General features: G+C 44.3%; 7 protein-coding genes across 7 annotated transcripts in view; all 7 read right to left on the minus strand.

Annotated features, from left to right (window-relative positions):
- Nucleotides 1-4,431: 4,431 nt before the first annotated feature.
- On the minus strand, nt 4,432-5,665 carry LOC125553334 (histone H2B.11-like). The gene has a single exon (XM_048717135.1). The coding sequence runs from the start codon at nt 5,585-5,587 to the stop codon at nt 4,727-4,729; it is 861 nt and encodes a 286-aa protein (XP_048573092.1). The 5' UTR covers nt 5,588-5,665; the 3' UTR covers nt 4,432-4,726.
- A 4,170-nt stretch (nt 5,666-9,835) lies between these two features.
- LOC125550141 (ACT domain-containing protein ACR10-like) lies at nt 9,836-13,090 on the minus strand. The gene is made up of 5 exons (XM_048713057.1): nt 12,427-13,090; nt 11,627-11,732; nt 10,871-11,201; nt 10,499-10,783; nt 9,836-10,361 (listed from the first exon to the last, which is right to left on the minus strand). The coding sequence occupies exons 1-5, from the start codon at nt 12,818-12,820 to the stop codon at nt 10,218-10,220; spliced, it is 1,260 nt and encodes a 419-aa protein (XP_048569014.1). The 5' UTR covers nt 12,821-13,090; the 3' UTR covers nt 9,836-10,217.
- Nucleotides 13,091-18,887: 5,797 nt separating this feature from the next.
- On the minus strand, nt 18,888-23,712 carry LOC125550142 (protein SOSEKI 3-like). Its single transcript, XM_048713058.1, has 7 exons — nt 22,520-23,712; nt 21,285-21,755; nt 20,944-21,192; nt 20,774-20,843; nt 20,546-20,676; nt 19,514-20,465; nt 18,888-19,395 (listed from the first exon to the last, which is right to left on the minus strand). Exons 3-7 carry the CDS (start codon nt 21,173-21,175, stop codon nt 19,254-19,256), a joined length of 1,527 nt encoding a protein of 508 aa, XP_048569015.1. The 5' UTR covers nt 21,176-21,192; nt 21,285-21,755; nt 22,520-23,712; the 3' UTR covers nt 18,888-19,253.
- Nucleotides 23,713-50,597: 26,885 nt separating this feature from the next.
- On the minus strand, nt 50,598-53,313 carry LOC125550143. The gene is made up of 2 exons (XM_048713059.1): nt 52,871-53,313; nt 50,598-51,640 (listed from the first exon to the last, which is right to left on the minus strand). Exons 1-2 carry the CDS (start codon nt 53,057-53,059, stop codon nt 50,810-50,812), a joined length of 1,020 nt encoding a protein of 339 aa, XP_048569016.1. The 5' UTR covers nt 53,060-53,313; the 3' UTR covers nt 50,598-50,809.
- A 5,154-nt stretch (nt 53,314-58,467) lies between these two features.
- On the minus strand, nt 58,468-60,770 carry LOC125550144 (ATG8-interacting protein 2-like). Its single transcript, XM_048713060.1, has 3 exons — nt 60,584-60,770; nt 59,709-60,468; nt 58,468-58,932 (listed from the first exon to the last, which is right to left on the minus strand). Exons 2-3 carry the CDS (start codon nt 60,438-60,440, stop codon nt 58,846-58,848), a joined length of 819 nt encoding a protein of 272 aa, XP_048569017.1. The 5' UTR covers nt 60,441-60,468; nt 60,584-60,770; the 3' UTR covers nt 58,468-58,845.
- Nucleotides 60,771-62,800: 2,030 nt separating this feature from the next.
- Nucleotides 62,801-64,229, minus strand: LOC125550145 (protein SRC2 homolog). Its single transcript, XM_048713061.1, has one exon. The coding sequence runs from the start codon at nt 64,212-64,214 to the stop codon at nt 62,955-62,957; it is 1,260 nt and encodes a 419-aa protein (XP_048569018.1). The 5' UTR covers nt 64,215-64,229; the 3' UTR covers nt 62,801-62,954.
- A 5,285-nt stretch (nt 64,230-69,514) lies between these two features.
- The window catches only part of LOC125553335 (AT-hook motif nuclear-localized protein 20-like), a 1,748-nt gene continuing 39 nt past the window's right edge, over nt 69,515-71,223 (minus strand). Inside the window, exons 1-2 of the mRNA XM_048717137.1 lie at nt 71,025-71,223; nt 69,515-70,825 (exon numbers count right to left, since the gene is read on the minus strand). The exon at nt 71,025-71,223 is cut by the window's right edge and continues 39 nt beyond it. Coding sequence (XP_048573094.1) covers nt 69,844-70,701 — 858 coding nt within the window. The 5' untranslated portion in view covers nt 70,702-70,825; nt 71,025-71,223 and the 3' untranslated portion in view covers nt 69,515-69,843. The remainder of the gene's footprint in view (nt 70,826-71,024) is intronic.

A 71,223-nucleotide genomic window follows, 5' to 3' on the forward strand; every position in this document is an offset into this window, starting at 1 on the left:
AAGATCCTCAAGCCATGAAATATAATGACTTATCTCCTCGCAATTTAGTTGAGCCCCGGGGCAGTAGTAGGTCCTGTCTACCAAGCGCCAGACATGTTTGCTTGAACCGAAATAAGCTGACAATACAAATTAGTTGTCAACTATTTTTAAATAAACTGTATCAAAGACATAAACATATGCATGCATGGTTGAGAAAAACTCACATAATGATAGAACTGGAGGCGTTTGCATATCGACCCAGATGTCTATATTAACTTCAATATCATCTTCCAGACGAATATCAAAGGTGACAACCATACCAGGCTCAAATGCATAAGCCTTGCATAGTGCTTGCCAAGTTTTGCATTCAAAATGGGTGTATGTGTCTCCATTATATAATTTGACGCTGAAAGTATACACATGCTCTGTCTTCAAGTAAACCCTCTTTACCTCCATATCATCTATAGCACTAAAACCTATCTTATCCAAGACAAAAATTCTTGCATGGCAGGGGATGCGCTAGTAGAATAGTGAAAATTTAAAATTATAAGTTGAAGCAAATGAAGCATAAGTTTTGCATTCAAATAATAATTGACAAAGTGACTTACTGTATCAACTTCGAATGTCTCATCCAGCTTGATGTTGAAGCGCCTACCATCAACAAGGAAATTTCTGTCGCATAGGCCGCGCTGGTCTTCACAGTGTTCGCACATAATGAAATCTTTTTCGTTGTCAGATGACATTTCCTATGTTCATATAGGTGAAACATTAAACACCTATTACTATCTAACATTAATTAATATCTAGCCAAATATATATTCATCTAACATTTGACATTAATATATCTAACTATATTCATCTCTAACAATTGACATTACTATATATTTAACTTTTCTATCTAATTCATCTAACATTCGATATTAATCTAACATTTATATAAAATCAAAATATATAAAAAATTAAATAAATAGAAAAACTCATTAACAAATAATATTTTAATTAGATCATCAAATCTCAGATACCTAAATTTTCTTACTAAAAATAAACTAGTTATATTAATTATTGAACTAGTTCAAATCTCATATACCTAAATAAACTAGTTATATTAATTATTGAACTAGTTGAAATCTCATATACCTAAATAAACTAGTTCGACAATTTTCTTACTAAAAATAAACTAGTTATATTAATTATTGAACTAGTTCAAATCTCATATACCTAAATAAACTAGTTTGATAATTTTCTTACTAAAAATAAACTAGTTATATTAATTATTCAACTAGTTCAAATCTCTATAGTTCGACAATTTTCTATCTAGCTAATTCATCTAACATTCGACATTAATCAAACATTCGATCATCTAATTAACTTTTCTAAAAAACAGAAAATAAGTAAAAAAATGTGTGTGCGTGTGTATGTGTGTGTGTAGTGTGTACGTATATATGTGTGTATGTGTGTATGTGTGCGGCCCCGTACGCCGCCGCCCCGTACGTACGAGCGGGGGCGCCGGCATACGGGGCAGGGGCGGCGGCGCCGCCGTACGGGCCGGGTGTGACGACGACGGACGGCGGCGCGGCGGGTATACGCGAGAGCGAGAGACGTACGGGACCGCGGCGGGACGACGACGGACGGCGGCGCGCGGCGTTCGGGGCGGCGGCGCGAGACGGCGACGACGACGGGCGGCGGCGGGGACAGCGACGACGACGACGGACGACGGGCGACGGGCGGTGAGTGTCGTGGTTCTAACTCTGACAGTGAGGTAGGGGGGTATGTATGGAGAGGCTAGATCTCAGCTATGGAGAAGCTGTAAATACACCAGGATGTACGAGTTCAGGCCCTTCGCGGAGGAAGTAACAACCCTATGTCTCGGTGCCCGGAGGCGGTCGACTGGATTATGTGTGTATGGATTACAGGTGTGCCCACCCCTGCTACTGAGGAGGGGGGTGGCTTATATAGAGTTCGCCAGACCCCTCCGGTCCTTAGTAATGCAGGGTTAAAATACATTAAGACTGGGCGTTACTGGTAACGTCCTTATTAAAGTGCTATGATGACCATAAAGACTACTTAATGGCCGCTTGCGGAGTGACTTTAGATCTCCTGTCAGTCGAGTGGTTGGCTTCGTAGTCGAGTGGTAGCTTCCTGGTCGAGTGTCTTGAATCCGTCGAGTGGGATACCTTCAAGTCGATTGAAAGGCGACTTCTTCCAGGGATGTCCTTGGGTAGGGCTCTTAGGACAGGTCCATGCCCTTACCCTAGGTACATAGCTTCATCAGCGAGGACGGGTTCGAGCGGCGCGCGAGAGGTTGGAGACGAAAGAAGTGGGGAGATCTAACTGAATTTTCGTAAGTGTTGTATATATAGGAGAGGCCTTTAGTACCGGTTGGAGCCACCAACCGGTACTAAAGGCCAACTTTGGCCAGGCCAAGAGGCGGGAAGAGCAAGCCTTTAGTACCGGTTGGTGGTTCCAACCGGTACTAAAGGGTGGTCTTTAGTACCGGTTGGAGCCACCAACCGGTACTAAAGGCCTCGCGCTGCCACCCCAAAGTTTAGTCCCACCTCGCCGGGCGAAGTGCAGCCGCACTGGTTTATAAACCCACCCGCGGCTACCTCTTCGAACTCCTCTATATAGCAGGCTTCTGGGCCTAATTAATTAGGGCGCGCTGCCCTGTGAGCCTGCTGGCCCTTTTGGGCCTGCATTTGCACACCCTAGGTCTGGCAGGCCCACTGGGCAGCGCGCCAACAAATTTTTTATATAGTTTTTTCTTTTCTGCATTATTTATTTTCTTCTATTTATTTTTGAGTTGTTTTTTATATAGTTTTTTCTTTTCTGCATTATTTATTTCTTCTATTTATTTTTGAGTAATTTTTTTGTATAGTTTTTTATTTTCTGCATTATTTCTTTTCTTCTATTTAATTTCTTCTGGAAATTGAATGCTGCATACTGAACAATTAGGTAAATGACCGAAAAACAATAAATGATATCAGAACATGTTGGAAATTGATGACGTCGCTTTGAATGCTGCATACTGAACACAAAAGAAGTCCGGAGTTCAAATAAGTTTAAAAAACATTGAAGTGGCCGTGTAACAGATGAGTTCTCGTCCGAAACCCTGATACTCCGAAAGAGTATGTCCAGTTTGTACACGAAGTGCGTCCAGTTTTTGCCGTGACCCTCTCTACTCTTTCGCGCATGCTATGCGGGTGATATGATGATACCATGCCAAGTTTCAACATTTTCAGTATTCATTTTGTAACGATTTTCAATTTCATGGTCATTTAGCTCTCTAAACAATTAGGTAAATGACCAAAAAATAACAAATGATGTCAGAACATGTTGGAAATTGATGACGTCGCTTTGAATGCTGTATACTGAACACAAAAGAAGTCCGAAGTTCAAATAAGTTTAAAAAACATTGAAGTGGCCGTGTAACAGATGAGTTCTCGTTTGAAACCCTGATACTCCGAAAGAGTTCGTCCAGTTTGTACACGAAGTGCGTCCAGTTTTTGCCATGACCCTATCTACTCTTTCGCGCATGCTATGCGGGTGATATGATGATACCATGCCAAGTTTCAACATTTTCAGGATTCATTTTGTAGTGATTTTCAATTTCACGATCATTTAGCTCTCTAAACAATTAGGTAAATTATCGAAAAACAAGAAATGATGTCAGAACATGTTGGAAATTGATGACGTCGCTTTGAATGCTGTATACTGAACATAAAAGAAGTCCGGAGTTCAAATAAGTTATTAAAAATAAAAAAGAGGTGCAATGCTAGTTAATTTGCTTTAAGCCATTCGGAATAGTGTAGACTGCACTACACATAGCTCAGTGCAATCTATGCTATCCCGCAAGGCTTGAAGCTAATCAATATGTAGGTGAGCATTGTAACTCTTTGTCATTGTATGTGCACTCACGGCTTATAAACCGCTCATACTGCCTCTCTCTTGGCGAGGTGGGACTAAAAATCAGCTTACAAAGAAACTCTAGTACCGGTTCATGGCATGAACCAGTACTAAAGGTCTTCGTGGGCTTATAAACCGCTCATACTGCCTCTCTCTTGGTGAGGTGGGACTAAAAATCAGCTTACAAAGAAACACCGGTTCATGGCATGAACCAGTACTAAAGGTCTTCATGGGACCCTAGACTGACCGTAGCCTGACACGCCACGAACCGGTACTAAAGGTTACCCACCATTAGTGCCGGTTCAAATTCAAACGGGCACTAATGTGCTTCACATTTAGCCTTTTTCTAAAAGTGCATGACAAGTCGACATATATAGTCTCTGCATGCATGGCTTTATATGTTTGTTCACGTGTCTAGCAAGTTCCTGTCATGTGTGGTTAGCCCCCCCACTCACATAACTAATTACGGACTCTCTCATTTGCTACAACACACAACATGCATACAACCATTAGATCGAAAAATGTACACCAACTGAAGCATGCACACAATGACCAACAGAAATATACTACTGGCTAGTACTAATTTAAGCAGGGAGGCACCATTATATTAGCGCTAGCGCCACTACTACATCAACAGCAACTAATTGACCAACTAACTACACTAGGTACATCATCTGCCACCAACTTAAAACTACTTTTCCAAAAGTAAGTCCAGACTGAACCATACATGCAATCATGCCATCGGAAACACAACTAAACTGAACCAACTACTAGTAGGAGTACTAGCATGCACCCTGCTGCCCTGCTTCTTACGGAGGGATCTTCACTTGTTGACATGTACACTTCAGGACGTGTACATGGTGACGGCCTTGGTGCCCTCGGAGATGGCGTGCTTGGCGAGCTCGCCGGGGAGCACCAGCCGCACCGCGTTCTGCACGTCGCGGGACGTGAGCGTGGCGCGCCCGGCGTACTGCGCCAGCCGCGACGCCTCCGTGGCCAGCCGCTCGAACATGTCCGCCATCATCATGTCCAGCGCCTGCATCGTCTTCCCCGACGCCCCCAGGTCCGGGTGCACCTGCTTCAGCACCCGGTACACGTACGCCTTGTACCCCATGTCGATGTTGTTCCCTCCCAGCCGACGACGACGCCGCCCGCCTCTTCCTTTTCCCATGTTCTTCCTCGCCGCCGCCTCCGCCTTGCGCGTCCTGGCCTTGCCCTCGCTCCTCGCCCTCTTCTGCGTCGGCGTCTCGGGGCCCTCCGGCTTGGTCGGCTCGCCGTCGTCCTCCTCTGCAGGCCGCTTCTTCCCGTCGGCGGTCTCGTCCTGGTACGCGTAGGGCTCCTCCTGCGTCTCCTGGCTCTGCAGCGACGCCGGCGTCTTGCTGCCAGCACCTTTCTTGCGCTGCTGCTGCTCCTCCTCCTGGGGTGACGGCGAGACCGGCACCACCAGCGGCCCGGCAGGCGACTTGGCGTTGGCGGCGCCTCTCTTGGAGGCGGGCTGCTTCTTGGCGCCGGCGGTGGGCTGGGCGTCGGGGGTGGTGACGACCTCGACGTGCACGTCGCGGGAGCGGGAGACGTCGACGACCTCCGGCTGCGGGTCGTCCTGGGAGGCGGGGAGGATGGTGGTGGCGACCTCCACGGTCTCCTCCACCACCTTGGTCTTGACGACGGAGCTGACCACCTTGCTGCCGCGGCGCTTGGGAGCCATCTCGCTACTCTTGCTACTGCTTTGCTAGTGTGGACTGTGGAGTGTACTGGGACTGAGCGTGAGGTGAAGTGGGTTGCACAAGTGTGTTGGACGAAGTGAGCTCGGCAGCTGGCGTACTTATGGAGGAAGGTGGGAGGGGCACGTGTAGGGTGGCCGGACACGCGGCAGCGGCAGAGGTGAGACCGGCCGGCGACGTGGTAACACGCGGAGGGAAGGAGGCGGTAAGAAACTGTCCACCGTCTTGGGCTCTGTGTGTGACCGAGCTGCATTGCGTTTGCGTTTGCGTTTGCATGGCATGCACGGTGGCCTCTTTCTGGAACAAGCTTGCACCTTCCTTCCTTGGTTGGAACGCGCGACAGCAATTCAAATTCTGGCTGTTTGAATTGTTTTTCATTCGACTGGACAGGAGGAGTAGTTCCTTCCAGACTAGTCTTTGCTGTCATGTAACGCCATGGCCATGCAAGCTCTGGACGCCTTACACGTCTGCATTATGATCCAAGGGTGTACTGTGCACTGGGCTCCACATGGACCTCCGCACCCTGGCCCGGCCCAAGCTGCCGCTCGTAGCAACTAGCAAACTTCAAAAAGGGGCTAGAGACAAAGTCGTCTGAAAAAAAATTTTGTTAAGTTGATTTTTTTCATAATCAAATATGACTTCACCGATTTTTGCTAAGTCAATTTTTTCTAACATTCTAAATGGATTGCCTCCATTGGGGTAAGCCAACATTTTCTACAGGAACACTCGGCCGGCCTTTGCAGTCACAAAACAAAAACCACCAGATACTTCACCTTGGTCTCAAACATAAAAGAAACTGACTCGTAAAAAACTACACACAAGTGTTCGAGTTCATAGATATATCTTCTACGTGTAAGTTCTAATCATTCGATCTAAAGGAACCTAATTACGTGTAAATTTTAATCGATCGATCCAATGGAACCTAATTACATGCAAGTTTTAATCGATCGATCTAATGGAACATAATTACGTGTAGGTTTCATAACAAGGAATGAATCACAGTTGCATTGATATTCCCTTAAAGACTAAAAATAAATAAAACTAAAACAAAATAATAAATTTTCTAAGAACAAATAAATTTGTGGCATGACTATTACCCTTTGGAAAGAAAGAAAATGAAAAAAAGACAAAATTTGCACATAATGTACATATAAATCACGCTTTTTAATAAAATACAAAAATAATTATATAACAATTATTGGCATTGATATTTAACCTTAAAGAAAGAAATACAATGAAATAAGTTAGTGGCATTAATATTTTCGCAAGAAAAAAAGTTTACTGAGAAGGAATCAGTTAGTAGCATTGATATTTAACGTTTAAGGAAGAAATACAATGAGATAGAAACTAAACAAAATCAAACTAGTAATTTTTTTTTGTAAGGAAAAATGAATTAGTGGCATTGGTATTAACCTTTAAGGACAAAGAACATAAAAAATAAAGCAAATAATGAGAAAATTTACACAAAAATGTGTTTTTTTCATATGCAAGAAAATGCATATAAGAGTGGAATTTTTCAAAAGTAAGTATGATAATAAGGAATGAACTAGAGTGGCATTGATATTACCCTTAAAGAAGAAGGAAAATGAAACAGAACTAAAACAGAAAAAACAAAATAATGAAAATTTTCTAAGAACATATGAATTGTGTGGCATTACTATTATCCTTTGGAAGGAAAGAAAATAGAAAATGAGAAAAATTGCACATAATTTACATAGAAATTATGGATTATAATAGTGGAATTTTCGCACACAAAAAAACAGTTCCCTAAGAACAAATCAGTTAGTGGCATTGATATTTAACCTTAAATGTCAAAAATATCAGTTGGTGGCATGGAAAATAATGAAATAATTACACAAAAATGTGTTTTTTTCACATGTAAGAACAAGCATGTAATAATAGAATTTCTTAAAAGTAAGTTTCATAATAAGGAATGAATAAGAGTGGCATTGATATTACCATCAAAGAAGAAAGAAAATTAAATAAAAACTAAAACAAGAAAACAGAATAATGAAATTTTCTAAGAACGAATGAATTAGTGGCACTATTATTACCCTTTGGAAAGAAAAAAAATTGCACATAATTTACATAAAAATTATGTTTTTTATAATATGCAAGAACAAACATATAATAGTGGAATTTTCGCAAAAAAGTACACTAAGAAAGAATCAGTTAGTGGAATTGATATTTGATCTTAAACAAAGAAAGAAAAATGACAGATTTGCACATAATTTACATAGAAATTACGCATTTTCATATTATGCAAGAATAAACATATAATAGTGAAATTTTCGCAAAAAAGTACACTAAGAAGGAATCAGTTAGTGGAATTGATATTTAATCTTAAACAAAGAATGAAAAATGACAAATTTGCACATAATTTACATAGAAATTATGCATTTTCATATTCATTTGCACATAATTTACATACAAATTGCGCATTTTCATAATATGCAAGAATAAACATATAATAGTGGAATTTTCGCAAAAAAGTACAGTAAGAAAGAATCAGTTAGTGGAATTGATATTTGATCTTAAAGAAAGAAAGAAAAATGACAAATTTGCATATAATTTACATAGAAATTATGCATTTTCGTAATATGCAAGATTAAACATACAATAGTGGAATTTTCGCAAAAAAGTACAGTAAGAAAGAATCAGTTAGTGGAATTGATATTTGATCTTAAAGAAAGAAATAAAAATGACAAATTCGCACATAATTTACATAGAAATTACGCATTTTCATAATATGCAAGATTAAACATATAATAGTGGAATTTTCGCAAAAAAAAAGTTCCCTAAGAAGGAATCAGTTAGTTGAATTGATATTTGACCTTGAAGAAAGAAATAAAATGAAATAAAAACTTAACAAAATCAAAGTAATATTGTTTTTAAGGAAAAATGAATTAGTGGCACTGGTATTACCCTTTAAGAAGAAATAAAATAAAATTAATTAAATCAAATAGTGAAAAATGCACGCAATTTTTTTAATCATATGCAAGAACAAGTATATAACGGTGGAATTTCTCAAAAAGAAGTTTGATAATAAGGAATGAGTTAGAGTGGCATTAATATCACCCTTAAATAAGAAAGAAAATAAAAGGAAAACAAAAACAAAAACAAAAAATAATGAAATTTTGTAAGAATGGATGAATTAGTGGCATTAATATTACCCTTTGGGAAGAAATAAACTAAAAAAATGACAACATTTGCACATAATTTTCATAAAGTACGCTTTGTATAACAAAAATAAACTTATAGTAGAGAAATTTCACAAAAAGGAGTTTCTTAAGAAGGAATAAATTAATAACAATGGCTTTTCCATTTAAGAAGAAAAAAGTGAAACAAATAATGACAACATTTGCATAAAATTTACATGGAAATTGTGCTTATCATAATATGTAAGAATAAACATTTAATGGTGGAATGTCTGCAGGAAAGAAGTTTCCTCAGAAGCAATAAGTTGGATTCATACTTAACCTTAAAAAAGAAAGAAAATGAAATAAAAGCGGAACAAGATCAAAATAATAAAGTTTTCTAAGGGATATTGGATTGGTGGCATTGGTATTGCCCTTTGAGAAGAAAAAGAATGTTTTTTTTAGCAAATAATGACAAAATTTACGCAGAAGTTACATTTTTTATCATATGCAAGAATAAGCATATAATAGTGGAATTTTCGCAAAAAGAAGTTTCATTAGAAGGAATGAATTATGGGCAGAATACTACCCTTAAAGAAAATATAGTAATGAAAATTTCTAATAAAGATTACGTTACTGGCATTATTATTACCCTCTAGAAAGAATGAAAATAAAAACAAATGATAAAAAAAATTGTACACGTAATTTGCACAAAAATTGTGTTCTTTTTATAATATGCAAGAATAGAATAATAGTGAAATTTCACAAAAGGAAATTCCGTAAGAAAGAATAAATTAATAGCATTGGTATTGCCCTTAAAGAAAATAAAATAAAATAAACACTTAATCAAAATCAAAATAATCAAGTTTTTGAAGAAATAATAAATTAGTGGCACTGAAATTGCCCTTTAAAAGGGAAAAAAAGGAAAACAAAACCTGAAAAACTTGCACAAAACTTTGCACTGAAATTACATCACAAAAGTGTAAAGTTTGTATGGATGTATGTTGTTTCTTTTCATGTACGTTGTTGCATCACAAAAGTGTAAAGTTTGTATGGATGGCCCCTTTTATCTAAAAATAATAAAATCAGCAAGCATTGCCAACTATTAGTACTATTGTTAGAATCACTTCATTAATTTGCCCTACTCGTGCTGATCACTAGCTAGCTAATACTCGTCCACCAGCTGAGCTGGGCAAAGATACACCACAGTAAATACTTGAGACCCAACAACACAGGTCTATGCACCATCATTTCATTGCCTAACAACAATGCAAGGCAAGTATTTCAGACTGATGCAGTATGAACTAACTAGGCAGTGGAAACCACTTAATAATTTACAACAGCAGCCATCAACATCCCTCCCTATGTACACCTAGTCGATGGCACCTACTGTACACAAAACAAACAAACTAAGCCCCTCCCTGTCTTTTGCAACAAGACTGAATGTTAAGGAAGATGCATGCTGGAGACAAGTTAGTCAGTCCCAGCCCATGAGCATGTTGGTGACGCTGTCGACGATCTTGCTCCGCACCGAGCACGAGAGCTCGTGTTCGTCCTCCCCCAGGTGCACCCTGTACACTTCCCATTCCCGATCGTCCACCACATGCCTTCCGATCTCAGCCTACAAACCATTCATCAAACAAAAACTTGGTTATGTCAATGAACAACCATCAGAGCGAGGTGTGTGGTTGTCAGACAGGAATGAACATTTTTTTTTTGAAAAGGGGAATGAACATGGTGGACACACGATTTCATTACCAAGAAGACTCGTCTATGGAGGTTCTTAAGCGCGAGCGTGATGTCATAGAACACCAGCGGTCTGCCCTTCCCGGACACCTCCACCGGGTTCGCCACCAGCAGCTCCGAGTCGGGGCCCCGGTTCACCAACGCCACGCGGAGCGGCCGCAGCAGCTCCATCCTCAGGCGGGAGCACATGCTTCTCTGTTTCTGCTGGTCAAGTATCTTTTTCCCATCCGACTGCACCGCGAACAGATCCACCTCGCACCGGCCCTTCTGGCCCGCGTAGAACCGGCCATACGAAATCTGACAGCAAACACAACTCCCTACTCAATACATATCCCACCCAAAGAAATAAAATAAAAATACCGTTGCTTCGATATACTGAATTACCTGGATGTTGCAGTCCTTGACTGTTCTCATGATGTCGTACAGGAGGCCCTTGTGGTCGCCGCACTGTATCTGAATCAGGGTGTGCACGGGGCTGAGGGAGTTGTCCATAGTGACCGACAGGCTACCGCTGGACCTCGATTGCTCCTCTATGGCATCTACCTCGCTGAACATCTGCTCCAGGACAACAGGCGACAACAATGCTGAAGCTTGGAGGCAAGAAGACATGTCCTCCGTCGCGGATTCTATTTCGCAACTCGTCACGGAGTCGCCTAAGACACTCTGGAGCTTTTCATAGGCCTCTTCCCTCCTGCTCTTTGTGTGTAGAAGTTCCCTGAAATCATTGCACGAGGTATCCGTTCATTTACCGTCACAAAGGTAGACATACTTATATTTGAAATGATGGACATCAATTACTAAACATAAGCCATGCAGATTTTCTATTTCAAATGATGTACCTTAGTAAACATAAACTACAGAGCTGAAGATTACCTAATAAACTATGAAAGAAAACATGACAGAACAACTTCATACTGCTAAGAGAAGCAATTAACGAGTTATAGAGGATCATATGCTCTCATGATAAATTCGCAAGAAGGTTAATTATGCATATCCTAAGACAATACCATATCCCTTGAGAAATGAACACTGTTCAACCAGCAGGTTGCAAAAAGTCAACAATACTTTGTTATGGGATTGACAAACAAAATAACCTATGGGAGGCACCGAAAAGAATGTACGAGGAGATAAGAAATGGACCTAGCATCAGTGATGAAGAAAAGGTCCATCACTCTCCCATCTGGCGTGGTGGAGACCTTGACCCTCCTAATTGTGAGTTCCATCTCGGAGAGCACGCACGTCACGTCTGCAAATCAGACAAATCCCACGAAGCAGGTCAGGATTAGACATTTCCTTTGTACACATTATGAATCCTGTCATGCTCTTTCACTGGGAAAAACATTTCTCAAACATGCCCACTAACACCTCCAAGTGAGGACTGCACATCCTAAATTCTTACAATTATCATATACTAGGAAATACCAGGGTCACAAGAATTGGGGTGCCAAACAATATACATCGATTACATCACAGTAGATAAACGCACGAATTCCTCCGGTTGCGTATGTGAGCGGTCTACCAGGAGACGAATGAATGATAGTCTCACAAGAAACCATAGAAGAAAGTCAGTCAATAGTCAATGTAATCCGGAGGGCTCGGCGAGTCAGGGTGTTTTCTTCAGTCAGTCAGTCGATCAGTAACATCATAGACTAGCAAGTGCCAAACAAAATACTCCCTCTGTAAACGAATATAAGAGCGTTTAGATCACTATTTTAGTGATATAAACACTCTTATATTTCTTTACGGAGGGAGTAGCAAGTAATTCTTGTAAAACGGCATCTGACATAGACAGCATGGATCAAGCAGTACCTAGAAAGAAGCTGCGGAGAAATTGAGTTAACCAATTACGCACTTTGTTGACAAGCACACACAGCACAGCATCTAATAATCTGAAGCAGACACGATACGAGAGGTGGTGAACTGAAGAAATCTAGTATTACCGTGGAGGAGGCCCATCCGGTCGTAGCAGCAGAACTTGAGCAGGAACACCTGGGGCTCGGCGTCGGGGTCCTGGAGGCCGGCGGCGGCGAGGTAGGCGCTGTCGACGCCGAAGGGCGCCGGGACGGGGCAGAGGTCGACGAGGCGGTCCTTGAGGACGTCCCAGGCGACGGCCCGGCCTCGGCGCGCGGCGACCCAGAGCACGATGTAGCACCAGCGGCCGTCGGTGCTCATGTCGCCCTTGTGGACGTTGAGGCCGAAGAGGAGGACGAGGCGGCAGAGGTCGCAGCCCAGGCCCGTCTTGTCGGGGCAGCTCACGGTGACCACGGTGGGGTCCCCCGCGCCGTCCCCGTGCACGATTTGGACCACCTCGTCGCTCGGGCTCGGGATCCCCATCCCTCTCTCTGTTGTTGGCGAGAGATGGGCTCAAAAACCAAATCTTTGGGCTGGTTCGGTTGGTTGGTTGCTCCGTCCGTCCGGAAAGGGGAAGTTTGCTCACTCCGTCGTTCCACTCGCTGGTTAGTATTTGGAGGTGGGTCTTGTCTGGTGTTGGTGGCCGGCCGGAGGGGAAGGGGAAGGGGACGAGGACGAGGAATCTTGGGGACTGGATTCCTCCCAGGCTCTTTGTTGGCATGATAATCTGAGTGAGGATGGAGGATGGCATGTGTAAGGAGGTCAATAAATCTTTTGTTGAAAAATTTGTGTCTGGAAATAAAAAGAACAAAAAAGAAAAGAAAAAAGATTGAAGACATCAAGGGAAGAATAGTCTTTCTTTCATGTTGCATGTGGCATGGACAATACTTTCCACAAGTGAGAGTGACATGTGGTGCAATATGTACCGTCACCGTGTATATATTGCAAAGCGGCGATGGGGACTGAAGACTGTAGCTCGGCTTTGTCCCCGGTAAGTAAGCAAACACGTGCCACAACGCAACAAGTCAAGCACAAAGTGAAGAGAGAGGTTCTTTTATGATCTCTTTTTATGGTGGTGGTGCTGGCATTTCTTAATTCAGTTTTACCATCTCTTTTCACTGCAAAAGAAATGAGGCAACCATTCTACCATCTTTTCACTGCAAAGGATGACGTTTTAGGTTGAAAAATCAAACCACCATTGCAGTGCCCCATGCCAACCCAGGTCCATCATATTTTTTTGAATTTTTTTTTGAATTTTTCAGGTCCATCATATGAAGGTTCATATCGCTGTCTTAGCTTTGATTTGCGCTGCCTTTAATTACTTTTATGTTGTGGCTGGTGGCATTTCTTAATTTTACCACTAGTACTACTACTACTACTTGTACCACCACGTACTGAAAATATTGTACTCCTAGCTAACATCCACCCATCCACCATGTACAGACAGACAATTGAAGTCCGTCCGTCCATTTGGTATCATCCAATCCATGTCCTTGTCTCGAGCGTCGTCGCCGGCTGGATACTTCTCCCTCCATGGCTGTGTGTGTGGCGATCAAATCCGAATTACACATGCCGCTCTACGTCATCTTCTAATGTTGTGTTTCGTCATCATCATATGATTCTCCTTTTTGTGAAAATGACTCTTATTTATTTTAAAAGCTCACCAAAATCACAAAGCACCCTAAATATAATTACAAAATAACATCATCAAACGACCACTTATACAAAGGCTGCTAACAGTCAGGTTTATTAATTTTATCAAGGAACCGACAGCCAGTTTCGTCCGGGCGACAATTAGACATGGATTGAATTGTTTTTCATTGCAGAGAAGAAGATCGACAAGGAAGAGACATATACAGTGAGTGAGTGATGAAATACTCCTACCGGTGGAGTAGAGCAGAGTGGGAGTCTAATACAGTGAGTGAGTGAGTAAGTGATGGCTGTCAGATCTGAATCTCAGCTACCATTCCTACTCCTCTTTGGATACATACACCACCAAAGTCCAAAGAGTAACCACTTATTATTAGCTACCAGGAGTAATTAACTAACTAAATACTACATGTAAAGAGATACACCAGAGATTTAATCTTATACTCTATCCGTAAAGAAATATAAAAGCGTTTAGATCACTAAAATATGAAGTACCATTTTCTATACCTTTCTTCCATCTTCATCGCTGCTTTCTCCTGATACGGCCAGTTAGGAAATTGTGTGGGTGATGCATGTCTAGGCATACAATTTAGTTTTAGAAAGTTCACCAACCACACAACTCCCTAACTAGCCATAGCATGTGAACAAAGCTGAAATCTAGTATTAATTTAGAGTCAGTCGTCGTGCACACACGGCTAGGCATACAATTTAGTTCGAGAATATACACCACCCAAATGATTTCTTATATGGCTACATCCTGTGAACAAAATTGACATGTATTAAGTCATTGTTCAGACACGGCTAGGCATACATAAAATCTAAGCTTGAGAATGTGCTTCACCCACACGATTCTCAAGCTGCCCGCATCATGTGAAGTTAAAATACACTTCCTCTGTCTTAAAATTCTTATCTTACATTTGTCTAGATATGAATGTATCTAACACTAAATCGTAACTAAATACATCCGTATTTAAACAAATCTAAGATACGAATTAGGACGGAGGGAGTATTAATTTAGAGTCAGTCATCATGCACTCACCGCTAGGCACACATAAAATCTAAGCTTGAGAATGTGCTTCACCCACACAATTCTCAAGCTGCCCGGATCATGTGAAGTTAAGATATATTAATTTAGAGTCAGTCATCATGCACGCATGCCTAGACATGCAATTTACCTTGAGAAAATGCACCGCCCAGGCGATTCCCTAGCACCCCACCATGCGAACAAAATTGACATGTACTAATTCAAAGTGAGTCATCGTGCACTCAAGCAGGCATACAATTCAGCTGAAAAATGTGCATTACCAACATGATTCCCTAGCTGGCCGCACAAATGTGAACATAGCTAGCATGTATTAATTAGAGAAATTCATCATACACGCATACCCAGATATACATTTTCACTTAAAAATGTGCACCACCTACATGATTCTCTAGCTGGCTGCACCATGGGAACAAATTTGACATGTACTCCCTCCGTTTCAAATTACTTGTCTCAAAAGTGGATAAAAATGAATGTATCTACAACTAAAATATGTCTAGATACATCTATTTATGCGACAAGTAATTCCCGATGGAGGAAGTATTAATTTAGAGCCAGCCATCTTCCATGCACGCCTAGGCATACAATTTAACTTGAGGATGTGCACCACCCACACAATTCCCTAGCGGTTCACACCATGTGAACAAAGTTGAAATGTATTAATTTAGAGCCAGTCATCATGCACGCACGCTTAGGCCCGGTTTTTTTCTTCTTAGATGCCAGTTGTCTTATCCTGATGTATTATCTTGTGGGTGTTTCCCTCACTAATCTTGGAATATAAGCAGGGGATCAAGTTTGCATAAAAATAAAGAAAAAAACACACTTGGCACACCGGCCCACCGTTGCAGTACAGTGCAGTGCTTCCAACCCAACCCAACTCCATCATACAAAGAGTATCATAGGAAGGAGGGAAGATCCACATCGTTGTCTACTTCAATTTGTGTTGCTGCTTCTTTTTCTTCCTTTTCTATGGTGAGGATGACGGTATTTCTTAAATTTACCACTAGTACTACAACCAAAATTCTTAAGACGGACAATTCAAGTCCATCCATTTGGTATCCACCCAATCCATCCACATGTCCTTGTCACGTGTGTCGTCGTCAGCTAGATACTACGTACTCCCTCCATCGATCCATCCATGGGCATGGATAGATCCCATCTCGGGCCGTGTGTGGCAATCAAATCCTAATTACACATGTTGTCATCTTTTAATTTCACATTTCGTCATCATCATCATCATCATCATCATCATCATCATCATCATATCTAATTTACTGTTTGTTTTTGCCATCATCCATGAGTTACATACGTATATACAGGGAGGTTGCTAACAGATAACAACCATGTTTATTTTAGGGTAATGTTATTCAGTGAACCGCTGGCTGGGAAATGATGGCAAAACAAACATTTTTCACAGCAATTGTATTGTCTAAAGCATAGCAATTTTTCCCAGTGAACATGGCAACTTTCACAACAAATTTTTGAAGAAAGTACCGATTGATCCTCCCGGCCCTCGCGTCGTCCCCTTGGGCGACTCGGGGGCGACTAGGGTTCCGCCGCCGCCGCCAGCCCCCTCCACCCCCTTCCTCCTCCTCGCCGCTACCAGAGACGGCCGCCGGGAAGGCCGCGCGGACGCCGGTGAAGGTGGCGGCGGGGATCTCGGCGCTCCTCCCCCTCTTGGAGGCCCGTGGTTCCTGGGGCGGCGGCCCTTGCCGGAGAGGCGACGTCGTCGGGCGGTGGGCGGCGTTCGCAGGGGGTGCTGGCCAGCATGCCCGGCCGCGCGGGCGGCAGGTGGCTGGTGGAATCCGGCCACGGCGTGAAGCTTTCTTCGTCAGATCTGGAGGTGTGAAATCCCTATTCCCTGCTGCCTCTCTCTCGCCTCCGGTGTGGGCTAGCGTTTCTGGCTCCGGCGTTGGTGCGTGTTGGTGGCCAGCTAGGGAACCGGGGGAAAGCTTGGCCGGTCCGGCCGGCCCGGCGGCGGCAACGCCCAAGGGCGCTGCTTTCCTCCATGGGGGCGCAGCCGAGGTCCCCTGCTCTCCACCCCGATCCCCCTGCTTGGGTGAAAACCTTTATCCTCGGCGGATTTGGCGGCGGCGGCGCCTTGCGCATTGTGACCTTGCTGGAGGCGTCGTCAAGGGTGCGGGGCTCGGTCGGGAGGTTATGCAGGTGAGGGATTGAGCTACCTCCTCTGCGTCGTCCGATTCCTTGAAGCTTGTCTCCAACTAGTTGGGCATGGACTGTGGCGGAGCAGCCGGCGCGGCATATCCCAAATCGATGTGGTCATCCTACGTTCACCTTGTGATGCGAGGGCAACATTCTTCCAGCTCTAGGGTGAGCTTCTCGAAATCCCGATGGTGCGGTGCCTACGTGCCATGGCGAGGGGGAAGGGTCCCTTTTCGGTGATTGAGAGGGAAGATGTTGGTTCCCTTCTTCTCTAGGTGTTCCTGGAGCACAGTCCATCCTTGAAGGTCGGCTATGTCCTGCTGTGCTGCTTCGTTTTCTGCTACATATGATCCTAGTGTGGAGTGCTCGGCCTGTGCTAGCTGCAATTCATTTGCGGCTTGCAGAGGTTGTAGTGAGTAGACTTTCCAGTGTTCCCCGTTGTATCGTTCTGACCGTTGTAAGTTGGGTTGTCTGTTGTAACTCCTGGCCGGTTGATGGCTTTGTTAATTCAAAGCTGGGCTCTTCGCGAGCCTTCATTCTAAAAAAAAACTTTCACAACAAATTCTTGTTTTGCCTGAAATTACCATGTGTTTTTGAAGAATCTGTCATTCTCCCACAAAGTAATATGCCATAAAAAAATATTCGCAAATGCCATATCTTCTAGCGAACGTTTGATGGCTATTGTGATCCTTATCTTATCATGGAACCAAGACAAACAATCTGCCCAAAACCGAGCACTCCGTTCATGAAGCTATTGATGAAGAAGATAGGAGATGAGCTCCAGAACTGAGGGCTCACTGGCAATGGTCTCCCGGCTGCTTGGGTGAGCCGCCGGCAGCCTTTGTGTTGTGCCAATAATCAAACACGTGCCACACACACAAGTCAAGCGGTGGTAAAGGAGATCAGGAGCTCTCATGCTTCTCCATTCCATTTTAGGCTGAAAAATCAAACATGGATATGGTGCAGTCCAGTCCAATGCAGTGCCACCAACTCCATCAGTAGATATGAAGGAAGGAAGATCCACACGATCGATCGCGTCTGGCTCTGATTTGTGCTGCCTTTTGTTTTGTTTTGTTTTGTTTTGTTTATGGGGTGGTGGCATTTCTTAAGTTTACCACTAGTCGAGAGAGTGGCATTTCTTATGTTACAACCAAAATTGCCCGTGTGTGTTGGTTATGCTTTGTCACGGGCTACATCAGCATCTGGGAGCTGCAAAAGCCGAAGCAAAAGCCCAAACAAAACAGGGCCTAGTGATTTACCGCTCGTTTTTGGCCCCATCCGAATCCGATGCATCCATGAGTTGCAATATCACTAGATTCGTCATGCAGTTTTCTTTTCATAATTTTATTTCTGTAGCGTCTTTAGTTTATCCCATCAACGTATACGTACCTACCTAGCTACTGGGTGGTACATGTGCACGTATGCTATGTACCTACCGCTGCCACACCGATCTGGTGGTAGCGGTGGAGTAGACAAGAGGACTGCTCTGCTCTGCTCTAATACAGTGAGTTGAGTGAGTGGCAGCTGCCATCAGATCTGAATCTCGGTCAGCTTGCATTTGTACTCCACAAGCAACCAAGTGTATTACAGTATTAGCCAAGGAGATAGGTAGGAGTAGTAACTAACTAGACGACCAAATTTCATTCCTTCCTTGCTCTCAAAGAAAACTTCATTACTACTAGTACGACGACAACAACAACAACAACAACATTTTCATTATTATTTTCACATCAAGTTACTACCAACATATATACCTAGTAGTACTACCTGCCACATTCTGTAACAACCAACTGCCAACATATATAGCTAGGTACTCCCTCCGTTCCATAATTCTTGTCGTGGTGGTTTTAATTCAAACAACGACAAGAATCAGGAACGGAGGGAGTCGACAACATCTTGTGCTGTTTATTACCTCCGATCCACACTAAATTCACAGCCAAACAAGAAAAGAAAAGAAGAGGAAGAAGAAGAAGAGCTGTGCCCAGTTCCAATCCGAAACAGACGTACTGCTGAGTTTCTTGAAGCAATTCATTATACCTTAATTTCTTCCATCTTCGTCGCCTATTCGTCCCGGAACGACACCACCTTTGAACAAGAGGCCGTCCTTCCCGACGACGGCTCGCTCGTCCTCTTGCTCGCGCTTCTCGACAGGTTGCTGTTAAACCCTTTCGGCCACGCTTCTTCTTCTTCTTCGCAAATAACTCTGCAATCGTGCTACGTGCTTCAGGATTGATATATACGGAGAAAAAGTATGCAGGCACGAACATGTACAGACAGATAATGATGTAAACCAAGGCGATCGATCGGCTTTACGTGCGTACCCTTCCTGGTGACTGCGCGACGAAGAAGAAGAGCGTTTAAGTGCACCGTCGAGCAGGCGGCCACTGCAATTTTCTGCAGGCTTGAGCGCGCCGAGAGGACACAGCTCCGGAGACAACGGGTACTCGAGCTGCGGGAAACACGGCTTGTAGGACGACGTCTGCATCAAGCCGAAGCCGCCGGGGTGACTCGGCCCGCAGGCCATGAGGCGCATCAGCAGGTTGGCCGGCTTCAGCCTGCCACTGACGGAGCCGCCCGTGGCAGCAGCAGCAGCGGCAGCCCTGTCGTCCTCCACCGGCAGAGGAAGGCACCTCCTCCTGCCGGCCGCCTCCGCCCGGATGAGGGACTGCAGGGTCCCGCTCCTCCTGCTGCGAGGCTGGTTCTCCCCTGCCGGCGCACGGGTGCAACGGGATTCTTCCTCATCTACGACAATCTCCGGCCCTTCCGGCGATGATGATGCTCTTGCTGTGTCCTGTCTGTGTTGCAGCTTCACGTCGTCCCACCTCGCTTTATCATCTGTTTGTGTGGCCGCGTCGCTCCCTGCCGCTGCTGGTTTGGGGGGGCTGGGTGAGCTTGTGTCTGAGGAAGCCATGCTTGCCTTGGGGGACGAGTTGCTCGACGAGCCTGAATGTGGTGGTATTCTGCATTGCTCGTCGTCCCCAATGGTGGAGGCAGATGGTGTTGACGGCGAGTCTGGCCGGGGAAGCGGCGGTGGCACCGCGACCTCTTTCATGGTTGGAACGACAGCAGCACGAGTTGTTGTTGGTGGCGGCGGCGGCACTTCCTCTTTGATGACTGGAACAGCAGGGTAAGTTGTAGGAGTAGGAGATGGAGACTTGGAAGTCCAGCCTTGGTTTGATGATCCAGGAGAAGGAGGCGAGTCTTGTTGTCGAGCCGGCTTGCAGGGCTGAACCTTTGCATTGTCTGCACATGCTGCATTATTCTGCTGATGATCTGAAACAGTAGGGTATGATGAAGTGGCAGTTTGGAAAGGCACAAATTACAGTTGCTCATGACTCATATGGAATTAATACCTGGCACTGGCAGAGGCTTTGAGTGGTCGAATGGGAGCTCGGAGCCCTTGAGAACGTACTCTGTTCCTTGCGTGGGCAGCAGCAGATCATCCGCAGACAGGTCGTGCCACACGAACCCGGTCTTGTAGCTCCTGCATTGCATCGTTGCCTTATGAATAAACACAATGTTTGTCGGACAACAGACGGGTCTCAAGATCGATGGGTATGTATATGTAGGTAGGTAGGAACCTCTTGCAGGACCAGGAATACTTGGCAGCCATGCCCTTCCCTCTCAGGGCGTCCAGCCGGCCAATCACATCTGAACAAACAAATTGCAATCATTCAAGGTAAGGCATCATCCTACAACAAACCACTAGCAGCAATGAAAATCAGGCTGCAGTAGCAGCTTACTAACTAACCTCGGAGGTAGAGGCCTTGTGGGGAGGCGAGTTGGACCTCCATGAAGTGCGGGTGCTCGAGTTGATGATTCCGGCACAGGTAGTACACCACCGCCACTCTTGTCCCCAGCTCGTGCCTCCTGGCCGGTTGTGGCTCCGGCTCCACCCTGACTGCCTTGGTGCGCATCCCGGACGGGCTGGCGCGCCGCCTCGCCCTCCCCTCCATGGCGCTCCGTGGATCCTCCAACGACATGTATGGGTGTGTAGAGTCTGATCAGTCATGATCAGAAATAGCAGAGTCAGAAGAGATCAAGACAAGGCAGGCAAGAAACAGAATGGGGGCCGAAGAACGCGGATCAGACCTGCTGCTGCTGCTGTTCCTGGATTCAGTGAGATTGTTGTGCTTGGTCTTCCCTAGCTAGCTCTGGGTTGACAAGGGGCCGAGCCCTTTTGTAAGTAGGAGGAGGAGGAGGAGGAGGAGAGGAGTGTTGAGTAAGAAAGAATGAAAGAGATACGGGGACGAGTAGTTGTTTGGTGTAGTTGCTGCGCACATGGGGCACATGTAGGATGGCCACAGTACACTTGGACTTGCTCTGCTGGGTATTGGTGTACGTGGGGGGTGAGTGAGTGAGTGAGATTTGGTTCGTTGGCAGGTTTCACTTTTACTCCATGCAATGCAGCCACCTTTCCTCTTTCCTGAGCACTGCTTTGCCTTTGCATCTTCAGCCTTTTCCACATACCCCCATGCTTGCTTCCACTGCAGACCTGCCTGGTGAGTGGAGCGCCTCTTGGGTCTCGCCCTCTTTGATTTGATTCCCCTCACCTGGAGCTAGCTGATACAATATACACGTAAGATAATTCCTTTCATACTCACCACTAGTGCAGTTACACATAAATTTTCCAATCAAGTGACAAATTTGGATGTATAAAGAAATTCGGATGCATAGAGCTGAGATACATCCTTGATTTAGCACAACACAAATTAACCTCAACATTATCTGGAATAAATGAGCAGCTCCTCTCGTTGGTCCATCCGTTTCTGTATGTCTTCTCTTCTATAATGCAAAGGCAGAGCTCCTGCTATTCCCGTCAAAAAAAGAAAAGAAAAGAAAAGTAGAACCAATTTCCAATAATGGCTACTTCCTAGCATCTTATATTATCCCCCTGGTCCTAACCACTCTAGCAGAGCAGACATGAGCGACTAATAAGGTGACCAATCTTTACATGCATCATCATGTTATGCAAAGAGCAATCCAGTGAGAAGTAACTAGTTGCTGAGTTTGGTAGTATACCACTTTTCAGGATTCCTCCTAGAAAAGGGGCATAATTATAATTATTGTTAGTTATTATCCCACTTTGTCCTTTGGCTGAATGGAATGTCAACTAATCAGCACGTCTAATCAACCAAATGCCTATCTGCCACACAACTCAGAAATCACAATCGTACTCGTGTGCGCCATTTAAAGAGTAGCTACAGAGAACGCCTACGTGGATGATAAAGCTATAAATTGTGTACCGTTGATATGTTGAAATGTGCTGGAGAGACGCAAAGTCATGAAACAAGTAAATAGCCAAGAGGATTTGAAATGGTACGTACATGAAATGGGCAGCTGTCAGTAGTGCAAAGCGCAGCTCAGTGAGAAGTATAACCCTTTTGAGGACTCTGTCTTTTTGGCTGAACGGAATGTCAACAAAGCAGCACGTCACGTCTAATCAACCTGATGCATGTCTGCCATAACACCTCATCAACTAGACCCTCCCCATGCTGGAAGATCTCCGTCGAAAGTTGCAGCTGAGCTATAAACATAAATGTTTCATTGAGGCATGTAAGTAAGTAGATGCAATTCAGAATTCAGTTAAGCAAATACTCCTAGGGAGATCCATAATCCATAGCATGCATTCATATTCATATGGTAGTAGAAAACAGGACTCAGAGGTCATGATTGTACTTATGTGCGTCACCTAAAGAATAGAGCTGGGCATAGAACACCTATGTAGATGATACAGCTAAAAATTGTGTACGTACCAGTCATATGTTGAGATGTGGTGGAGAGACGCAAAGTCATGAAGGAAGTAAATAGCCAGGAAGGATATGACAATTTGAAATCAGTACAACATTTCCTTACAGGAATGGCAGCTGTCAGTAGTGCTAAGAAAATTAATTGATTGAATTGAAAATGTACTTTTAGCAGCTCCAAACAATAGTACATTGACGGCTGCCAGGATTTCGTTGAAAGTGATGCCGACTGAACCGTCTGTTGATAAAATCGAAGACATGGTCCTACTTGTGTGCGTGTCGAAATGAAATAAATCGGAATCAATGCCGAGAGGAGGACCTAACCTAAGCAGATGATAAATAGAGATATGAATCTTGGACCGCTCGCTGCAATGGAGGATCACAAAGTCGTGGAATGAAGTAAACAGGCAAAATGATGTGAGTTAATACCATCATTCCCTACGCCGGCTACGGGAAATGAGCAAGTGCTAATAAACTAGTACTCCCTCCGTAAACTAATACAAGAGCGTTTAGAATACTAAAGTAGTGATCTAAATGCTCTTATATTAGTTTACAGAGGGAGTAGTAATGGAATGAGCGGAACGAGTAGTGCACTTGGGAACACTGAGGTGCTGAGCTATACATACATTGCTGGTCACCAAAATTTGATACTGACTGAATCATCTAGAGTATTACTATGTGAAACTAGCAACAAGATTCAGAGTTTCAGACACGATGTATTGTATACAACACCTTATGCTCGAGAATGAATCACCGGAGCAGCTCGACCTTCTTCTTCCTCCTCCCCTTGAGGAAGAGGAAGAGGAAGAGGAAGAGGAAGAGGAAGACCTCCCTGTCGACCAGATCCATCGCAGTCACGGCGACTCCGGCATTGAGCCTCCCTGTTTGTTTGTGTCCAAGAACCAGTCGAAACGCATTCAGATAATGCAGGTTGCTGTGCTTTGGCTTGAGCACCTCCACCAAGATCCATTCAGATAATAAAGGGGGAAATCCTCGGCCTCTGCATCAGAAAGATGCATACATGGATACACCTGCCTGCCTCATGGTCTTCACGGTGCTGGTGTGGTGTATGTTGCAATGGCGCAGCGCAGGAGGTTACCGGGGATGGGGAAATGGTTGATGGCGCTGCGCATCAGGACGTGGAAGAGGCGCAGTCGAGCGGCGAGGAGAGGGAGCGTAGGGTTAGGAGGAGGAAGGCGATGAGGATGATGGCGGCGACGGCGTGGGTGGAGGAGGAGACCAACGTCCTGCGCGCCCCAGAAGCGGCGGTCGGGTCCATGGCGACGGCCATGGATGGACGACGGCGAGATCTGGTTGGGCCAACCCACCGAGAAGCATTTGTGGGCACTGATGATGGGTCAAGTGTTCGTCCGGCCCATCACCGTTTCTTCTTTCGAGCACAGTCTACTTTCAAATGGCCTCTTCCCATTTCTCCAAAAAAAAATGGCCTCTTCCCATAAAAAAAACTTTAAATTGGCCTCTTTTATGGCCAAAAAATGAAATATATATATATATAAATAAATGGAATTGCAACCTATGACACACTATAGCTTACCATCTAAACGGCCTCACACATGTAATACATAGTGAGCAATACTTCCTTCGTTCCATAATGTAGTGCATATTTTGTTTAACAAGACAAACTTTGCAAACTTTGATCAAGTCTATGAAGAAAACTATTTATATTTACAATACCAAACATAAAGAATTTCCAAAAGATTTCACCTTTATTGACCCTTCATTTTCGCACCATCTGCAACACTTTATCGCTTCGCCAACATCACCGGGAAAAATCAACTTAAGTAGCAGCACCCCTGCCTCGATCAAGAACTTGAGCGGAGGTGCCCCACCCACACTCGCGCACAAGAATTGGGGTCATGCACACCCTCGATATTGACCATCCCTTTAAGATTGTATTTTGTCGGTGTGAGTGACAACTTGCCCAATGAAACCGAGGGAGGCAATAGAGATTTTACAGATTAAATTGTGTAAAATATTTGATGCAATAAATAAGTTATAATGTTTTTTAATCATTTCTTTTTGCTATCAAGAGCTTATGTTACTTTAAATAGAGGGAGGGATACATGGATTTGCAAACAATCAGAAAATAATGAATAGATGATTACATCTTGTCCAGAGATATATCCTTCTATCCTTTGTAGCTTGCTTGACGCATTGATCCGCAGCATCAAGCATAAGTTGCAATACACCATCCGCAAAGATGTGCAATCTCATAATGTATTTTTTTTCAATCAAATTTATGCATGTACAATTTATCCTGAACATTTTTCCTAATTTGCAACCCTTGCTAAAAATGATAAAATTATTTTATCTATAAAATTATTATAAAATAACTTTTCTGTTTTTGCTATTTTATTCAATAACACAGAGTAGAAAATTATTTTTTTAATTTCATTATGACAAAATCTTGTATAAAAACATTGTACTGAACTAAATTATTTAAATGTAAGCAAACATCAAAGTTATTAATTTCACATTCATTTGGGATTTTTTGCACCACTTACGTGTACCATAATGTGTTTTAATATATGTTTATGTCTATTTAAGTCTATAATATATGGTTCTAATGAATATACTCATAAAATATTTTTAAATATGAATGTATACTTTCTTAATAAGTAATATAAAATCCTAGAATGTGTGAGGTGAAAAGGGGTGATTTTCCTTCAAATGTACTTCTCTCTCGCTAGTTGGCATTCCTGTGTGTTTTCTCCAAATCTTCAACTTATGCCCTACACAGTTTTAAATGGTTAGCGAGCATGCATGATTTGTCCATTTTTATAAGGTGTTAGTGACGATCCACATGTATATGAGATTAATCGTAGCCTTTTAGATAAGTAAGAGTGTTGAATCCAAAGAGAAGCGCAAGGAATTGACAGGTAAGTTTTAGCAAGATTTCATTGTAAATGTTGTAGAGATAATTGAGGTTGTTTGATAGCATTGTAACAACATAAATAGTAACAATAGTAATAGACTACAGCAAGTGGTATAATCCTTATTGTTGGGTTTCGTAGTAATTTCAAAAAAATTCCTACGCACACGCAAGATCATGGTGATGCATAGCAACGAGAGGGGGAGAGTGTGATCTACGTACCCTTGTAGATCGACAACGGAAGCGTTAACTTAGTTGATGTAGTCGTACGTCTCCACGGCCCGACCGATCAAGCACCGAAACTACGGCACCTCCGAGTTCTAGCACACGTTCAGCTCGATGACGATCCCCGGACTCCGATCCAGCAAAGTGTCGGGGAAGAGTTCCGTCAGCACGACGGCGTGGTGACGATCTTGATGTACTGCCGTCGCAGGGCTTCGCCTAAGCACCGCTACAATATTATCGAGGACTATGGTGGAAGGGGCACCGCACACGGCTAAGAATATGATCACGTGGATCAACTTGTGTGTCAAGGGGTGCCCCCTGCCCCCGTATATAAAGGATCAAGGGGAGGAGGCCGGCCGGCCTCTATGGCGTGCCAAGGAGGAGTCCTCCTAGTAGGAGTAGGACTCCTACTAGGAGGGGGAAAGAAGTGAGGAGGGAGAAGGAAAGGGGGGCGCCGCCCCACCTCTCCTAGTCCAATTCGGACCAGGGGGGAGGAGGCGCGCGGCCCACCTTCGGCTGCCCCTCTCTCTTTCCACTAAGGCCCATATGGCCCATTACTTCTCCCGGGGGGTCCGGTAACCCTCCGGCTCTCCGGTTTTCTCCGAAATCACCCGGAACACTTCTGGTGTCTGAATATAGCCGTCCAATATATCAATCTTTATGTCTCGACCATTTCGAGACTCCTCGTCATGTCCGTGATCACATCCGGGACTCCGAACTAACTTCGGTACATCAAAACTCATAAACTCATAATATAACTGTCATCGAAACCTTAAGCGTGCGAACCCTACGGGTTCGAGAACAATGTAGACATGACCAAGACACGTCTCCGGTCAATAACCAATAGCGGAACCTAGATGCTCATATTGGCTCATACATATTCTACGAAGATCTTTATCGGTCAGACCGCATAACAACATACGTTGTTCCCTTTGTCATCGGTATGTTACTTGCCCGAGATTCGATCGTCGGTATCTCAATACCTAGTTCAATCTCGTTACCGGCAAGTCTCTTTACTCGTTCCGTAATACATCATCTCGCAACTAACTCATTAGTTGCAATGCTTGCAAGGCTTATGTGATGTGCATTACCGAGAGGGCCCAGAGATACCTCTCCGACAATCGGAGTGACAAATCCTAATCTCGAAATACGCCAACCCAACCTGTACCTTTGGAGACACCTATAGAGTACCTTTATAATCACCCATTTACGTTGTGACGTTTGGTAGCACACAAAGTGTTCCTCCGGCAAACAGGAGTTGCATAATCTCATAGTCATAGGAACATGTATAAGTCATGAAGAAAGCAATAGCAACATACTAAACGATCGGGTGCTAAGCTAATGGAATGGGTCATGTGTCAATCGATCATTCACTAATGATGTGATCCCGTTAATCAAATAACAACTCTTTGTCCATGGTTAGGAAACATAACCATCTTTGATTAACGAGCTAGTCAAGTAGAGGCATACTAGTGACACTCTGTTTGTCTATGTATTCACACATGTATTATGTTTCCGGTTAATACAATTCTAGCATGAATAATAAACATTTATCATGATATAAGGAAATAAATAATAACTTTATTATTGCCTCTAGGGCATATTTCCTTCAGAGTCTCCCACTTGCACTAGAGCCAATAATCTAGATTACACAGTAATGATTCTAACACCCATGGAGCCTTGGTGCTGATCATGTTTTGCTCGTGGAAGAGGCTTAGTCAACGGGTCTGCAACATTCAGATTCATATGTATCTTGCAAATCTCTATGTCTCCCACCTGGACTAGATCCCGGATGGAATTGAAGCGTCTCTTGATGTGCTTGGTTCTCTTGTGAAATCTGGATTCCTTTGCCAAGGCAATTGCACCAGTATTGTCACAAAAGATTTTCATTGGACCCGATGCACTAGGTATGACACCTAGATCGGATATGAACTCCTTCATCCAGACTCCTTCATTTGCTGCTTCCGAAGCAGCTATGTACTCCGCTTCACATGTAGATCCCGCCACAACGCTTTGTTTAGAACTGCACCAACTGCCAGCTCCACCGTTTAATGTAAACACGTATCCGGTTTGTGATTTAGAATCGTCCGGATCAGTGTCAAAGCTTGCATCAACGTAACCTTTTACGATGAGCTCTTTGTCACCTCCATATATGAGAAACATATCCTTAGTCCTTTTCAGGTATTTCAGGATGTTCTTGACCGCTGTCCAGTGATCCACTCCTGGATCACTTTGGTACCTCCCTGCTAAACTTATAGCAAGGCACACATCAGGTCTGGTACACAGCATTGCATACATGATAGAGCCTATGGCTGAAGTATAGGGAACATCTTTCATTTTCTCTCTATCTTCTGCAGTGGTCGGGCATTGAGTCTTACTCAACTTCACACCTTGTAACACAGGCAAGAACCCTTTCTTTGCTTGATCCATTTTGAACTTCTTCAAAACTTTGTCAAGGTATGTGCTTTGTGAAAGTCCAATTAAGCGTCTTGATCTATCTCTATAGATCTTAATGCCTAATATGTAAGCAGCTTCACCGAGGTCTTTCATCGAAAAACTCTTATTCAAGTATCCCTTTATGCTATCCAGAAATTCTATATCATTTCCAATTAGTAATATGTCATCCACATATAATATCAAAAATGCTACAGAGCTCCCACTCACTTTCTTGTAAATACAGGCTTCTCCAAAAGTCTGTATAAAACCAAATGCTTTGATCACACTATCAAAGCGTTTATTCCAACTCCGAGAGGCTTGCACCAGTCCATAAATGGATCGCTGGAGCTTGCACACTTTGTTAGCTCCCTTTGGATCGACAAAACCTTCTGGTTGCATCATATACAACTCTTCTTTCAGAAATCCATTCAGGAATGCAGTTTTGACATCCATCTGCCAAATTTCATAATCATAAAATGCGGCAATTGCTCATGATTCGGATAGACTTAAGCATCGCTACGGGTGAGAAGGTCTCATCGTAGTCAATCCCTTGAACTTGCCGAAAACCTTTTGCGACAAGTCGAGCTTTGTAGACAGTAATATTACCGTCAGCGTCAGTCTTCTTCTTGAAGATCCATTTATTCTCAATTGCTTGCCGATCATCGGGCAAGTCAACCAAAGTCCATACTTTGTTCTCATACATGGATCCCATCTCAGATTTCATGGCTTCAAGCCATTTTGTGGAATCTGGGCTCACCATCGCTTCTTCATAGTTCGTAGGTTCATCATGATCTAGTAGCATGACATCCAGAACAGGATTACCGTACCACTCTGGCGCGGATCTCACTCTGGTTGATCTACGAGGTTCAGTAGTATCTTGTTCTGAAGTTTCATGATCATCATCATTAGCTTCCTCACTAACTGGTGTAGGTGTCAAAGAAACAGTTTTCTGTGATGCACTACTTTTCAATAAGGGAGCAGGTACAGTTACCTCGTCAAGTTCTACTTTCCTCCCACTCACTTCTTTCGAGAGAAACTCCTTCTCCAGAAAGTTTCTGAACTTAGCAAAAAAAGTCTTGCCTTCGGATCTGTGATAGAAGGTGTATCCAATAGTCTCCTTTGGATACCCTATGAAGACACATTTCTCCGATTTGGGTTCGAGCTTATCAGATTGAAGCTTTTTCACATAAGCATCGCAGCCCCAAACTTTCAGAAACGACAACTTTGGTTTCTTGCCAAACCATAGTTCATAAGGTGTCGTCTCAACGGATTTTGATGGTGCCCTATTTAACGTGAATGCAGCCGTCTCCAAAGCATAACCCCAAAACGATAGCGGTAAATCAGTAAGAGACATCATAGATCACACCATATCTAGTAAAGTACGATTATGACATTCGGACACACCATTACGCTGTGGTGTTCCGGGTGGCGTGAGTTGTGAAACTATTCCGTATTGTTTCAAATGTACACCAAACTCGTAACTCAAATATTCTCCTCCACGATCAGATCGTAGAAACTTTATTTTCTTGTTACGATGATTTTCAACTCCACTCTGAAATTCTTTGAACTTTTCAAACATTTCAGACTTATGTTTCATTAAGTAGATATACCCATATCTGCTTAAGTCATCTGTGAAGGTGAGAAAATAACGATATCCGCCACGAGCCTCAATATTCATCGGACCACATACATCTGTATGTATGATTTCCAACAAATCTGTTGCTCCCTCCATAGTACCGGAGAACGGTGTTTTAGTCATCTTGCCCATGAGGCACGGTTCGCAAGTACCAAGTGATTCATAATCAAGTGGTTCCAAAAGTCCATCAGTATGGAGTTTCTTCATGCGCTTTACACCGATATGACCTCAACGGTAGTGCCACAAATAAGTTGCACTATCATTATCAACTCTGCATCTTTTGGCTTCAACACTATGAATATGTGTGTCACTACTATCGAGATTCAATAGACCACTCCTTAAGGGTGCATGACCATAAAAGATATTACTCATATAAATAGAACAACCATTATTCTAAGATTTAAATGAATAACCGTCTCGCATCAAACAAGATCCAGATATAATGTTCATGCTTAACGCTGGCACCAAATAACAATTATTTAGGTCTAATATTAATCCCGAAGGTAGATGTAGAGGTAGCGTGCCGACTGCGATCACATCGACTTTGGAACCGTTTCCCACACGCATCGTCACCTCGTCCTTAGCCAATCTTCGCTTAATCCGTAGTCCCTGTTTCAAGTTGCAAATATTAGCAACAGAACCAGTATCAAATACCCAGGTGCTACTGCGAGCATTAGTAAGGTACACATCAATAACATGTATATCACATATACCTTTGTTCACCTTGCCATCCTTCTTATCCACCAAATACTTGGGGTAGTTCCGCTTCGAGTGACCAGTCTGCTTGTAGTAGAAGCACTCAGTTTCAGGCTTAGGTCCAGGTTTGGGTTTCTTCTCTTGAGTAGCAACTTGCTTGCTGTTCTTTTTGAAGTTCCCCTTCTTCTTCCCTTTGCCCTTTTTCTTGAAACCAGTGGTCTTGTTGACCATCAACACTTGATGCTCCTTCTTGATTTCTACCTCCGCAGCTTTCAGCATTGCGAAGAGCTCGGGAATAGTCTTATTCATCCCTTGCATATTATAGTTCATCACGAAGCTCTTGTAGCTTGGTGGCAGTGATTGGAGAATTCTGTCAATGACGCAATCATCTGGAAGATTAACTCCCAATTGAATCAAGTGATTATTATACCCAGACATTTTGAGTATATGCTCACTGACAGAACTGTTCTCCTCCATCTTGCAGCTATAGACTTATTGGAGACTTCATATCTCTCAATCCGTACATTTGCTTTAAATATTAACTTCAACTCCTGGAACATCTCATATGCTCCATGACGTTCAAAACGTCGTTGAAGTCCCGATTCTAAGCCATAAAGCATGGCACACTGAACTATCGAGTAGTCATCAGCTTTGCTCTGCCAGATGTTCATAACATCTGCTGTTGCTCCAGCAGCAGGCCTGGCACCCAGCGGTGCTTCCAGGACGTAATTCTTCTGTGCAGCAATGAGGATAATCCTCAAGTTACGGACCCAGTCCATGTAATTGCTACCATCATCTTTCAACTTTGCTTTCTCAAGGAACGCATTAAAATTCAACGGAACAACAGCACGGGCCATCTATCTACAATCAAGCATAAACGAGCAAGATACTATCAGGTACTAAGTTTCATGATAAATTTAGGTTCAAATAATTTACTTAAAGAACTCCCACTTAGATAGACATCCCTCTAATCCTCTAAGTGATTACGTGATCCAAATCAACTAAACCATGTCTGATCATCACGTGAGATGGAGTAGTTTCATTGGTGAACATCACTATGTTGATCATATCTAGTATATGATTCACGCTCGACCTTTCGGTCTCCGTGTTCCGAGGCCATATCTGTATATGCTTGGCTCGTCAAGTATAACCTGAGTATTCCGCGTGTGCAACTGTTTTGCACCCGTTGTATTTGAACGTAGAGCCTATCACACCCGATCATCACATGGTGTCTCAGCACGAAGAACTTTCGCAACGATGCATACTCAAGGAGAACACTTCTTGATAATTAGTGAGAGATCATCTTATAATGCTACCGTCAATCAAAGCAAGATAAGATGCATAAAAGATAAACATCATATGCAATCAATATAAGTGATATGATATGGCCATCATCATCTTGTGCTTGTGATCTCCATCTTCGAAGCACCATCGTGATCACCATCGTCACCGGCGCGACACCTTGATCTCCATCGTAGCATCGTTGTCGTCTCACCAATCTTATGCTTCCACGACTATCGCTACCGCTTAGTGATAAAGTAAAGCATTACAGCGCGATTGCATTGCATACAATAAAGCGACAACCATATGGCTCCTGCCAGTTGCCGATAACTCGGTTACAAAACATGATCATCTTATACAATAAAATTTAGCATCATGTCTTGACCATATCACATCACAACATGCCCTGCAAAAACAAGTTAGACGTCCTCTACTTTGTTGTTGCAAGTTTTACATGGCTGCTACGGGCTTAAGCAAGAATCAATCTTACCTACGCATCAAAACCACAACGATAGTTTGTCAAGTTGGTGCTGTTTTAACCTTCGCAAGGACCGGGCGTAGCCACACTCGGTTCAACTAAAGTTGGAGAAACTGTCACCCGCAAGCCACCTATGTGCAAAGCACGTCGGAAGAACCGGTCTCGCGTAAGCGTACGCGTAATGTCGGTCCGGGCCGTTTCATCCAACAATACCGCCGAACCAAAGTATGACATGCTGGTAAGCAGTATGACTTATATCGCCCACAACTCACTTGTGTTCTACTCGTGCATATAACATCAACATATAAAACCTAGGCTCGGATGCCACTATTGGGTTTCGTAGTAATTTCAAAAAAAATCCTACGCACACGCAAGATCATGGTGATGCATAGCAACGAGAGGGGGAGAGTGTGATCTATGTACCCTTGTAGATCGACAACGGAAGCGTTAACTTAGTTGATGTAGTCGTACGTCTCCACGGCCCGACCGATCAAGCACCGAAACTACGGCACCGCCGAGTTCTAGCACACGTTCAGCTCGATGACGATCCCCAGGCTCCGATCCAGCAAAGTGTCGGGGAAGAGTTCCGTCAGCACGACGGCGTGGTGACGATCTTGATGTACTGCCGTCGCAGGGCTTCGCCTAAGCACCGCTACAATATTATCGAGGACTATGGTGGAAGGGGCACCGCACACGGCTAAGAATATGATCACATGGATCAACTTGTGTGTCAAGGGGTGCCCCCTGCCCCCGTATATAAAGGATCAAGGGGAGGAGGCCGGCCGGCCTCTATGGCGCGCCAAGGAGGAGTCCTCCTCCTAGTAGGAGTACTAGGAGGGGGAAAGAAGTGGGGAGGGAGAAGGAAAGGGGGGCGCCGCCCCCCCTCTCCTAGTCCAATTCGGACCAGGGGGGAGGAGGCGCGTGGCCCACCTTTGGCTGCCCCTCTCTCTTTCCACTAAGGCCCATATGACCCATTACTTCTCCGGGGGGGGGGGGGGGGGGGGGGGTTCCGGTAACCCTCCGGCTCTTCGGTTTTCTCCGAAATCACCCGGAACACTTCCGGTGTCCGAATATAGCCGTCCAATATATCAATCTTTATGTCTCGACCATTTCGAGACTCCTCGTCATGTCCGTGATCACATCCGGGACTCCGAACTAACTTCGGTACATCAAAACTCATAAACTCATAATATAACTGTCATCGAAACCTTAAGCGTGCGGACCCTACGGGTTCGAGAACAATGTAGACATGAACGAGACACGTCTCCGGTCAATAACCAATAGGGAACCTGGATGCTCATATTGGCTCCTACATATTGTACGAAGATCTTTATCGGTCAGACCGCATAACAACATGCGTTGTTCCCTTTGTCATCGGTATGTTACTTGCCCGAGATTCGATCGTCGGTATCTCAATACCTAGTTCAATCTCGTTACCGGCAAGTCTCTTTACTCGTTCCGTAATACATCATCTCACAACTATAACTCATTAGTTGCAATGCTTGCAAGGCTTATGTGATGTGCATTACCGAGAGGGCCCAGAGATACCTCTCCGACAATCGGAGTGACAAATCCTAATCTCGAAATACACCAACCCAACATGTACCTTTGGAGACATCTGTAGAGTACCTTTATAATCACCCATTTACGTTGTGACGTTTGGTAGCACACAAAGTGTTCCTCCGGCAAACGGGAGTTGCATAATCTCGTAGTCATAGGAACATGTATAAGTCATGAAGAAAGCAACAGCAACATACTAAACGATCGGGTGCTAAGCTAATGGAATGGGTCATGTCAATCAGATCATTCAACTAATGATGTGATCCCGTTAATCAAATGACAACTCTTTGTCCATGGTTAGGAAACATAACCATCTTTGATTAATGAGCTAGTCAAGTAGAGGCATACTAGTGACACTCTGTTTGTCTATGTATTCACACATGTATTATGTTTCCGGTTAATACAATTCTAGCATGAATAATAAACATTTATCATGATATAAGGAAATAAATAATAACTTTATTATTGCCTCTAGGGCATATTTCCTTCACTTATGTGTGCTAAGGACAAGCCGGTTGTGTTTCATATAGTAGTTACCGCTCTTGAGGACACATGCAAAATTTTGTCAAGTTACTTTCACCATAATTCATTAAGTTACCATTCATTGATTTGATAAGTATTGTGTGGGTGTACCCAAGCTAAGGCATTGTACTTAGTTGAACAAATACCGACTTATGATTATACCCTCCATGCAAGCATACACAAAAACAAGAGAAGTAATCTAACATTCTTAAGAAGTGGCTCCCCACTTCTCCCTATTATCTCATCATGCACACTGTCCACATCAGCATGTTGCCATGTCAATGTTCTAAGATAAATCTAATCATAATGTTAAACATCATGATCCAAAACAGTCCCTTACGGAATAATTCATAAACTGTTAGACTTCTATCACTCCCACAACCCTTCATTTGCAAATTAATTCTACAATTTCTTCCCTAGGCCCTAAGATGGTGATGTGTCATGTAGTTGACTTTCACATGACACCACTAGAGGAAGAACAACCCAACATATCATGGAAACACTAAACGGTATTCAACTTCACATGATTACTAGCAACAAGACTTCTGTCATGTCCTCTAGAACTAATGGATCTACTCATAAGACATCATATGGATCATGATCAGTGGCTACAAATGTGTGATTAACAATCCGAACATAACAATTGTTCACCAATACATCTCCTATGCACCAACTACAAGGTGTAATCAACACATGATAGTACTCCCAACAATCAATCTGAGGTTTGATATAAAGATTGAGAACATGGATAAACTAGGGTTTGCAGATGAGATAGTGCTAGTGAAGATGTCGATGAAGATGATGATTGCAATGATGAATGGAGTGTTGGTGATAATTAATGATGACTTCGATTCCCCCTCTGGGAGGGAAGTTTTCCCGACAGAATCACTCCCGAGAGATCAAAAGTGCTCTCCCTCGATTCCGCCTCGAAGAAGGCAGCGAAAAATCCCAAGGAATTTTTTGATTTTTCTAGGGTAAATAGAGTTTTATGGTTAAAGGGAATCAGGAGAGGAGCCACTAGGGGCCACCTCCCTCGACCTTCTTCTTCCTCCCATCGAGGAAGACCTCCCTGTCGACTAGCTCGCGCATGGAGCCAGCGAAGTCCATGGGACTCCGCCATTGAGCCTTTTTGTCGGTGTCAAAACCGGCGGATCTCGGGTAGGGGGTCCCGAACTGTGCGTCTAGGCCGGATGGTAACAGGAGGCAGGGAACAAGATGTTTTACCCAGGTTCGGGCCCTCTTGATGGAGGTAAAACCTACGCCCTGCTTGATTAATATTGATGATATGGGTAGTACAAGAGTAGATCTACCACGAGATCAAGGAGGCTAAACCCTCGAAGCTAGCCTACGGTATGATTGTATGTATATATTGTATATCTATCGACTAGCCTGGCCTCGGTTTATATAATGCACCGGAGGCCTAGGATAACAAGAGTCCTAGCCGAATACGCCGGTGGGGAGAAGTCCTTGTCTTGATCGCCAAGTCTTGTGGAATCTTCCTTGTATGCGGTAGCCGTCCGAACTGGCCCATGAGTATACGGCCACGGGGGTCCTCGGCCCAATCTAATAGATCGGGAGACGACGTGGTGAGTACCCCCTAGTCCAGGACACCGTCAGTAGCCCCCTGAACCGGTCTTCAAGTTAGGGACGCTCCTCGATTCTTCCGAACTGTTCTTCATCTTCGGTCGTCGGTTTTGAGAACTGGTTCAACAAATCTTCTCATCTTCGATCTTGAGGATCGCCGAAATGCATTCGGCGAGTTTACACGTCGGGTATCCGAGGAGCCCCTTTAAGTTTCCGGCCTTTATCAATGCCTTGTTATTTTTATGCCACACCTCGGGTTTGAAGTTGTTCCCGGGAGGCAGTGTCCTCTTGCGTCAGAGCTCTAACGCCGGACTGCATTCGAGGTATCTTTTGCGGCCGAGCACCAATGCCGGACCGCTTCCGAGCTCCAACACCGGAAAGTATCCGAGCTCCAACGCCGGACTGTATCCGAGCTCCAATGCCAGACTATATCCGAGCTCCAACGCCGGACAGTGTCCCAGCTCCAACGCCGGAAAGTATCCGAGCTCCAACATCGGACTATGTCCAAGCTCCAACGCCGGACTGTATCCGAGCTCCAATGCCGGACTATATCCGAGCTCCAACGCCGGACTATATCTGAGGTGTCATATCACCTTGGTTCAAAAAAGTTGAAGGAGTTTAGCCGAGCTTAATGCCGGGAGTGCCCTCTATGGAGCCAGCCACTAGTGCCCGAGCTTTATGCCGGGCTGCTTCCGAGGTGGTGCACCACCCCGAATGTGGGCCGATTTTTGTGAATATTTTTATTGGTGCAATTTATTCTCTGCCGAGATATATAGCCAGTAGCCCTCAAGGTGTGTATCAGTCTAAAACCTGAGATGCACTTGAAGGATGACGTAAGACCGCTGATCCCAGTAGCCGCTGAGTCTCAGGTTGATTTGCAAAACCGGCCTGAGGATCAAGTCCTAGCTCGACAGAATACTTCGGGACACTAAAAGCGGCGTGCTCAGTCCTCGAGACTCAGGTTGGGTGCGGCCGACCAACCTGAGGATCAAAATCTCCTCGAAAACTATATTGCACATAAAATTTTCTGCATTGGACAAGCAATGCAGTAGCCCCCGAGACACTGGTCGGGTGGCAACACCAGATCAGGGGATCGATGTGCCCCTTTAATATTTGTAAATAATAAGCCCGAAGCCCAGTAGCCCCCGAGTCTTAATGCAGGCACGGGTGGCCGAATTAAGGATCAATATCCATAGTAAAATCACAAATTATGTGTAATGACTCTATGTATCCAAGTACTTTACGTCATTAATGCTCGGATCCGCATTGTACAGAACTTTGTTGACCGACCATCGGTTTCCACCTCCTTGGCTAGTAGCCGAGGAGTGTTTGTCCTACTTTATAAAGCCTTTATGAGGGCAAAGATTTACGACAAACAAGGCAATCTGGCCACACGGTTTTATAAACAAAGGTACGCAGAGAGATATGTTATATTACTGTTTAACAGAAGAAATGTATTTCAAAGAAAATAGTCCCGCTATCGGTTCCTTTCTTTGGGTTGTCATGCTGAGCATGATCATGAAACCTCAGTTCGAATGTTAGAGCAAAATATCGAGGATTTAGTTTGGGAGGCCAGTTAATAGCCCCCGGTAGTGTTCGGCGACAGTCGAGGTCAAGCCGTAAACACTTCGGCCAATGTTATGAATGGCCCGTCATAGTCATCGGATCGCTGACCAGTTTACGCTTATTGTGACAGTCAGTTTTCGGCTTTCTCCACTAAGGTGCTTAACCATGTGAGCTGGAAGCACAATCACAGTGGTTCTCCCTTTGCACGCCTAGCCGAACAAAACGGAACGTAGGAAGCAAGTGCAGGAGCCGGGCAACACAATTATTGACCGAAGACACAATTCGAAACCGATGCATATATAGCAATATCTGAGAATGTTTTTGCCGAATCCCTAAAGGTGTCCGGCGTTGCACTGCGAGACTAATGCTGGAAAAGCACAAATAGTTTAAAAGTGCCAAAAAGCTTGGAAAACCAAGAAACGTCAGTAAAAACATGACGTCCGAACAAGATCAAGTGTTCGGTGCCAATCCGAAAATTGGTCTTAGAAAAAAGAAGTGCTTCTGTCGTCCTTTAACATGACACATCCTATCTCAAGACTTCGAGCGGGTCAGCCTACGGCTTCAACCTCCTATCCCGAGGGCAGAGTACTTCTCATTAGGCCAGTTTAGCAAACTAAACTCTAGCGGCTTTGAGAGAGAAATTAGGCTCCCCGGCTAGTGACCACACACTCGCGTCGAAAAAAGGAGTGATAAATAATAATAATAGAACTTTGCAACGACTGAGAAGAAGAACACTTATATAAAACGGCTCAAATAAACTTAAGAGCCCCCAAGTGACTTGGGTAGAAGAATGATTGCATGTACCGAAGTACTTATATCATATCTATGTTCAACCGAACTTTAAACGCGTCTTAACCGACCGTCGACTTCTCCCTCTTCGGTTAAGGACTGAAAAGTGTTATGTACTCCATCGGTCGAGAATATCGACGGTGTTTCCAATAACCAGGCAATCAGGCCATAAGGCTATAACAGACAAAGCGCGCTCAGGGAACTTATGCTATATTACTGCGAAGAGTAAGAAGCATCTTCGAAGAAAATAGTACCCCCACCGATACCTTTCTTCGGTGCTCATTGTTATTATGAGACTTGTGCAATAGATTTTTTGTACTCGTGAGTTCCATTGTGTGCCGACCATCATTGAATAACTATAAGAGCGCTAGCTTTCGGCTTCACCCAGTCTGAGGTCCGGCTCGGGTGACCCGATTGTGACAATCGCAGAGGTGCTCCCTTTACTCCCTAGCCGAACAATCGGGAACGTAGGGGTAAATACAGGAGCGAGGCAACCCAGCTTGCAAATCGCTTAAGTCAATGTGGTGCATATTGTGGCGTAATACACGAACAAGGAACGAAGTCGTACAAGTATAATCATATGCAACAGGAAAAGCTTCATAAAGGAAGCCCCCAAGTAAACAGGGTATTTGAATTTATGCGTCACAAACAAAGTTTGGACAAGGAAATTTTTTAGAAGCAACTTTTTTCCAAAAAAGTATAATACTTGGTCAAACCGAACGCAAGTTAGAAATTAAAGCTTTGAGCATGAAAGTGACTTAGCTGGTTAATGTGTTCGGTATTGATGACGCGGTTCGAGCTTGATGCGGGGCAAGGTTCCATCCCTCAAGCCGGTCCCGAGGTGGCGGAGCGGAGAGCTTGACACGCTGAAGTGGTGACATAGCACAATCAATGCAGACCGGCAGAGTGACGCCGAAGTCTCCGGATCATTTTCCTGTGCACAAAAAATAGTGCAAACCGGAGATAATAGTAATAATGATAATTAAAAAAATCGTTGCATAATAAATAATTTATGCAAAGTGAGTAATAAAAGAAATATGGCCTGGCGTCGAAGTCAAGTCGATGCAGGGCGTCGGCGTGATGCGGTAAAGGCGTGGCAAAGCCTGAATTCGCAGGTCGGTCCGAGCTCCGAGTGCGGCGTTCGCCGGGCTATGTACGGAAACTGACCGAACCACCATGCAACTGTCGTTAATGCAGCCACCATTTGATAGACCTGCGTACATATGACAGACAAATCAGAGTAATAATTCCTTGGGAAAAATGAACCCAAACAAGCAAAAAAATACTGGGATTAATAGCACCTGATTTATTTGGTGTAGCAATCCGAAGGAAGGTGATTCCTAAAATTGGGACCCGCTCCGCACACCCATTGCCTGATGGGCGATAAAACGATGGCATGACAATGCTGGTAAAGGTTGACTCGCCGAGGCAAAGCCCTCGGCCCAGCTAACGTGACGGAGCTGGTCGGCTAGTGACGCCGAAGTGTCCGGAGTAGGTTGATGAAGAGATGGCGAAGCCCCCGGTCCAGCCGAGATGTCGAAGCCTCGATGTCAGCCGATGAGTCGAAGTAGGTCGGCGTGATGGACACCAGCTTGAAGAAGCAATAGTGCGGCCCTGTCGATGCAGGTCGTGACGTGGTCGATGCGGGCTTGATGAAGCGACCGTGCGGCGATGCCGGTATGCCCGCTCCGTGTAATCCGTGGGGCGGCGATGTTGGTGATGATTTATCCTTCGCGATGCCGGACTCTTGTTCGGCTTGCCGAGATGATGATCTGAAGAAGTTGAGCTCGGCTCAACAAAGTGACGCCGTGTCTATCGTAGATCGGCAGTCGTGGAGTAATATTGCCGGACTGGTTTGACACCAGCATGATGTTGAAGATCATGTTCAAAAGATCTTAAAGTTAGTGGGATGTGTTCGGGAACAAAACACAATACCCCATACAAAACTTCCTTCAAAAGGGATGTCCGAAATCCTGTTCATAAAAAAGACGAACTCGGGTCGGATTCGTTTTCGCGCAGAAAACAGATCCGAAAAGTGATGCACTAATCGGAAGGTTCCCGGAGTTTGGACGGTCGGATCGAGCTGAAATTTTGAGAGGTGCTAGATATAGGAATTCCGCAGCCGATCAACGGTTGGATCTTTCAAAGGACGTCCGAGCTAGAAGCTGGACACCACGCCCTAAACTCATCCAGATTCCCGTCCAGATTTGACAGGGCTCCGGTTATCATAGATTGCCAGAGATTCCTCCATCGGAACTCGACGAAATTTTCCAGGGTTGTTGTAGACTCGATTCCGCACAATTTCACCAAAGCGATCGTTAAAACGACGCTCGAGGAGGCGGTGGCGGCGGATACGCGTTCGCTGTCCGGAAAAACAGCACAGTTGCCCGAGAGCAATGTTGACGTTGAGCCCCCGAGCTCCATGGACGATTCCTCCATGATCTTGATAGAGATCGGAGTTGGTGTTGATGAAGGCCCTCATCCGAACATGGTGATCCGAACACGGGGCGCAGTTCTTGGTCGAACCAAGATGACCAGTCGAGCTGGTGACGAGGATGCCGAAGTCGCAGTTGATCTGCAGGCGAGCCATCGATCCTTTTGTCGTTCACACAACGGAACTCTTAATGAAAGCACAAATGTCGGTGTCAAAACCGGCGGATCTCGGGTAGGGGGTTCCGAACTGTGCGTCTAGGCCGGATGGTAACAGGAGGCAGGGAACACGATGTTTTACCCAGGTTCGGGCCCTTTTGATGGAGGTAAAACCCTACATCCTGCTTGATTAATATTGGTGATATGGGTAGTACAAGAGTAGATCTACCACGAGATCAAGGAGGCTAAACCCTCGAAACTAGCCTACGGTATGATTGTATGTATATATTGTATATCTATCGACTAGCCTGGCCTCGGTTTATATAATGCACCGGAGGCCTAGGATAACAAGAGTCCTAGTCGAATACGCCGGTGGGGAGAAGTCCTTGTCTTGATCGCCAAGTCTTGTGGAATCTTCCTTATATGCGGTAGCCGTCCGAACTGGCCCATGCGTATACGGCCACGGAGGTCCTCGGCCCAATCTAATAGATCGAGAGACGACATGGTGAGTACCCCTAGTCTGGGACACCGTCACTTTTCATCTCAAAGAACCACTTGTTATATTTCTTCCACAACCCCTAAAACTCATCCAGGTAATGCAGGTTGTTGTACTTTACCGTCCGCACCTCCACCAAGACCGTGTTGATCCCCTCTCTTGGCAACATACACCTCGCTACCTCATGGTCTTGATGGTCCTCGTGCTGTGCAGGAGGCGGAGGGCGGGTCGCCGGGGATGGGGCAACCATGAGGGCCGGCCCATGTGCAGGGCGGGAAGCCCCTTCCTGTTTTTATCTTTTGTCCTTTTTAAAAATAATTTGGGATTTCAAGAAAGTTATGAATTGTGAAAAAACTGCTCAAGAATTCAAAAAAATGTTATGATTCGAAAAAATGTTCAAGAAATGATCAATGCTCATGGATTCAAAAAATATTTGTGATAAAAAAATAATGTTCATGTATTCAAAAAATATTCATAGTTTTTTAAAAAACGTTCAGGAATTTTAAGAAAATGTTCAAGAAATTCTATAAAACAGCGATTTTAATATTTGAAAAAAAATCATGATTTATAAAAATAAGAATTTCCAAAAAAATTCATGATTTCAAAATGAATTTGAAAAATATTCATGATTTCAAAAACTGTTCACGGTTTGAAAAAATATTCACAATTTAAACAAATTTTCAATTATACAAAAACTGTCCATAATTTAGAAAAATGTTCAGAATTTTAAAAATATATGTTTTAATATTATTAATAAATTTTGAATTGAAAAAATGTTCAGCTAGATTTGAAAAAAATGAATTAAAAAAATCACTGATGTGAAAAAATGTTCCCAGATTTCAGAAAATGTTGATGAAATTTGGAAACAAAAAATAAAAATAAAAAACGAAAAAAAGAAAAGAAAAATATAAAGAACAGACGAAAAAGTTGAAAGAAATAGCAAGAAAAGAAAAAGGGAAACCGGTTTGGGAAATGGCAAGGCGTGAGGTAGGCCCCGCGCCCCAGGAGCGGGTCCGTGCCGACGACGGTGGACAGTGACCATATCTGGTGGGCTTGAGTTCTGGGTGAGGGGCAGTTGCGTTGTGGGCATTCGAGTGTGAAGGGTCCGTCCGGCACATGATCATTTTGAATCCAACTGATTTGATATTGAGATTTTCATGGCCAAAAAAGAAAAAAGAAAGAAATGGAATTATAAGTTATGCAAAAATTGTTATTTTTTATATTTCTCCGCTTTTCTCCCCATGCCCCACCCCAAATCCAAAATACGTCTCGCCACGGCCACGCGCGGCTGGTTCACTTGTTTAGCCTCAATGAATAGAACACCCCAACCCTAGCCGACAACTAGTGTTTGGTGACACAGGCAGCTGCGAGCCGGACATGTTGCGCATTCTGCTCCATAGTCTCCTAGAATATCACCGTGCCTCCCCATGCAAAAGCCCTCATCAATCAATAGGAGTGAGAAAGATACTCTTTTATAGCATACTTCTAGATGCAAAATTTATACTAAACATTTTTAATTATTCATAACTCTAAATAAAAATCATAAAATTGTTTCATTTATACAACTTATATTAAATAAGTTTATCTTTTGTTTGTTATTTTATTCAATAACACAAATTATATATTAGTGCTAAAGTATTTTTTGAATTTCATAATGTCTAAATCTTGCACTAAAATATTTTACCGAACTAAAATCTTATAAACGTAGGCAGGCATCAAGATATTAATTTCACATTCATTTAGGAATATTTTGCACCAGTTAAGTGTTTCATAATGTATTTTTATATATGCTTATTTCTTTTTTAAAGTATGTATAATATATGGGTCTAATGAATATACTCATAAGTATTTAAAAATAAAAATGTATACCTTGGTAATAACTAATACTAGAAAACTCTAGAGCGTGAAAGAAGAAAAGCGGCAAGCTGCCTAGGAATATATTTCTCTCACTAGTTGACATTTATTGTATTTGTTCTTTTTTGTCAAATCTTCAATTTATGTCCTTCACACTCTATTATTGGTTATGTATGGTCCACCCATTTTGTAATTTTTTCCCATGCCTTCACATATATTGAAGACGAAGCAAACATTGGTGGTCACCGTTGCCGTGCTGCACACAATCTTCACGACACATAGAGATCATGGAGAGGAAGAGACGACTTCTCTACATCTGTAGGGGACAACGGGATGGCTATCAAGATGTGCCGAAATTCTTCGCCGCTAGTTCGGGAGGAGAAGATTTCGTTTTGTTCTTTCCTTTCAATTTTCTGAGGGAATCAGTAGAACAACTTTTTTTTCTTAACTGCCGGGAGAACAACTTGGACACGACGAAGAGGAGTGCTCATGGGAGCGGGAGACCGAGGACTGATCTTACGATAATCAGACGGAGATATTTTCAAGATGGTCATAATTGACGTGGAGGTTCCAGTGGTGCCTCCAATTAGTACTGTCCAACAAACATTATTTGGTGAGTACATATATATTTCTTGGTTCACGCATATTTCATGCATCCTAGGTTAATCATCACCTGTATCGTGTGTGTGCGTGCGCGGAGAAGCAACGGCAGGACACACCAAAAATGCAAGTCGAGTTTGGTACGCCACGCTAAGCCCTGCCAAATCCCACTATAAACCATCTCTTATCAGTGAACACCTCACCACACAAAACCAATCGATCGATCACCTCCACAACCACAACAGCAGGATGGCTAGCACCACCAGCTCCACCGCCCTCCTCATCGCCCTCGTCGTCCTGGCCGGCCTCGCCGACTTGCACGCTGCCACAGCCGACCCAAGGCCCGTTCACACCTCGGAACTCTCGGTGCCGGCATGGGTGACCGGGCAGCCAATGACGGCCCCGGAGCTGGAAGGGATGATGGAGTGCATGATGGGGTGCTGGACGACGATGATGGGTTGCGTATTCGGGTGCGTGGCCAAGCCCCCCGCCGACATGCCGCTCTGCTGGTTCGCCTGCGACCAGACCTACGTTATGGGCATGGTCAAATGCGCCTTCACGCCCTCACCGCCAGCACCGGCGCCACCCAAGCCGCCTGCCCCGCCCACCCGGCCATAACACCGTGCCGATCGAGACCTCCACCTAGTCGCCGACAATCACCATGCATGCATCATGATACCAGTGATATGCTATACGGATTGATCGACTAAAAACAAGACACATGAATATATCATACGAGCGATATGATATGCTCTATCCATAACTCATCATAACTATGTGATTGTGTTATGCACGTTAATTAGACCCACCGACCAGTTAGGTTGATCTTCCAACTTCATGTAATCCGACCAATGATGGGTTGCGAGTTTCACATGTATCTGCAATGAAACTTTATATGTGTATATGCAATTTTATATCTACCTTTCTTTCGGTAATTCAACACTCAAGTGACCTATCCTTGATACTTTTCTCTCATTTTTATGTATTTTGCTGTAATGTGCAGTAGTGACGTGTTGAATTCCATATTGCACGATTATAACAAAACATCGAGCCAGACTTGATTCACAAAACAAATGTTTCTAGATATATGTATTTTCACTGGATGTGCCTATAAAAATTCGACCAATATGCACTAGCATATGTGGTATTTTTATTTAGGAGATCTGCTGAGCACCATTGGGTGTTCAGAACTTAAACCTGTCTGTGACAATTTTCCATCGTCCGGGAGTGCATGCGGAACGAGTGGATTACTCACCCATAAGCACAAGTCATGAAAAGGTAAATCATGTCTTCTCTGCTTATATTGAGAGTACTGCGTTTACCATTCCATGAAACAAAAAGAAAACATGTGTGGTACAACCATTCTAGTATAAAAACATGGTAGACCTAAGAAAGCCAAACAAGCTGTTCTACAAATGGATATAACAGGTAAACACAAGTCGATTGATGCAACTTTTACCATGCTATTGTCTAGTAGTTATTTACGCAAAATATAAATCATGTGTTACAAATGAGTTTTTTGTAAATCATTCAACCAAATGATCAATAGCTGCTTACAGTTTGGAAACTTCTCCAGAAGTTAAATCAGTGGGAAATTATAGATGCATGTTTTTGTTTTTGCTGAAAACGCCCCAGATCTATTAAAAAGGACAGCCGGTGATACAAAGCACCCCACTTGGATATGAAATCGTGGTTTTTTTAGATGCGTGCTTTAAACTTGAACCTCCAATAGGTTTTTAGGGTAAACCTAGGTAGTTAGGAGGGCATCTGGAAGGCCTATGAAGCAAGAATTGTTTTGGAAGTTCCTCCATAAAGAGAGGAAGAGACAGCTTCTCTATAGTTGCAATGGATAGCGGGATGGCTATGTAGCTGCGGTGAAACTCGTCCGCTGTTCTAGATCAGAAGGAGAAGATCCCTTCTTCTTCTTCTTAACCCCCCCCCCCCCACCCCCCACCACCACCACCACACACACACGCGCGCGTGAATTTTAGGGTTTGTCCCACTTCATCCTAATTATTTACAAATCAAAAGAAGCCACCTCAACCTGGCCCGTGAAGTTCCTGTAAACCCTCCATAGCTGTAGCATTGCTCCTTGGACACAATGAAGAGGCATCCTCCAGGGATCGAGAGACCGAGGCACATCACTATACTTCACCCCACGGGTGCGGACTGATCTTAGGGTAATCGGACGGACATATTTTGAAGATGATGAGAATTAACGTAGAGGCTTCAATGATGCCATCTCCAATTAGTATAGTATACTATAAAACAAGAAAGATGCACTAGTATTGTCCATCGAACGAACTGTTATTTGCTACATATTTCTTGGTTCACACATACTTGATGCATCCATATATTATACGTTAATCATCACCATGCCGTGTGTGCGCGCGAGTGTGTGGAAAAGCAACAATAGAACGAACACACACAAAATGCAAGTCGAGTTTGATACGCTAAACCCAGCCCTATATAAACTATATTATGAGTGAAGAGCTCACTACACAAACCACAACATAAGGGCTAGCGAGCATGGCTACCACCACTAGCTCTGCTGCCCTCCTCATCGCCCTGGTCGCCCTGGCTGGCCTCGCCGACATCCTCGCCGTTCATGCTCAGGCCATGGTGGCGGTAAATACGACGATGGAGCACTCGACGGAGCTGGATGGGAAGATGCAGTGCATGATGGGGTGCTTCACGACGGTGATGATCTGCGCATTCAAGTGCATGATTCCCTGCGTGATCGCGTGCCCCACCCTACCGCTCTGCATCACCAACTGCGACCTCAAAACCGTTGGCTGCATGTTCCGCTGCCGCACCGCGCCCTTGCCCCCCAAGCCCAAACCCAAGCTCAAGCCCAAGCCCAAGCCCAAGCCACCTGCCCCGCCTGGCCTGCAGCTAGACGCCCACGATCACCATGCATGATTGGTTGGCACATTATCTCAAAAACAAAAGATTGGTTGGTACCAGTAAGTATATACGTACTTACTAAAAAGAAGACACACATATATAGACCAATGTGTGTAACCCGATATATGTTGGTTGTGCGTTTGACATGAAGAATCTGCAATGGATTTTTAGATGTGTATGTAATTCTAGAATTAAAACTTGTTGTACCAAGCATATATCCATCTTCTAGCAGCTGACGTAGCACGTAGGTGCATAAAAATGGGGAAACAGTTGTGCCCTTTTGCTTAGAAAAACTAAGAAGGAAACTCACCCAAACAAAAAGTCACTTTGGAAACCGGGTGCATTGGAGCCCTATTTTTTGAATTATGCCAAAATGCTATTTTGAAGTTTCAAAAAATTCTGAAAACAAATCAACATGTTTATATGAATGTATATCACACATGTGTAAATTTTGTCCTCCAATACACCCGGGTTTCAAAAATCCACTCTCACCCAACCAATGCCTATCAACTTGTGGAGGTCTCTCTCTCTCTCTCTCTCTCTCTCTCTCTCTCTCCTGCGTGCATGCGCGCACACACACACAACGACAACCAACCGTCGACCACATCAAGTTTTTTTCCAGGAGAGCTACCCTCTTTGGCCCAGGAATCGATAGATCGATCCAAGAGATCTGACGACCGAGAACACCCAAATCACAACGGACAGCGAGAAAGAGCGTAAGATAACATAACCGCATTACAACTACTATTATGTTAATCCCAGCCGCATAAGTACGTGCTAAGTATTATGTCTTCCTAGTTTGAGGGCATTCCTACAACCAATTAATTTGCATGCATACAACCAAATACTCCCTCTGTCTCACAATATAAAACATTTTTTGTAAGCTAAAATAGCTTGAAAATTTTACCTTGCAAAAACGTCTTATATTGTGAGACCGACAGAGTAGTAAATAGCTAGCTGGCTCTTCTCTGCCTGCCTATTTGGGTTTTACGCATGTTTCCAATTTTTTTTCCTTTCTTGCCTCTAAAAAACACCTCTTTCTTTATTTTCTTCTTTTCTTTCTTATAATATATACATATATGTTGTATGCGTTCACGTACTCCGCTCAATTTTCATAATTATTAATTAAAACACCAAGCGTCGCAGCCCAGCCCATCCCTACCCAACCCAACCCAACTCGGCCAGTTGTCTCCCTCTTCTCTTTCTTATCGGCTTAGTCGAGTCGAGGACACAACTTGTGACCAGCCCAACCAACGGTCTAGAAAAGCCAAAACAAAAATGACCCCCACACAGAGTAGGTGATTCCCACGCTGACAGCTACTCTATCGTGCACGGACTGTCATCAAGTCGCCTTGCTCGAGGTGGAAATGCACCTCCAGTCCGAAGGTATCAATCACAATTAAATTGTACGAAACGAACGAAAACTTTGTTGATAGATATTTAAATCTATCAACCATGAACGGAATAGTTAAGTTAGAATTATTGGGCTTGGTCCAAGTGAAGTCGGCTTGGCCTATTTATATATTTAACTATATCAACCAGTCGGTGTGCACGTTTACGCCACACATATCTTTCCCATGGGCCTAGAACATTATCAAATGAACGACCAAATACGGCAGTTATTGCGCCCCATGTAATTTTTCCGCATGTGCTAATTTTTCCGCATGTGCTAATGAACATTATCAGATTTTTTATGATTTTCTTTGTGAAAGTGGTGACTTTTTTTTGTAATTATGTGACCGCTTAATTTGTGAACATTTTTAAATTCGTGAACTTTTTAATTCGCAAATGTTTTTTGAATTCATGAACATTTTTCCAAACTCACGCATATTGTTTCCAAAGTCGTGAACATATTTCAAACTGACAAAGATTTTATGAAATTCATGAACATTTTCTCGATTTATGAAACTATTTTAGTTCACAAACACTTATTTAAAAATTCATGAACATTTTTCAATCTCGATAACAATTTTTGAAATTAGTGAACATTTTTTTAGCTGCATCAATATTTTTCAAATTGTCGGACATTTACGAAAGTTGTGTACATTTCTGAAACTCATGAAAATTTTCTAATTTTATTTAATATACAAAGTTTTTGTGAAATTCATTTGTTTTTATCCATAAAGATTTTTAGTTCACGAGCATTTTTTATATTTATGATTTTTTTTAAATGTATGAACATTTTCTAAATTTACAAACATTTTATTTTTCAAAATAGGAAAATAAAAATTACTGAATTTGTGAACATTTTCAGAAATTCAATACTTTTTTGAAAAAACGAATAGAGAACAAAAAACTCAATGCAAAAAAGCAGGGACACCCGCACCCGCAAAAGGGCCGACCCAAAGTGTGTGGGTGGGTGCGCGTTTGCTCATTTCCTCCCGCACAAGTCGGCGAATAGGAGCACTCCCAAGTAGAAGGAATATCCTCCTATGATCATTCCCAAACATGCATATGAGAGGTGTGTTTATCCATGACCAAACCTGGCCAACAGGCCGGCCTGGCTCGGGCATGACACTGCCCACCTGTAAACGGGTCTGGCATGGCACGACACGCGGAAACCCATTTATAAGCGGGTTGTGTCGTGCCAGTGCGCGCGCCTCATCTTACAACGACACATTAATTAAAAGGTCTGACCCACGACCCATAAGGACCGTGGGCCTTTTTTTGCCCAATTACTTTAAAAATTCATAAAATTTTGATAAATTGAAAGAAAAAAACTTTAAAAAGAGGCAAAGTGCCATATGGGATCAATTTTGAGCTTTATTAGTAGCTACCTTGTGAAGACCCTTAATCATCGGGAAGGAAAAGGAGTACAAAGCCACACTCTAGATTACAAAAGGAAAAGGCAATTACGAAACGATAAGAAAAATTACAAAAAAGAAAAGGAGTACACCGCTGTACACTCTTCCGGTTCTTCTTCATGAATGGTAATATTTTGGAATGTGGATACCATTTTTGTGCTATCGATAGCAATGGCGAATCTTGAAAGAAAATGAAGGAGAGTGGGGACTCAAAGTTAACCGTGTGAAAGATAACCATCAACTCTCAGTTTTTTAGTTCAAATAAGGTTAAATTTTGATACAAGGCTAGGTTGAATACAAGTATATTTTTCTTTTCAATTTTTGGCGGGGATTGAAGCACACCCCCACCCCCTCTTAGATTCGCCACTGATCGATAGTGTGTTGGCTCTCATTCTGGCCAGTTCCCCATCTTTCGTGATCATTAGTGTTTTTTTTAACATATCTGGGATGGGACCGGTTCTTCTCTACTTAAGTAGATATTCTTTTAGCTAGACTCAAATCAAAAATCTAACTGAGCTAATCAAATTTAAATCTTACAGGATACCCCCTCCGTTCTAAATTACTTGTGGCAGGTATGGATGTATCTAGATGTATTTTAGTTCTAGATACATTCATTTCTGCAATAAGTAATTTGGAACGGAGGGAGTAGAAGAGAGGTGCATGGGAATTCGACAAACCACAATTATAGACCGAAGTAGTTCCTCCTTAAAGAAATATAAGAGCGTTTAGATCACTAGGGGGATGACCAACATTAGTTAGCTTCTTGTGACCAGGATTATCCATCAAAGTTTAGCTTGTATACATACATGCACAGAAATTGTGTAGTCGAAACTTTGGTACCAGTCTGTGTTTTCTTCCTACATCTGTTTTGTGTTGCTGAAGAAGGCTGATGAACTACATACACTGTCAGAATCGTTTCCTAGTTGATGGTGAGACGGAGCAGAGGTATTGGGCTCATAGTATCTTATTAGGGTGCTGCTCACCCGTGGCCATGGGGAAGAAATGCCAGTTCTTGCCTTCTACTATCTCCTCCTCCGGCGCGGCGCTACGGCCGTCGGCATTGCCGAACACGAACTCCCCGGCGCTATCGGGCACCTCCTCCTCATCATCATCATCGTCTATGCCCCTGGCGTCGGCGCCTTGACACGAGGAGGCGACGGGGACGTGGCCGTCGAGAAGCGAGCCCTGCTCGCTGCGCCGGTGCAGCTTCCGGAACAGCCGCGGCGACGAGGAAGGGGACCCCGGCTCCGGTCCCGGCGAGACGAGGGGTCTGCCCTGCTGCCGCAGCTGGTAGGCCGCGTGGTGGAACAGCAGCTCGTGGCCTCCGTCGTCGACGAAGCGCGCGAAGGGGACCTCGGGGGAGGACGGCCCCGTGGTGGCCGGGGGCGTGCGCGGCGCGGTGGAGGGCTCGGTGGTGAGCGCGGAGTAGAGCACCGGCGGCGACACCAGCTGCTGCGGCCCGCGCGCGTAGGGCCCCACGGCGAACATGCCGGGCGAGCTGCCCGCGGTCCCGTGGAGGTCCAGGAGGACTGGTGAGGGCGCCTCCGACTGGAAGAGCGAGGAGGCCGGCGACGAGGGCGGCGCGGCGAAGGCGAAGACCGGGTGGGCAGGCGGGGCCTGGTGCACGTAGGCCGACGCTGATGCTGTGTGGGATGCTGCGGCGAGCGGGCGTGGCGGTGTGTCCCCGTCGTCGGCGTAGGCTGCGGCGATGACGCGGCGCGGGTGGGCGTGGAAGTGCGGGCGGAAGCAGAGCGTGGACGACAGCCGCGACCACCACCGTTTCTTCTGCAAAAGCAAAGCAAAACATCTCTGTCAGTCAGACAGTTGATCTTTTTCAGTCGTGAGGCAAAGCAATGTGAACAACTGAATTAATGAATTATTGAGTTGGGTGCAAAATAAAACCAGTTTAGCTACATATCAGTCGGCTGATTTTCGAATTCGAGGTCAGCCGATTTTTGAACGAATGAAGTGCCTCGCCAGAGAGAAGGAAGGGGCCCCCGTCATCACCCCAACGTCTTTCTTAACGTTCAGGATGGGGACAATGGTGGACGGCGGGGGTGTGGGGATTCGCCGGGGAAAAAGCTTTGTGTGTGTGTGGAGGGATGGCCAGTGGTCGGGAGTGGTTCCGGAGAGGGCAGGAAGGAAGTAGATGTGCGGGAGGTTGAAGAAAAGACTGGGGCCGTTGATTTTGCATCCGAAGTTGACTGACGTCCAGCCACTCCCAAAAGAAACACGTGGTTGATTGGTTTGGCAGACATGCATGTGAAGAATTGAGCAAGATGCGCTCTCTCTCTCTCTCCCTCTGTCTTTTTTTTTAAGGAGGAAGACCTCCGGCCTCTGCATCTGGCCGATGCATGCAGCCACTTTATTAGTTATTCACAAAAGACCTTATAAACGAATACATCAGTAAGTCTGAAGCCATCGTCTACGCAACATCTGTCTTTACTCATGTCCAGTTGATGAAGGAATGCTGATAATCCAGGGCCTAATATCACAGACCTCGCAGCTAAGCCTAACATCTATAACCTGAGGCCTGTAAGTAATTTCCATAGTGGCATCATCATGGCATTGCCAATTGCCATGCGTGCGTATTTGTGATGAGTGGTGGAGGTAAGAGTGGGTGACTTTTGGCGCCATGGAGATTGCAACACATTTTGATGTACTATCAAAGGTCAAAGTAAACTGTGGATGGATGGATGGGTACATGAGACATTTATAACTACTCCCCGGAACCAGGCAGTTTCATTCATTCATTCAGCACGTGCGGCTAGGCTAAGATATGCCAAGGCCAAGCCAACACACAACACAACCGTACGTACGTTAGGCTGACATGGATGGATAGATGGATGGATGGTAGGCACTGACCCACCAGACCGGACGCTTCTGCTACTACGTACTTGCTAACGCACACTAGTAGTCAATTCAAACTAAGATGAAGGAACCAAGCTGGGGTACCTTCACGCGTGAAGGCCTCAAGGGATCGACCCAAGCAAGCAAGCAGGAGGACGGACGTACCGTAGCGGCGGCGGAGAGGTCGTGGTCGTGGTCGTGGAGATGATGGTGGTTGGGGCGCAGGCCGAGGCCGGTGCTGCTCTGCGCGGCGGCGGCCAGAACGACGGCGGCCGCGTTCACCGTGTGCAGGCTGCTGCTGCTGCTGTCCTCCCCTGCCGCTGCCGCTGCCCTTGCCCTTGCCTGCTGCTGCATCCTAGCTATCTATCTACCTACCTAATCTTGTCTGTGGTGGATGGATCTGTATGGGTAGGGAACCAACTAAGTATATAGCTAATCAATTTGTCATGCACGCATGGCAACAGAGGCCTGCTCAAGGAGGAGGAGCAGGAGCAGGAGCAGGAGGAAGAAGAAGAAGAAGAAGAGCCTGCTAGCTATTGACAATGAAGTTAGTAAAGTAGCTCCCTCACCTTGCCTAAATGGTGAAGAAAGAAAGGAAAAGATATATATAAAGAGATGAAGCAAGGTGGAAGGAACGCGTTCTCTTCTTCTTCTTCTTCTTCTTTCTCGTCCCCATTTCGACGTGTGGAGCGGGGCAGCCATCGCCATCGCCATCGACGGAGACAGAGACGGTTTGTTTGATCGAGTCAATCAATTGGCAAAGGTAGAAGGAGCCAAGCGCGCACGCTCGTGCACCATGACAATGACGCACCCTCACGCATATCGCTTATCTATATCTATCTCACGCACCATCCACTACTACTATGCATTGCCCTGTCTAGTCTATGTATCTATGCTTCCAACCCACTCCTCGTGTCTCATGTGCTCCCAAAAATTAACACAACAGCCGGCCTGCACCACAAATCCCAAAACACTAGTACCATCCTTCACTAGTGCACTTGGGGCATCTCCAATGCCGACTCTTAAACCGCCCACATATGTCCGGACAACTCCAAGATGGGCTATGAGGGCATCTTCAATGCAAGCCCTTCAAATGTACATCGTAAAAATGTCCGTCGACACATCCAAGACATGTCCGCAGACAAGATAGGGAAGGCAGCCATCCTAAAATATTCTTCATTTGTCTGGCTAGGAGGAGGAGGAGGGAGAAAGGAAAGCGGGGCTCACGTGGTTGCTTTTTTTATGTGTGTGTGTGGCCGGGAGGAGATAGGGGGCCCACATGGCTGCTTTTGGTTGGACATGCGGATATCCAGACACCCGTAAAACATTTTTCAAGTTTGCGATCAATGTACCCAAGTTGAGACATGGAGACTAGTCCGCGTACATTTAAGGGACTTATTGGATGACAGCAACGGTTTGGACACTATAGTACGGACATATTTCACTAGTGCCATCCTTCACTAGTGCACTTAGGTCATCTCCAACGCCGACCCTTAAACCGCTCACATATGTTCGGACCACGCGGACAGCTCCGAGATGGGCTACGAGGGCATCTTCAACGCAAGCCCTTCAAATGTACACCGTAAATGTCCGTGGACACGTCTGAGACATGTCCACGGACAGGATAGGAAAGGGAGCCACCTTAACATATTCTCCATTTGTCCGGCTGGGAGAAGAGAGAGAGAGAGAGGAGAGCGGGGGTCACGTGATTGCTTTTTTTATATGTGTGTGTCTGAGGTGTGCCGCTGGCAGGAGAGAGGAGAGAGAGGGGTTGCTAAAATTTTGTAGCATAGATTTTGCTTCTCGGGTGTGGTTGAAATGACAACTCAACTGCTAAGGATTATAAATATTATTTGGCTCCTCTTATGTCGAATCAATAAATTTGGGTGAAATATATACTACCCTCGAAGACTGTCACAATACCCTATACTTGCTGGTGATCACCAATGTCAGTGCTAAAACCGAGGATCTCGGATAGGGGGTCCCGAGCTAGTAGTCTTGGCACGATGGTAACATGAGAAAATAGGAGACACAATTTTACCCAGGTTCGGGCTCTCTCTGAGATATAATACCCTACTCCTGCTCTTGTTTATATTTTGTGGATGGGGAACAAAGTACAGAGAGATCCACCTCGAGATCGTATGAATGAGTTCTAACCTCAAAAAACCTTGCCTCTATAGACTAAACCCCTCGGCTTATATAGGCACCGGGGGTATTTAGGATTACAAATATATCGGCTACTACTAGGGATAACATGCATTAAGTACACCGGGGTCATTCAAACACGTCTGAAGTGTACGCCAAGTCTTCGAAGGTTTCCACCTTGAGTACGCCGGGGTCCAGGGCATGCGAGGCCCATTCTTCAATTGTCGGTGGGCAGGCCCTTGCCGATAGTTGTTCATACTGTGCGGCCCGCACAGGGCCCATCAATTTAGGGGCCCCCATACTTTTTATATGCCTTTGTACATATTTTCCAGGGTAGGCGTTGGTTCGTGCATAGAGCTGGCCCCTGCTCGCTGGCGCGTGACTTCCCCCGCGATTGAGTCCACCGGGCGGGCCGCTGTTCGAGCATCCCATGCCACTGCTCGATGCCTGGATGGCTCGATGCCTCGATTGCGATCCCAGCCGCCAGGGTGCTAGGGTATGCTGATCTGCTCGATGCCTCGATCTCCCTTCAAAAAAGCTGATCTGCTAGATTTGTAACCAATGGGCGGTTTAGTTCTGCTCCATCGATCGCATCGAGAATCCATGGGCAGGCGACACGGCACATGCTCATCCTCCTGCCTCTGGCACCATCGAGATATCCAGATCTGACAAAGGCAGGATGAGGTTACGTTGTACGTTAGTTTTGGTATTGCAAATACAGTATCTCATTTGTTCGCAACTTCTCATTCATCGATTATTCCTCCCGTGATCTCGGATTCTTGAGCCACATAGGAATACCGCTGGCTTCTTGCTCCTAATTCTATTCCTTTTCTCCTAATTCTTATTTCCTAATTAACTTTTCGCAGGGATCAATGGAAAGATATGTTCTTGCATTATTGCTCCTCGATTAAAGATCACAGTATAGCAATTCAATCTGACGGGACACAAGACTAGGTGAGTTAGACGGTTCGTTTAATTGTCAAACATTGATGCATAATCTCCAATTGATATCTGCTGCCATATCACTATAATTTTATTTTATTCATCTTCATATCTTGTGTTTCAGTACAACATAATTTGTTACATAAGACACTATATAAAATATACATTATAATTGCTCGATAGTTTATTTTTTCTACTGATATAGAGTCCCATTTTTTAGTTTCGCATAGGGCCCCGGATTTTATCGGCCCGGCCCTGTCGGTGGGTCCCTAGCTCGGCCCATAAATGGCATGCCGACGTGGTGTGCCCCCTCCCCCAATGCAGGACACCATCACTTGTGACGAGCCTCCACGATGCAAGCAAAATTGCCCTTACAGAGCATGAGTGTCTCGTCGTAGTCATTGGAGCTCCAGTAGCGTTCCTTCTTGCACATCGTTAGCCTAGGGGCACCATGCAAGTTCACCCTGAAGTCGGCGTCGTCGGGGGAGTCACGGGGCATGGCCATCATGAACTCTGGATTGGTCGGCTAGCTAGCAGCGGCCGTGCCTTATCTGCTTGGCAAGTCAGTCAATGCACAACGACAATGTTGCATCCTAATTTTGATCATAATACAAAAACACAGAGTACTGCAGTAATTTCCATATAGGATTGGAAGGCGACGCGTACACGATGGGTCGTAAAGCCACAACCGAAACGAATGTCAACTCTGGATTTATACTAAACATTTTTACTTTTTTTAAAGTTGTTGGATGTTATTAGCTTATATTTATATTAGCCAAAATGACAACATATCGTGTTGTTAGATAATAAGATATATTGTATCCGATATAAATTTTAATGTGTTAACTACAAATACACATGCATTAAGTTGAAACAATATTTAATGCTAGAGTTTATTTGAGACATCATTTCATGAGAGAAAAAAGTATTGTTCAAATACATATCTATTTACTTGTGTGTTCACATATATATTTTTCATTTTTAAATATCTTGTAATGAGATATAAAGTAACGTATTTAACAACATCTTGATAAATATGTCTAGAGGGTATATAGTTGATTGACTGAGGTATAAATGAATAGAAAGCTCTGGAATGTGTTCATTCATGTCAGCCTAGCATGATTGGTGTCCTTTGCTGCACTAGAGATGACATCATAAATCTACAATTAATATATTACTCCGAAGTGGAGTATAATCTGCCAAAAGTAATTTGAATTTGCAAATCATAGAATGGAATGTTCCGAAGTGGTGAGAATTTGCCGAGACAAGAAATACCCATAGTTGTACGCACAGTATATACTTCATTTTGACATTGGTTTTAAAATAACATGGATATATACATTTATGATGGCACGTCAACTATGAAGTTAGGCATCAAACAAACAAACATACTTTGGGATCACCTTTGGAGCCTATCTATCTTGAGGATGGACTGCCACTTACACATATAGTGATCTATGAATACATTGGTCGACAACACTATGTTGTCCATGCATATATTAGGACCTAGAGCGTGATTAGTTTGATGCCAAAAATTGGCACGCCAGCATTTGGCAAATGGCAAAGATTGGCTGGTGCTTGGTTGATAACCATGTTTACTTGTCAACCTCACTAGAAGTTGCCAAATTTTTCTATTGCCAATTGTTGGCTTGCCAAGTATTCGCAATGCCAAATGTTAGCATTCATTTCTCCCAAACGAATTATCCTCCTAGTGTGTTGAAGCTGCAATTTTCTGGTGATGAAGACGAAACGGAAGGTGAGTGACTTTGTGCCATTGTCGCATAGAAAGGAAAAGGTCCTCCACCACGCTTGAGCAACATTGCAAGGGAGTCCGGCCACCACTTATATGCATCATTGTCAAATTTGTAACCTAAATACTCCCTTCATTCATTTTTATAAGTCGTTTCAGACAAGTGAAATTGACCTGTTTTGCATGTTGTCTGAAATGTCTACAAGCCTTATAAAAGTGAACAGATGGAGTAATAAAAATTATATCTGTGGACGGACAAATTTGAAAAAATGCTTGACGGTGCACATTCATTCATACCGTAAAAGTCATTTGTTTTACGATTTGGATGGATGCTGCGCTGTGCACTTGATCCATCCATCCATCTGTTGACCAGTTCTAGTGGCATACGTACTAGCGTGCTGACTGACTTGGTCATGGATGAATGCATGACCAAGTCAAAGTTTCTGGCCAACCAGAGTGATGAGCTTTTTGACTTGCGCTCATCTTCAACAGCCAGCCAGAGTGGCAGATTCAGATATGAACAAGCTACTGTAGTAAGTAGTATATATCACTGTCTACATGCCCTTCAGTTAGGGGCATCCATCAATCTTCAGAGCCCATCTATCTCTATCTAGAGGAGAGGGGCTACACAGATAGTACATGTACTGATCGATAACAATAATACGTTGTCCATGAATATATTAGGACCTAGTGTGATGATTGCTGATAAGTATATAATTGTCGGCAAACTATATACTGTTAATATTAACTAATGATGAACAAAGCAGTAGCCTATCTATCTAGCTCTATATGTCTGATGCTGATGGGTACCAAACTCAACTCAACAACAATCCATCTATCTCTACACTCTACACCAACCTCTTTCATCTTACTACTTATCATCACATCACCTGCGCGCCAAACAAAGTCAACAACAACAACAACAACAACAACAACAAACCCCATCCATCTCATATATCAGTCGGTCTCTGGTTAATCATCTTCTAACAAGAAATATCAGTCTCTGCTTGCTTAAACACAACACTTTATTTTACAAGCACCACACTCACACTAGTTAGCAAGATGGAATTAACCAGCACCACTGCTCACCCATACACACATGTTCATTACTCCATTGCCTAGCTACTAATTAAGTAATACCACTCCACTTACATGGATCAGAGTAAGTAGAAAGTATTCACCACACCCTTTTCGTCATCATCATCGATCCAAGTCATCATCAACTTCTTACTTAGCTACCATACTAAGTTTTTCGCCATCATCATCATCAGCAGCAGCATACTACGCAGCTTGTGTAGTTAATTTACCCCTGCTGAGAAACAGGGCCTCCTCCACCAAGCATGCTGACCTTCGCCTGACCAAGTGGCTCAGTCGCCGCGCAGCCTATCTTCTGAAATAATTTTTTCCGCAGCAAGAAAAACTGATGTTATTATAGGTTCTGAATTCATAACAGGTGCACGGGGCATTCTTCGCAAATTGCAACAAGCAAAGGTTGTGCACCAAGTAAAAGTAATTCCCAACCAGAGGTTATTCACAAGCAAGCATATACATAAAGCGGTATGATACAGCAGACCTTTTCAATTACCAACAGTTAGTTTGCTCTTGATTTGCTGATCCATTACCAACAGTTGAGTTTACTCTTTGCTGTCAGGTGAGGTCAGTTTCATTTGAATGGAACTCTTGGTTGCAGATGTATTATTTCTCTAGTACTAGTACTAATCACCAGCAGCAACAGTAGAGTGCTTGGGCATCATAAACATGAGAAGTGTAGTGTTGAGATGATTAGTAGCAGAGCATGTACTGTCTATTGTGCTATTGTGTTGTGTACCAACATTGTGCATCATTGTGTACCAATCAGCATCATATGTTGGTGAATCCATAAACATCATAACCAACATTGTGCATCACAACTGTACTGAACAACATCAGAAGTTGAGAAGTGTAGTGTTGAGATGATATGTATATGTTGCAGATGTAGTATACGAGGTGTCAATCCATAAACATGAGAAGCAAGCAACATATGTTCCTCATGATGTTTCTATCTAGCTACACAATGATGCTACCTAGTATTACGGTCTATTTGAGTAGCAGAAACAGAGTTTTTTTCCTCTCTGGAATGGAATACAGTTGCAGAAAGCAGAGTAGGTCTAAGAAAAACAGAGGTACCTGGGTTTGGCCGACGAATTCAGGGACAGGGCTGAGGTGGGGGTGGTCTTCCTGAAGCTGCAGTTTGCCGGCGACGAAGACGAAGCGGAAGGCGAGGAGGGGCTGTGTGCCATTCTCATTCCCATTCCCATCTTGACGCGGGAAGGAGTAGGTCTTCTCCCACCACGCCTGAGCCTGACCAGCATTGCAACTTTTGAGTCCGCCGGAAGGAGCAGCCACCGGCACCGTGGCGGCAGGAGCAGGAGCAGGAGCAGGCAGGGTAGCAGAACCCACAGCAGCAGCATCTGAACCTGCAGCAACGTCAGGAAGAGAGCAGGGCGTGGTGGTTCGTTGCAGTTCCTCTCCTCCTCCTCCTCCTTCCACCTGGAGGCCAAGGCCATTGCCGGCCGGACTAGCAAGAACCAGCCCATCCTCCCTCTCGCTGTCGCGGTAGTTTTCTGGGCAGATGGGCATGTTGAGACCGTCCGGCACGGCAGGGCCGGATTCTAACTCTTGGCCTCCCTTATTATTCTCAAGATGGGTACCAAAAAGTGGTTCTTTTGCTGGCAGATTGAAGTGCTGGGACATGAAGAAATGTGCAGGGGGGGCAGGAGGATTTGGGACAAGAAGAAGAGGCGACTCTCTTTTGTCAGCGGCGTTGTGGATGGGCGAGATTGGTCCCGGGGCGGCGGCGTAGGTGGAGGCCGTGAGCGACACCACCTCCCAGTCGCTGCCGCCGCCGCTGTCCGCCATTTTCTTTCTTTCTTTCTCCTTCTTCTTCCTGAAGTCAGATTATACACAAGAGGAACAGGTGTGAGATAGGACTAGTACATGGAATCGATGGATGGATCCATGAGCGAGCACAAGAAACAAGAGCTACGACAAAGATGTCTTACCTGCGCGGGGTGAAGAACGGAGAGTCGTCGCCGGCGAGAGGAGAGGAGAGAAGCGATCCGAGGATGGCTTGGCAGCGAAGCAAAGCAGAGGAGAAGAAGAAGAAGAGGATGGATGGATGGATGGATGGATAGGGACGGACGGTTTGCTTCCTTGCTTCCTTGCGTGGCGTGGGTGGGCATTTGATTGAAACAAACAAATCCCAAACTTATTACACACACCAACCTCCCACAGATATCATGGGTGGATATTTTCTCCATCAAGTAAATTAATCACGCAATATCCCACCTAGAGGCTGTCGGGTGGGGCCGGAACCAGTACTCATTCAAACAACCTTGAGGCAAGTCATCTAACCCCTTTAGGCCTTGTACAATGGAAGGTGCTTAAGAGAGATGCTTAGAGAAATAAACCAGGCTTTCTTTAAGCATCGATGCTTATTTGTACAGAATAGACGCTTAACTAAGCGTCTCTCTTGTAGAAATAGACACCGGTGCTTCAGAAAAACTCGGTTTATTTTTCTAAGGTTCTCTCTAAGCACCTCCCATTGTACAAGGCCTTATAAAGTGGGGGAAACCATCCAATCCTCCCGGCAGTCACAACAGTTGTGCTCGATGTTCAGTTTGGCGCTATAACCATGCAAATACGGAATTGCAGTCGCTTAACTTGACTCCATCGTGCACATACGGTGACAAATGTGTATGCGGGCGGAGCCATCTAGACCTGGAGCAGTATTTGGTTTCGCATCCACGTGTATGGCTGAACCTGTCGGTGTGTGATGGCGCTGGCCGACGCATTTTTGCACAAAACCCCATCATATTTTTAAATTTGCAGGAAAGAAAAAAACCACACTAGCCAGTCTAGCCACTAAACCCATTACGTTTTCTTAGGGGGTTGCACCCATTACGTTCGGATTTCAATTTGTTTTTCTTTTTGCGAAAAGGATTTCAATTTGTTTTAGGGAAGCCAAGACTTTATTATTACTCAAAGATCACAGAGTTTGAAATACAAGAAAGATCATTTTTTTTGTTCTGATGTCAACCGGGGATAACAATCCTACATGTATTGAACGCGGGTGCACCTGGAGCTTAAACGGTCTGCACATATTGCGGCCCATTTTCAACACGCTATATTTTTCAAGTTATCCATAAGACATAGTAGTTAATAAATTTATGTTCTAAAAATATTATCCATACAAATGATTCTTAGTAAATAAAAACATTTAAATGTAAACATGTGTATTATATATAAAAATATTTAGCTAATACTGACATTCAAAGTGTTTATTAAATAAATATGTTGTAGTGGACATTTACACGGGCATGTTGTAGTGGCTGGCGCAGCTTCTACGCTTAGAATTTGGTCGCGGGTTCGAGACTTCGATTCTTGTCGTGCACGTGTTAAATTTTCTCTTTGTAATGACAGGTGTGACCCAGTGCTCATGATGCAGAAAAAATATGTGCCATCTTCTCTCAATAAATAAAACTTTGCTATCAATATTGTGTAGTCCAACGCGAATGGTGTTCTTGCTAAACCATCTCGCTAGTTAACCATGGGTCGCATGTTCGAGACGTTGTGCCTGCGTTTTATTTTCCGTGTGTTAATTTCCTCATCTATGAGCAGTTCAGTCTCGGTTTTTTCTGTAAAATAAAAAATTGCGAGCAAAAATACGTTGAGGTTTTTTAGTCAATTCCCCAAATAAAAGAATACAAGGGTGCTTTGTGCAAAAAAAGTGGACGTGAGCCCATACCACTCACTAACAGATGGGGCCATACACATGAATACGTCTGCATATGTGTTTGTGTGCACGTTTAAGTCAAGTTAAGTGACTGCAATTTTATATATCCAAAATTCTAACACCAAACTGAACATTAAGCGCAAGTTGTATGACCCACGGTGATATTACGGGTAAATTAATCCTCCTAGTACTGCAAAGTGGGCCCCACCAAGCCAGTCTCTCTTTTTCTCAAAAAATAACCAAGCCAGTCTCTGAGCAGGTGGGCCCAGCACCCGTCGGTTGTTCCACCACAAGTCAAGTCTCACCTCTGTTGCGTTGTGTCACTCTCCTCCTCAGTCGTCATCAACTTTGTCCTCCCATACGTTCAAAAAAAAAAAAAACTTTGTCCTCCCATGGAATGAAGAGCAAATTCATTCAACCCGATTCTCATCCACATGCTAATGCATGGATGTAAATTCATGCAATGAACAATCTGAGTTTCGAGTTTCATCTTGATGATACGCACAAGAAAATATCTTTCTTTTCAACTCTCCCGAGCATACTTCTACGGCAGCACCGAAAACATAGAAACATCCATTAATTCATGGCCACGGCAACAGGAACAAACTACCGTCCTTCATCAATCATCATCGGCTAGTCTAGTAGTCGTCGTCGCCGCCGTAGTCGTCGTACCCACCGCCGCCGCCGCCGCCGTACATGTCCTCCTCCACGCGCTCCGTCACGCGGTCCTCGATCTTGTTCTCCACGTAGCTCGCCCCGCCCGCCAGCGCCAGCCCGCCCAGCACGCCCGCCGCCGCGCCCACCGCCAGCCCGCCCGCCATCCCCATCCCCTTCTTCTTCGTCTTCCCGCCGCTCTGGTCCAGGCCCACCCCCGTCGTGCCACCGTACCCTGCCCCCTGACCCGCGCCGTAAGCAGAAGCAGAGGAGCCGTACCCGCCCGCTCCCTGAGTCTGCTGCGCGGCGGCGCCGTATGCCGGCTGAACAGAGGAGCCGTACGCGCCTGCTCCCTGGGTCGGCGGCGCGGCGCCGTAGGGCGGTGGAGCGGAGCCGTACGGTGTTGCTGCCTGCGGAGGCGGCGCGGCGGAGCCGTAGCCCGGGTACCCCGACGGAGGCGCGGCTGCCGCGTACGCGCCGTAGCCTCCGGCCCCCGCCGCGGCGCCGTACGCGCCAGCGCCAGCGCCGTACCCACCACCGTAGGCATCACGGGAGGAGCCGTACCCCGCGGGCGCCGGGTAGCCACCAGGGTTGTTGTCGTAGTACCTGGCCGGCTCCTTGACGGCGACGCGGACGTCAAGCTTCCCCTGGGGCCTTCCGGAGGGCCGCTTCAGCCTCAGGTTCCTGGACGCCTTGCCACCGACGTCGCGGAGAGGCAGCCGTGCCGAGCCGACGAGCGGCTTGACCCCCTCGGCGGCGTTGGCGTGGACGACGTCGATGTAGAGGACCGCGTCCTCCAGGCGGCTGGCGGGCGGGAGCGGGACGACGACCTTCTCGTCCCAGGCGGGGTTGTCGCCGTTGTCGAGGTCGACGCGGGTGGAGCAGCGCGCGCCGGCGTCGATCCAGAGCACGGCGTAGGGCTTGAGGTCGCCGTTGCGCCAGTTGACGTTCTTGAGGTCCCGCGCGGAGCCGACGGTGATCTCCACCTCGTACCGCGAGCCCATCTTGGCCTTGGTGGTGGTGGTTGGTTGTACTCCGGCGAGGCGGCGATGGAGGCCGGTGATGATGATGTGGTTGCTACGGTGGTGGATGGGATATGGAAGCCGGTGGGCGGTGGCGACGGCATAAATAGGCGAGAGTGCACTGGGGATGGTGCGGTGCAGCCCGTCATGTTTGACTGGAAAGTGGGCCCGGCGTCTTTGGTTTGGTAGGATATGGTATGCATTTTCTAGGTGAGGATGCATGCATGCGGTCTTATTTTCTTCTTTGTATTTTTCTTGGGACGGCGACGACGGAGGGAGTACATGTACTACATTGTCATGACACATATTGGCAATATCCTATCTCTAGTCTCTATCTATCTTTGGACTATCTAGAAGAATTATTATTACTTAGCATCCAAGGGATTGCAAGAGATTTAATTAGGAGGTGGCATGCACAAATTATTAAGGAGTAGAGTGAATTAGTATCTACCCGATTTGGATCCTCCAAATTAACACTCAACGCACAAAGTATCTTTGTTTCCAAAATTATTATTACTTAAGCTCCAAGGGATGGCGCAAGATTTAATTAGGATATATGCCAATAATAATAATCTTGTGTGATCCCTTCGAGCCTAAGTAATAATAAATTTAGTTAGGATGTATGCCAATAATAATAATCTTGTCCCTTCGAGACAAGATTTAATTAGGATATATGCCAATAATCCATTGAAGAAATAAAAAGAGTAATTCATTTCTATAATTTCTTCAAACCTAAGTAATACATGATGATTAGGGATTTACCGGCGCATGCGGAAAGTAAAAGAGTACTAGCCTTATTGGATTCTTCCAAATTAAGTCTAGTTTGAGGGGTGGAGAGTGTCCAACTCTGAAAAAACGGGTCCCTCAAATGAAAGCATTGCATTACATGACCATTTCATTTCCCTTTTTTTTTTCCAAAACTTGCATTGACAATGCCCATTACTGGAGTCAATCTTGATGACCCACCGGGCTGGGCAACACACACAAACAACTTGACGGCCATATCTATCTTGGTCGGACCGCGTCACATGTAGGCCCACATATCTAAAACATGACACCACACAGACGCCCGTTGGCCCGCATTTGATCTCTCTCTCTCTCTCTCTCTCTCTATCTGTGTGTGTGCGTGTGTGCGTGTGTGTGTGCGCGTGTGTGTGTACTAGTAAGTTACATGCGTGTAATCGGATATCAACATGCCAAGTTTAAAATACACGTTGAACATTTTTCTTTATATACGGTGACCTTTTTTCAAAATACACAATGAACATCTTTTTTAAATATGTTAAATATTTTTAATATATGATGAACATTTTTATAATACATGATTAACTCTTGTATAAGACAAAAAAAGAAACACAGAATTTTCATCATATTAATGTATTAATGTAAATAAGCTTGACGCAACATTTTCTTAATGTAATAATGGACATAAAAAGAAAAGAAAAAACCAGAAAAATAAACCAAACAAACAAAAACCATAAAAATAGGAAAGAACCAGAAAGAAAAAACAAAACAAGACAAAATAAAAAGTAATAACAGAAATAAACAAACAGAAAGAAACAGCGAACGCACAGCAGGCGCTGCAGCAAACTGGTCCGACCCACCGAGTAATGCCACTCCTACGTATAATTACATACCCCTAAAAACATAAAATTAGATACCCCCCTAAAAACATAAAATTACAATGGTTTTTACGTAAAACATAACGTGAAAACATTGGATTGGATCAATGGAGGAGGAATTGGCCACCCCCTTGAAAATCAGGGGTAAGGAGAGCATTAGTCAGGAAGGTTACGTAGGAATGGTAGGATTAAGTAGCTTATACATAGATGCAGGATTATCGTGTATTTATTATATGCTATATATTAAAAAACATATAATAAATAAATTTAAAAAATACTTAAGGTTGAAAAAAAGTTTGTACAGTGTTAAAAAATGTTTGGTGCAATTTTTTAAAAACGTTGATAGCGTTTGGAAAAAATGTTTCAGCACGTATTTCAAAAACAATACCACATGTTCGAACAACAAATGTTCAAAAACATGTATTAGAAAGAAAATGCTAATCATGCATTTAAAAATGTTGAACGTATACAAAAATATTTTTAATGTATATGAAAACTGTACAACATGTATTAAAAAAAGTAGACATCCAAATATACATATAAAAGAAATGTGAACCATGTATTATTGTATTTACAAAATATTAAATGTGTATCAGAAAATGCTCCAGATATATTAAAAAATGTAGAGGACGTTGAAAAAATTGAACAGAGAAAAATAATTTTTATAGGTTGGTCATGATTAAAAGAATGTTAATCAAGGATTTATTGAATTTTAAGTATCTATAAAAATGTTCCAATGAATAGGAAAAATGTAGACCATGTACTATAAACAATGAACATAAAACATAAAATTTAGAAAATGTTCATCATGTATCCTGGACATAAAACAAAGAAAACCAGTGAAAATATCTATCCTGGACTAGCCGCTTCACATGGAGGGCTCACCTATCTAAGCACTACACACAACAGAGGCCCATTGGGCGAAATTTGCGCTCTCTCTCTATATATTAATGCCTTTATTGTTTTTCTCAAAAACTTTATTTCCACATTGCAAAAAAGGGGAAAAAGTGTGCATATAAAATTTACATGTATAATATGTAAGTATGACATTTCATAGCAGTATTTTTTTAAATGTGGCATAAATGACAAATACGTATATAAATTGGCCTTTTTCTAGGACAGAAATTCGGGTTTTACCGATCACCATATCATTTAATGAAAGTTTACAAGTATGTACTGAACATGTATACAATTTCAAAGAAAAATATTTGAATTTGTTTGAAAGTTTAAATATCATATTCGATTGTTAAAATACCGGGCTCCATGGAGTTTCGGAGCCAAAAATCCGCACTCCTACTATTTTTCTTTTGAGGCCTACTAGTGAGTTGCCCGTGAGGTGTGAGAGATATCATTACAACACAATATTGATACAATTACGCCGTGACTGGTAGTTCAACTAATTGAAAAAAAAAATGTAAATCATACCAGCATAGCGCTCCAATATGTGGACATAACATATTACATGCATGTGTGAACCTTGAGAACATTTTTTTGGGTGTTGTGTTCCTCCACAAAGATGCATGCAATTTAAGAAGTGGCAGGTCAGAAGTTTCTTTTGTGAGAAAAAAACATAAGGTAATCCGGTAATTGGCAACACTGTTATTTATTCAAGAGAAGAAAAATATTGGAGCAAGAGCTGCATGGAAGATTCTATAATAGAGAAGTGCGTGAAGAGATATGGCAAATGATACATATTGGCTGATCGATCCCGCGCGGTTAGATTGGCCGAGATTGTGAATGGTGTATTAAGCCTCTGTTTAACTTAAAGGGTGTATTAAGCTTAGTATTGGAAACCCTTGCAAATATCGCTAAGAAAAACCATACAAATAATTGAAATATAACCAAAATGGCTGCAGCCGTCTATTAATGTTAATCATTCAAATAACAAATCCAGGGTATCTCTCTCTTTCTCTCTGCATGTATATATATGCATGAGCGTACGTGCAAGTTGTAAACACTAGAATAATGGAAGCACTCACACACACACACACACACACACACACACACACACACACACACACACACACACACACACACACACACACACACACACAAAAAGAATAATGGAAGCACGCACACATATATCTGAGTTCAAAAGTACGGGTACCCCCCCAAAAAATAAAGAGTTCAAAGTACGGGCATGCACCTCTAATTGCCGGCCAGCATATCGATCGGTCCCCTAGCTAAGCTAACTAGCTGTTCCATTCAGCAAAATCAACACCAATGTGCACTAGGATCAATTTGCTTTTGGGTTTAAATTTAAAATTTAAAATCCAAGGGAACAGCTGCTATAGCTAGCTACTCGATCAGCCTTTTTCATATCGATCTGTCCGTTGCAAGCACGCGAGGGGAGACGAACGAATATTGGACCACGCCACGCCATTGTATACTCTACTCATCACAAGTCTCATACCACTATGTTGACTCGTCGCCTTATTTCTACAACATATTTTAGAAAGTACTATACACTGTACTGTACTATACCTTTTGTTGGACTTCTTTTGACTATCCAACTTAATGCTTTGAACAATAATTAGTCTAGCTAGCAGTATAATTTATGTCACATGAAATAGCCACCGTCAAATAAGTATTTCAAAATACTTCCGTATGACTACAGTTTTGCAACCACTGACTGAACATTGCATGGGAGATTCATGGTTAAAATATGAATTTGGACACTCAAACTACGCCTCATGTTTTGGAAGGGATGGGGTACTACACTCAACACTGCTCTCTTCTGGTTATTACTCCCTCTGTTCCTAAATATAAGTCTTTTTAGAGATTTCACTACAGACTACATACGGAGCAAAATGAGTGAATCTACACTCTAAAGTATGTTTATATACATCCGTACATAGTTCGTAGTGGAATCTATAAAAAATACTTATATTTAACGAAGGGAGTACTTGAGTAATTCCGAATGCAAATGGTCAATAGAACTTTTGAAGTTTTGCTACAGATATCTTCTGTCTCATAAGTTCAGCATATACAATTGAACTACACAATATGGTTAGTTATTAAGCTATATATATTGTATTGCCAAACCATGAAAGTAGATGTGTCCCTAAACTTTGAACTCGGCTTGTTTTCACTTTTTTTTTTGTATTTTCCTTGTAAATGTCAGTTCGACAAATCACAAAGCAAAAACTGAATCAAGTTAAACATGTTATGATTTTTTTCCTAAACAAGAAAGCTATATAATGAATGCACTAAATTTAAATCCCTAATACAAAACAAAAAAGACATTCTTTTGATGCTACAACCATAGATAACTAATATTTTTTTCAGAAAGGTTGATAGCGCACCTGGCCTCTATATTAGTTGATGCCGAGCGAACCGTCTTACAAAACATAAAGAAAAAAGAACCAAGATAATCCAATATGGATCTTCCTCGCAACAAGATATCCACAATCCACCACAAACCCCATGACATGTGATGGAATTATGCTATATTCATATGTTTTAGGGGATCATGCGACTCAAAAAGGCATATAAACCTGATGAAATGACCACACATGGCCAACCTCATGCACTCATGGCAACATCAACTTGTCAAAACAGTGCTAGCAATGGGGAATGAAATTCATGTAACCAAAGGATGAGCAGTGTCCATCGAGTAAAATTTGCTAAAAAAATGACTCGAGTAAAGTTTAGTTTAGTTAGGGGGGAGATTAAATTTCATAAATATATTGACATTGGTCTATTGGACCAAGCAAAACTAATTAATCTTGCAACATCATTGCGAGAAATGTGGAATTCATTGTCAATATTTCTCAGCAATGTCAGGCTCTTGTGCTCATAGAATTGCAATGGCATGAAACGAGCTATGTATACATATTCATCATTCCTTCTCCCCACCTAAATATCTAGTTAAGTTGAAGGAACTTTGTGAAGTATGTAGGATATATATGCACACAATAATCTGAGAGATGGAGTATATAAGAGTCATACAATCACTAACATATTTGCAGGCAGTAAAAGGAGCTAATTTATAATTCCTCATACATCTGTAACTCCAGATGTTTTTTCACAGATAAGCAAAGCAAATTAAGCAGAGATTCTAGTTAATTACCAGCTGCTAGATGTATATATATGCAATGCAATTCTCTAGTTATTGGTATGACGATGGATTTCGTTGAAGATCTGATCTTGATGCTTGGAGGCGTTGACACATGGACGAGCTGCTCCTGAAGTCCTGACTGCTTGATGCTATCTAGCTAGGTAGGTAGCTAGTAGGGCGGCCGTGCATGCGCCGCCCATTCCGGCGCCGCGTGCCCGCCACCTCCCGGCATCAGGTTCGGCGGCACGCCGTACATCGGCATCCCCGCCGCGGAGGGGTCGCCGGCCATCATAGGAGGAAGAGGAGCACCTGCGCCGGGGGCGCCGTGCCTGCGGGCGGCCTCCAGCTGGTGGTGATCCTCCTCGGCGTCGTCCAGCGGCAGCCGCTCGTAGGTGGCGTTGGCGAAGGTGGACGCGATCACCATGACGGGCCCAGCCGCGGTGAGCGCGCCCACGACGCTGCCCCCGACCACCTGGCCCTGGCCGCCTGCGAGGTAGACGGTGAGGCCCGTGGAGCCCGGCGGTGAGGGCCCGGGGAGGAAGGTGCCGGTGAGGGAGAGTATCTCGAATCTTCCGCGGAGAGCGACGACGGCGCCAGGAGCGGAGGGCTGGCGCAGGGCGACGTCGGCGACGGTGCCGGCGCCGCTGAGCACGCAGACGCCGCGCTGCCTGCGGCGGGAGAAGTGGGCGATGGACTCGGCGACGTCGGCGCCGCCGGCCACCTCCATGACGTGGCTGCGCAGCGCGTTGGGGCTGTCGCGCGTGACGAAGATGGGCGGCTTGGGCTTGTTCTTGGAGCCCGGGGGGCGGCCGCGCGGGCGCCGGTTGGCCGGCACCACCACCGCGCCCTCCTTGGGCTCGTCGTCCTGCTCCTGCCCGCTCCCTCCGCCGCTGTGGCTGCTCTCCCCGTCCACCTTGGGCGCCGCCATGGCGTCCTCCAGCTGCTGCTGCTGGTTGTGGTTGCTGGCGAGGCCTGATGCAGGCGGCGCCTCCGTCAGCCGGCCTTCGTCCCACCACCTGTTGGCCATCTCCACCTAACCTAACTGATCTGTGCTACCTAGCTTGCTTCCTTTCTTGATATGCTCTTCTTTCTTGGTGGCTAGCAAGCTTTCTTGATTAATTACTTGTCTTCTTCGCCATGATGCCCTGGATCTGCATACAAATGAAATGAAGATGAGAGATCGAAATCGAATCGAAGGAACTAGCAACAACCATACATGTGATAGATGCTTGTTTACAGAATTAAGAACCAGCTCCTAGCTTGTTATCTTTTGATTTCATGAGCAAGAAGAGGATGCATGGAACTAAAGGGGCTAGCTAGCTAGGAGATGAAGAGGAAATATATGAGTACCTTGTGCGCCATGAAATTGCAGCTAATCAAACCAGATAGGGTGGAGAATTAGCTAGATCCCCATCGATGGATCGATCTAGTATGAGATTTTGGCCGCTCCTTCTTTTTGTTGGTGTGCACTAGCTGAGGCCTCAGCGAGTGTGTGGTGTATATATGGAGGATCCAGAAAGCTAGCTAGCTAGAGGGTAGAAGAAGAGGG

Source organism: Triticum urartu, chromosome 4 (assembly GCF_003073215.2).
Source record: "Triticum urartu cultivar G1812 chromosome 4, Tu2.1, whole genome shotgun sequence".
Classification (NCBI taxonomy): Eukaryota; Viridiplantae; Streptophyta; class Magnoliopsida; order Poales; family Poaceae; genus Triticum; species Triticum urartu.

Coding starts and splice junctions, on each gene's coding strand:
- LOC125550144 (XM_048713060.1), bottom strand. CDS start 60,440: ATGGCGGACAGCGGCGGCGGCAGCGACTGGGAGGTGGTGTCGCTCACG. Junction 58,933..59,708: donor AATTCGTCGGCCAAACCCAG/GTACCTCTGTTT, acceptor AAATTATTTCAG/AAGATAGGCTGCGCGGCGAC.
- LOC125550145 (XM_048713061.1), bottom strand. CDS start 64,214: ATGCATCCTCACCTAGAAAATGCATACCATATCCTACCAAACCAAAGA.
- LOC125550142 (XM_048713058.1), bottom strand. CDS start 21,175: ATGTCGTTGGAGGATCCACGGAGCGCCATGGAGGGGAGGGCGAGGCGG. Junction 20,844..20,943: donor ACAAGGCCTCTACCTCCGAG/GTTAGTTAGTAA, acceptor TTGTTTGTTCAG/ATGTGATTGGCCGGCTGGAC. Junction 20,466..20,545: donor AAAGCCTCTGCCAGTGCCAG/GTATTAATTCCA, acceptor CTACTGTTTCAG/ATCATCAGCAGAATAATGCA.
- LOC125550141 (XM_048713057.1), bottom strand. CDS start 12,820: ATGGGGATCCCGAGCCCGAGCGACGAGGTGGTCCAAATCGTGCACGGG. Junction 11,733..12,426: donor CCGGATGGGCCTCCTCCACG/GTAATACTAGAT, acceptor TCTGATTTGCAG/ACGTGACGTGCGTGCTCTCC. Junction 11,202..11,626: donor TTCTTCATCACTGATGCTAG/GTCCATTTCTTA, acceptor CAATGATTTCAG/GGAACTTCTACACACAAAGA.
- LOC125553334 (XM_048717135.1), bottom strand. CDS start 5,587: ATGGCTCCCAAGCGCCGCGGCAGCAAGGTGGTCAGCTCCGTCGTCAAG.
- LOC125550143 (XM_048713059.1), bottom strand. CDS start 53,059: ATGCAGCAGCAGGCAAGGGCAAGGGCAGCGGCAGCGGCAGGGGAGGAC. Junction 51,641..52,870: donor ACCTCTCCGCCGCCGCTACG/GTACGTCCGTCC, acceptor TTGCTTTTGCAG/AAGAAACGGTGGTGGTCGCG.